This window comes from Grammomys surdaster, unplaced genomic scaffold (genome assembly GCF_004785775.1).
Source record: "Grammomys surdaster isolate TR1022 unplaced genomic scaffold, NIH_TR_1.0 126131, whole genome shotgun sequence".
Classification (NCBI taxonomy): Eukaryota; Metazoa; Chordata; class Mammalia; order Rodentia; family Muridae; genus Grammomys; species Grammomys surdaster.
In genome coordinates, this window is record NW_021620939.1 from 7,164,039 (window position 1) to 7,231,294 (window position 67,256).

General features: G+C 51.4%; 4 protein-coding genes across 4 annotated transcripts in view; all 4 read left to right on the top strand.

Moving 5' to 3' along the window:
- Positions 1-2,377: 2,377 nt before the first annotated feature.
- LOC114611910 (cytochrome b-c1 complex subunit 1, mitochondrial) lies at positions 2,378-14,316 on the top strand. Its single transcript, XM_028756729.1, has 13 exons — positions 2,378-2,517; positions 2,747-2,887; positions 7,087-7,173; positions 8,469-8,598; positions 9,101-9,299; positions 9,771-9,850; positions 11,876-11,991; positions 12,175-12,318; positions 12,445-12,605; positions 12,717-12,802; positions 13,250-13,338; positions 13,628-13,703; positions 14,129-14,316. Exons 1-13 carry the CDS (start codon positions 2,449-2,451, stop codon positions 14,191-14,193), a joined length of 1,443 nt encoding a protein of 480 aa, XP_028612562.1. The 5' UTR covers positions 2,378-2,448; the 3' UTR covers positions 14,194-14,316.
- A 3,406-nt stretch (positions 14,317-17,722) lies between these two features.
- On the top strand, positions 17,723-48,311 carry Col7a1 (collagen type VII alpha 1 chain). The gene is made up of 118 exons (XM_028756671.1): positions 17,723-17,810; positions 18,288-18,468; positions 19,082-19,241; positions 19,328-19,421; positions 19,513-19,674; positions 19,783-19,946; positions 20,214-20,343; positions 20,447-20,563; positions 20,644-20,790; positions 20,878-20,994; positions 21,070-21,219; positions 21,295-21,423; positions 22,149-22,292; positions 22,381-22,506; positions 22,594-22,737; positions 23,273-23,392; positions 23,506-23,649; positions 23,963-24,088; positions 24,191-24,337; positions 24,546-24,668; positions 24,994-25,140; positions 25,380-25,514; positions 25,589-25,735; positions 25,814-25,950; positions 26,207-26,333; positions 26,421-26,567; positions 26,655-26,827; positions 26,952-26,987; positions 27,072-27,098; positions 27,178-27,222; positions 27,293-27,355; positions 27,976-28,047; positions 28,140-28,175; positions 28,307-28,342; positions 28,500-28,571; positions 28,674-28,724; positions 29,110-29,136; positions 29,218-29,271; positions 29,375-29,437; positions 29,513-29,572; positions 29,666-29,701; positions 29,897-29,941; positions 30,013-30,048; positions 30,332-30,376; positions 30,466-30,501; positions 30,621-30,653; positions 30,954-30,986; positions 31,136-31,189; positions 31,267-31,326; positions 31,420-31,455; positions 31,566-31,646; positions 31,747-31,782; positions 31,979-32,023; positions 32,267-32,338; positions 32,558-32,602; positions 32,838-32,864; positions 33,058-33,087; positions 33,218-33,289; positions 33,363-33,398; positions 33,474-33,509; positions 33,599-33,679; positions 33,889-33,924; positions 34,293-34,355; positions 34,440-34,484; positions 35,356-35,391; positions 35,462-35,497; positions 35,604-35,699; positions 35,806-35,841; positions 35,932-35,967; positions 36,075-36,122; positions 36,416-36,451; positions 36,571-36,693; positions 36,777-36,977; positions 37,070-37,105; positions 37,239-37,292; positions 37,444-37,512; positions 37,586-37,630; positions 37,747-37,809; positions 37,999-38,043; positions 38,326-38,361; positions 38,475-38,510; positions 38,661-38,705; positions 38,818-38,850; positions 38,926-38,988; positions 39,108-39,143; positions 39,224-39,304; positions 39,431-39,499; positions 39,621-39,656; positions 39,753-39,794; positions 39,953-39,997; positions 40,087-40,131; positions 40,978-41,013; positions 41,097-41,156; positions 41,260-41,367; positions 41,552-41,623; positions 41,749-41,784; positions 41,883-41,942; positions 42,047-42,091; positions 42,285-42,320; positions 42,434-42,469; positions 42,544-42,600; positions 42,758-42,829; positions 43,173-43,244; positions 43,453-43,488; positions 43,757-43,837; positions 44,167-44,220; positions 44,407-44,460; positions 44,537-44,599; positions 44,962-45,024; positions 45,128-45,244; positions 45,752-45,829; positions 45,917-45,970; positions 46,118-46,166; positions 46,791-46,823; positions 46,961-47,047; positions 47,247-47,375; positions 47,475-47,669; positions 47,961-48,311. The coding sequence occupies exons 1-118, from the start codon at positions 17,723-17,725 to the stop codon at positions 47,969-47,971; spliced, it is 8,808 nt and encodes a 2,935-aa protein (XP_028612504.1). The 3' UTR covers positions 47,972-48,311.
- A 469-nt stretch (positions 48,312-48,780) lies between these two features.
- Positions 48,781-50,324, top strand: Ucn2 (urocortin 2). Its single transcript, XM_028756834.1, has one exon. The coding sequence runs from the start codon at positions 49,329-49,331 to the stop codon at positions 49,668-49,670; it is 342 nt and encodes a 113-aa protein (XP_028612667.1). The 5' UTR covers positions 48,781-49,328; the 3' UTR covers positions 49,671-50,324.
- Positions 50,325-55,041: 4,717 nt separating this feature from the next.
- The window catches only part of Pfkfb4 (6-phosphofructo-2-kinase/fructose-2,6-biphosphatase 4), a 40,481-nt gene continuing 28,266 nt past the window's right edge, over positions 55,042-67,256 (top strand). The window contains exons 1-3 of the mRNA XM_028756610.1: positions 55,042-55,246; positions 62,122-62,238; positions 62,379-62,475. Coding sequence (XP_028612443.1) covers positions 55,150-55,246; positions 62,122-62,238; positions 62,379-62,475 — 311 coding nt within the window. The 5' untranslated portion in view covers positions 55,042-55,149. The remainder of the gene's footprint in view (positions 55,247-62,121; positions 62,239-62,378; positions 62,476-67,256) is intronic.

Here is a 67,256-nt window from a genome sequence, read left to right on the forward strand (position 1 = left end):
CTGCTGTTATTATTATTATTATCCTTGAATTAAATCGAAAGTCTTGTAAATGGTCACATTAAAGTCTGGAATGATTAAAAAAAAATACATTGAGTTACAAACCTAAGTGAAGCCTAAGACAGGCAAATGTAAGGTACTGTCCTGAGTTAGAGAAAGGACATTAGGTTAAAAAAAAAAACAACAACTCAAGGAAATCTGTGCAAACTATGGACTTTAGTTAATAATGAACTACTAATAATGGCCCACCAATAATAACAGATGAGCTGTACGGACCTAAGACGTCGATAAAGGGAACGGCTTGGTCGCTAATGCTTGCGGAGAGCATGAGGGATCTCTACACCATCTGTTGACAGTTCTGTATGTGTAAAGCTGCTCTAAAAATGGCTCCGTAGGCAAATGTGCTTGCTGTACAGGCCTGGTGACCCAAATTTGACCCCTGGAGTCTATGTAAAGGTGGAAGGACAGAATGGACTCCCCAAAGTTGTTCTTTGACCTTTGAACACACGTGGGGACCCCCCCCCCCATGCATACATCATGTGCACACACACAAATAAGAGATAAAAATAATCTTAAACAGAAAATCACGGCTTCAAAAAGCTGAAAGAGAGCTGGGGACTTAGCTCAGTTGGTGGCATTTACCTGATGTTCGTAGAACCTGGTTTTACCCTTCAGTGCCACAGAAAGCAGCTGGTGGTGCTTGCCTCTGATCTTCTTGGGAGGGGGAGGTAGAAAGATCAGAAGTTCAAGGCCATCCTAGGCTTCAAAGGTAAATTTGAGACCAGCCTGGGCTTGACCCTTTCTCTCCAAGTAAAGGAAGCAGGTAACTTAGGGTGCGTGTGTGTGTGTGTGTGTGTGTGTGTGTGTGTGTGTGTGTGTGTTCACTATATATCCTTGGCTCACTGTATATACCAGGCTAGCCTGGAACTCAAAAGATTACTTGCTTCTGCCTCTTGAGTACTGCGATTAAAGGCATTTACCACCACATCCAGCAACTTAGAAGGTTTTATTTCACTTTATTTTCCTCTCTATCTTTAAAAAATTTATTTATTTTTATTCTTTAATCATTTTTTTAAAGTCCAGACTTCCAGACTTCATCTCCCTCCTGGTCTGCAGGCCCGCCCCCACCGACCACTCCCTACCCCATACCTCCTTCGGCACCTAGTCTCCAAGAGGATGTTCCCATTCCCCACTTCCACCTCACCAGGTCTCCCCACTCCCTAGGGCCTCAAATCTCTCAAGGGTTAGATGCTTCTTCTCTCACTGAGGCCAGACCAGGCAGTCCTCTGCTGTATATGTGTCAGGGGCCTCATATCAGCTGGTGTATGCTGCCTGGTTGGTGGCTCAGTGTCTGAGAGATTCTGGGGATCTAGATTAGTTGAGACTGATCTTCCCATGCCACCCTTCTCCTCAATTTCTTCCAGCTTTTCTCCAATTCAACCACAGGAGACCCCAGCTTCCATCAAATGGTTGGGAGCTAGTATCTGCATCTGACTCTTTCAGCTGCCTGTTGGGCCTCTCAGAGAGCAGCAAAGCTAGGCTCCTGTCTCACTTAGGATGATATTTTCTAGTTCCATCCATTTGCCTGCAAAACTCAGGATGTCCTCGTTCTTAATAGCTAAGTAGTATTCCATTGTGTAAACGAATCGCATATTCTGTCTCCATTCTCCCGCTGTGGGAAATCTGGGTTGTTTCCTTTCTAAATCATACTTTTAGTCCACAAAATCTCAATCAATACACACTAGGTATCTTTTGTCTGATGTCAGATAGTTTTTTTTAATGTTTTGAAATAACCACAAATATAGAAAAGACTTTTTTGTTTAACTTTTGTTTTCCAAACAAGGAGTCCTATTTTACAAATTACCTCTACATGGTTCCTTTTTACATATAAACTTTTTTTTTCCCTACTTGTTGGAGACACCATCTTACCCAACCCAGAGTAGTTTTGAACTCCTTACACAGGAGAGGATGTCTTTGAACTCCTAATTTTTCTGTGTCTCCATTTCCTACGTGCTGACATTCAATACTACTTTGGCAATGTATTATGAAGTGGCTTTCAAGTCAACCATTTAAACATATTTTATTCTTTTAAACTAACTTCTTGCACAGACAGGCAAGTGCTTTCCCTTGGGCTGGTGTGTACAGAGCCGCTGTCCTCCAGGCCTCTGAACTGCTGCTGGCATACAGTGCATCTCTCGCAGTTGCACACCGCCTCCCTCAGGTGGAAGAAGGCGATGAATGGGACCGCCGAAGGGCCAGTCGCAGGTTGATTGTCAGGTGTACAGAGGCTCTCAGACACACGGTCTAAATGACGACATGGGATTAATTCTTGCTAATGGACTTGCTGTCCACAAGGGGGCGATCGAGCACCAAGTCTTCGTTACAGCGCCTGCGCCTCAGACTCCACTCTGCGCATGCGTAGCGCGGCTTTACGCTGACGGAAGTTAGAAGATGGCGGCGTCCGCAGTCTGCCGAGCGGCCTGCTTCGGGACGCAAGTGCTACTTCGCACCCGCCGCTCGGTGAGCTGGCAGCGAGACGTTGGGCTGGGGGGGCTCAGGGGTTCCCTACGCAGATAAGGAGCAAGCTGTCTCAGCAGTGGCGGGTCGGAGTGGGGAGGTCGCAGGGGTCAGAGCCGTGGGAAGGTCATGGCGGAGGGCGGGGATGGATATCTTCTCGGGCTGGGGTGTGACAGCCGAGGTCCCAGAGGTTTGGAGAGCAGTTCTTACAATGGTCGCCTTCTTCCTTTAGCCGGCCCTGCTGAGGTCACCTGCCTTGCGGGGTACCGCAACCTTCGCTCAGGCCCTCCAGAGCGTGCCGGAGACCCAGGTCAGCGTATTGGACAACGGGCTGCGTGTGGCCTCAGAGCAATCCTCGCATTCTACCTGCACGGTGAGTGTTTGCCAGTCCTCTAGATGAGGCCCGCCGCGTTATCCCAGGTTCGGATGTGACCTTGGGCTCCAGTCTTACATGTTTTGGGTGGAGACTGGCTTACTGCCTGGTTTGTCCCTGTACCTGACTTCAACCCTGCCTTAACTTCACAGCGGCAACCCGCCCGCCAACATTATGATGCTTGCCAAGGACGCAGCCGAATTCTTTTCCAGGTTTTCGTTCTACCTGCCAGAGAGAAGTGATTATTGTCTTACAACGAAAAAGAATGAGATTTCACAGACTTTAGGTTATTTACAGAAGGGTATCCAGATCTATTAGTGTTACCGCCTGGGTAGGCTATGTAATTTGTAGGCTTAACCAGGGATGCACTTCAAGAAATGCCTCTGAGGGCATTCGAGATGGCTCAGTGGGTAAAGAGCTTGATACTCAAGCATGGGGACCTGATTTTGGTTCCCCGATGTTGTGATTCAGGTCTAACACCAGTACTTTGGAGGGTTAAGACTAGTGTGTCTAGCTGGTCTTTTACCTGTATGAGTGACTTACCCAAATGTGTGTATGTGCACCATGTGTGTGCCTGATTCTGATGAAGGCCCAAAAAGGACATTAAAGCCCCTGGAACTGGAGTTACAGGTGGTTGTGATCCACCGTGTGGGTGCTGGGAATTAAACCTGGGTCCTGTGGAAGAGCAGCTCCTAACCCTACACCATCCCATGTACACATAATGTAAAAATATTTTTTTCTCATTTTTTTTTTTCGAGACAGAGTTTCTCTGTGTAGTCCTGGCTATCCTGGAACTTACTCTGTAGCTCAGACAGACCTCGAACTTGGAGAGCCATCTGCCTCTGTTCCCCAAGTGCTGGGATTAAAGGCATGAGTTTCCACTGCCTAGCTCAAAAGTAAAAAATTCTTAAAACAAAACAAAAAAAACAAGGCATAAAGTACTAAGGAAAAGCACCCAGTTTCCTCTGCCCTCCATTGATATTTGTGTGGTGGAGTGTGCACACGCATGTATGTGCTACACTTGCACACAGGAAATAAATGTCTGAAAGACGGGGAATGTGACTTGGGTGAGACCTTTGCCTAGTGAGTATAAAGCCTTAAGCTTGATACATCACACTGAGGGAACAACATGCTTTTGAAGATTACAGTGAATTGGATGATTATCCAAAAATTGTTGCAAATCTAGACCACTAGATTGCTCTTTGGTTAAGGGGGCTGCTCTTGCAGAGGACCAGATCTCAGTTCCAACATCTTCACTGGGCAGCTTCCAACCACCTGTGGCTCTCCAGGAGAGCCGACACTTGCCTCTGCCCTTCCCCACTTCTAGCCTTCCTGGGTACTGTGTACTCTGATACACACAAACACAAAGGCTTTATTTAAAATTGCAAATTGGGCTGGAGAATTGACTCTGGTTGAGACACTTTGTTCTCTTTCAGAGGACCTGGCTTTGATTCCCAGCACCCATACAGTGGCTCTCAACCAGCTATAACTCCACAGGCACACGGCACACATACAATGCAGACAAAACACTCATCCACCTAAAATAATGAATGCAGAAATTGGAAATCTTCAAAATGGAGTCAAGAATTGAAATATTTACTAGGTATGTGAGAAAACTTCCAAGAACCAATCCTCCCAACACATTCAGTAGGGCTAAATTGTTTTGATTTGTTGTTTTCCAATACAGGATTTCTCTGTGTAGCCTTGGCATTCCAGTGTTCTGGCACTCTCTGTAGATCAGGATAGCCTCAAACTCATAGAGATCTGCCTGTCCCTGCTTCCTGGATGTTGTGATTGAGGGTGTGTGCACCACTGCCTGCCTAGGGCTATGTATTTTTTGTCTGATTCTTTCAATGACTTGTGATGTAATTGTTACCAAACACAGAGTATGGTGGGAGGTAATGTCCTTGATATGTGGATGCTACATGGATAGACTCAGAACCTACCATGAAGCTTAGTAAGTCACACTCTGCACCACGGACTCTGAGATACCATGGTTATGCTTCAGTTACAAAGAAGGGGTGGTGTCAGTTGATAGTCAAAGGATGCTGTGGACTGTAGTCTAAGATGATAGATTTAAGGGGAATGGTTGGGGCTAGAGAGACGGCTTGGTGATTCAAGGCGCTGGCTATGCAATCACAAGAGCTGGAGTATACATCCCAGCACCCAGTTAACAAGGTGGGAGTCCTGCAAGTGTCCAGCTTTGGGGGATATGGTGTACTTTCTGGCCACTATGTAAACACAGGCACCCTCACCTACACACAGGTGCACATACATTCACACACAAAGGGCATGTTTATCTGAAATTAGACTACACAGTGATATATATATCAGCATCTATTTGCAAAGTTTGTGGAAAACTTAAGTTAGCTGTGAACAGATAATAAAAAGCTTGACCATGTGGGTAACTAGTGTGTATCACAGCACATCAGGAGAATGTTCTCGATTCTTGCATGCCTGTAATCCTATTACTTGAGAGGTGGGGCAGAAGGATCAGGATTAATGCCATCATTAGCTGCAGAATGATGATGAGGGCCAGATTGAGCTATATGGCACCTGTCTCAAAAAGGAAAAAAGCACAACAGAATATTAAGATTCATACTGTGTAAGTAGAAGCAGATGGATCTCTTAGTTCAAGGCCAACCAGGGCTACATAGTGAGATACTATCTCAGAAATTGAAAGGAATATTAAGATTGTTATTCTGGAGCATGGTGAGGGGTGTGTATGTGTAGAGATGGCGCGTGAGTTAAAAGCTTATGTTGCTTTTGCAGAAGACTCAAGTTCTGTCCCCAGCACCCACTTCAAGTGGCTTCTAATTGACTGTAACTCCAGCTCCAACGGATCTCCACAGACACTTACACCTTGTATGCACATACTCATAGCACAGCTACATTTAAGAAGACACTTAGTGAGTGGAAGGGGGACACTTAGCATTTGATATGTTAAATGTATGAGTGACTAAAACTTCTTTTAGGTCTGGAGATATACATCCGTGGTGAAGTAATTGCTAAGTATTTATGAGACTTTGCATGTGATCACCAGTGCTGAAATACAATGAAGTGTTAATGAAGACAGACACTGTGGGATGTGCCTGGAGTCACAGATGTTTGAGAGGTTAAAAGATGAGGGTTGCTTTGATCCAGAAGTTCAGGACCACCAGCCTAGCAATGTGGGAAGATCCATGTGGAAAAGTTACTGAACCATCATTATAGGGTCTCACTATGAAAGTTGCCTTCCTCTTTGTTCCTGAGAGGAAGTCTCACTATGTAACCCTGAGTGGCCAGGAACTTGCCGCCTCTGCTAGGATTAAAAGTGTATTCCACCACACCTGCTTCAGTACCTTCTTAAAATGATGAAATACAAAGTATCTAAGCCAGTAGCTTTCTCTCCTGATGAGAGAATAAAACCATCAGAACAAAGGCAAGGTGTATTGTTTTTTTTTGTTTTTTATTTTGTTTTGTTTTTGAGACAGTGTCTTGCTGTGTTGCATAGGCTAACCTTGAACTTATAATCCTGCTTCTGACTTCCAGAGTGCTAGGGTTACAGATGTGGGATACCTCATATACCGCATATGATTTTTAGAATGTAGAAAATAAACTATTGTCTGCAAATGATAGACTTTATGGCTAGAAGGAAGTAAGTTAACTAAAAATTACAGTTGTGGAGCCAGGTAAATGGGCACAGTTGAAAATAAAGCGGGGTGAGACGCTGGAGAGATGGCACAGGGACTGCAAGCACTGGCTGCTATCCCACAGGACCCTGGTTCAATTCCCAGCACCCACATGGCAGCTCACAACTATCTGTAACTCCTGTCTCAGGGGGATCCGACACCTGCACACGGATATACATACAATCAAAATACCAGTGTACCTAAAAATAAGTTGTTTTTAAAAGAAAGCAGGAGGGATTTCTGTGAGTTCAAGGCTAGATGCTTCAAAGATAAGCACCGGAAGTGTTCCTGGATGTTTCTGATACCCTGTGAGGGAATAGGGCAGGTCAGAGAGGTGAGGCTGTATGATTAGTTTGGTTCCTTCCCTGTGCTGTGGCCCTCCTGTCCCTCGGATTATAGGGATCTTAATGGAGCAGCTCTCCCCCACATTACCATCAGTGAGGGCTTACATGGAACCTGTGTAGTTACTCGGGGTGTGACTGGGAGCTAGACTGACGGCTGGTTCCTTTTTTTGGTGCTCTTGTCCAGGTGGGAGTGTGGATTGATGTTGGCAGCCGCTATGAGACTGAGAAGAACAATGGAGCAGGCTACTTTTTGGAACATCTGGCTTTCAAGGTAAGTCTTGTGAAGTCCATGTTTTCCCTCAGATTAGGGCTGCCTGCCTCAAAGGCCAAAGATCGAAAAATTAGTGTCCTGATTGTGGACCTTTTGGGGCACAGTCTCTGGCTACCCTTCTGGAAGGAGCCAAATATTTTTGTGAGTGAGTGCTTTTATCTGATGAGCCCTGAGTAAGGTCAGTCTATCACAGCAGGGAAACAGAGTGGCAAGAACTTAGAGCGGCCAGTTACATCACATCCACAGTGAAGAGCAGAGAGACTGGATACGTGCCTGCTTGCCTGCTGCTTATGCTCAGCTAGCTGTCTTCAGTCTTAGATCATTTAGTGCCTGCTCCCTAGAGAGTGGCCATTCCCACAGACTAACCTGATTTAAATAATCCCTCCTTAAGAGTCTCCGCAGTGATTCTAGGTTGTATCAAGTTGATGGTTAAAACCATCACACTAGGCTTGTCATGTGCATGTACATGGGGACTTAATGAATTTGGCACATGTATGCATATGCATTATAACAAACTTGCAGGCATGGTCATGCTTCCTTGCTTATAAAATATCACACTCTATGTAGATTATCTACATCCCTTAGTTAGAAAGCAGAGGCTCGTGCTGTTTGTTTGTTTGTTTGTAAGTGGCAAAAAAGGTGAGGCAAGTATGTGGTTTGGAGGGATGTGGAGCCAGAATCCATAACCCATCTAGGTATGTTGTCACAGACACTTGTGCAGGTGTACTGTGAGCTATGAGGCAGTACCATGAGAGAATTCGTGCCTCACACACACATGGGACCAGGGTGGGTCTTACAGAGTGGCAGCCAACATACATGAGTGAATAGCATGGCTGGACACAGGTGTGGAGATTATCTGACCATGGCTGTCAGTAAGGAGAGCGTGGAGTACTGGAAAAGTTAGGCTTTGGGTGAGCTCTGGTTACTCGGCAACACTTGCTGCGGCCGTGCTGTTTTTCTCCTGTCACTGACTATCTCCACCCATTGGTCCATGATGCTGTCTGCTCAGCTGAGGCCTATTTGCCTATTTAATGTAATGAATACAGACTGCTGAGGGAGGTATGTATTGGGTGTCAAAGGAGCGCATTGAAGGTGGGCTCCTGTACGCTGTGATTCCTGGTTGGATGTTCTTTTTTTAATGTATACTACATACTTCCCTATTGGATCTCCTGGAACTGGGGTTACAGATGGTTTTGAGCCACTGTGTGGGTGCTGGGAATGGAACCTGGGTCCAAGTGCTTAGTCCTGAGCCATCTCTTTAGCCCCTGATTTGTCCTCTTGATATCTGATTCCAGGGAACAAAGAACCGGCCTGGCAATGCCTTAGAGAAGGAGGTGGAGAGTATTGGGGCTCATCTGAATGCCTATAGCACTCGGGAGCACACTGCTTACCTCATCAAGGCTCTGTCCAAGGACCTGCCGAAAGGTAACGCCTGGAAGAAGGTGTGGGCACAGGGCAGGTCTCCAGGGATGCAGAAGTCAGGCTCCCAAGAGCTCTAGGACTGTCTACAGAATAGGACTTACCCACGGAGCTGTGGCCTTGTTGCAAGTGTACAACAGTAGGAGGTGCCAGGATTAGGGATTTTACACTGACATTATCTCTACTGGGCACCTAAATATGTCGGTTTTTAAACTGTTTAAATTGTGTGTGTGCGGTGGTGTGTGTTTGGTCACAGGTATCTTGCAGGAGTCAGTTCGTTCTTTCTACCATGTCAGTTCTCACACTCAAACTCAGGTTGTTAGACTTGGAAGCAAATGCTCTTACTCACTGAGTCAACTCTTAAGTTTTTTGAGACAACAGACTATTATGTGGCTCAAGTCGGCTTTGAGCTCACTGTACTTTTAGTGATCCTCCTGCTTTGGTTTCCCGAAAGCTGGGATTAGGAGTGTGCACCGCCATGCCTGTTAACACATCCTTCTGTGTCCAGTTGTGGAGCTCCTGGCAGATATTATGCAGAACTGTAGTCTGGAAGACTCGCAGATCGAGAAGGAACGAGATGTGATCCTGCGGGAGATGCAGGAAAACGATACCTCTATGCAGAATGTGGTCTTTGATTACCTGCATGCAACAGCATTCCAGGGCACACCTCTAGCCCAGGCTGTGGAGGGGCCCAGTGAGAACGTCAGGTGAGAGCTGGTGGAGATGGTGAAGTAATGCATGTCCCCGTCAGCCATGCCCCGTCCATTAGGTTGTCTAGTTGTCTGTGTTGTTTGTTTTCCCAATTTATACAAATTTTGAATGGCCATCTGGTCCTAAGACCATGTTAGCTCTGGGGTTTTCACTTGAATCTTGGGCTCTGTTGAGGACATTTTTCCATGTGTGTCCTGACACTCTGAGGGAGGGGACATCTAGCTGTCCCTCTGGTGGGGAGTGTGCCATGAGGAGCACACAGCAGCAGGAACCAGGTGCCTCTTCAGAGCCCAACATCAGCTAGCTCACACCTTCCTTGGCATGTTTCTCTCTGGGTCCTGAAGGGGTAGGTGACAGAAGGGATTGAGAGGACTGTGTTAAAGCCTGCTCTTTAGAGTCACCACACCTCTTCTCAGCTGTGTTTTGTGTGACTCAACTTGTGGTGGACTCGGCTGTGTGTCTTGCAGGAGGCTGTCGCGTACAGACCTGACTGACTACCTCAACAGGCATTACAAAGCTCCCCGAATGGTGCTGGCTGCAGCTGGAGGTGAGTGATGGGTTTGCTGAAGCCCTGAACAGGTGGGCCCAAACCTTGCTTATCAATGCATAGATCTTCTGGTTCTGAACATAGAGGACTTCAGAGAACTCTGTTCTTGTCCTGTCATAAGGCTTGTGACTCTTCTTGTATGCTTGGGGATGGGATCCTGTGCTGGGATCTGGAGACCTCGGAGCCGGGCATACAGGGCTGCTCAGTGTGGCTCTCAGCTCCTGCCTCGGCCACAAACCTCTCTTAGCCTCACCTAGTCCTAGAATATTGTTTGTGGGCTGGTGGAAGACATAAGGGCTTATTCTTACAGCCTCGCCATTGGGTGCCACATTGGCTCTGTGATAATGTACATTTGATGGTGACTGGGGCCACCCTAAAAGGGAAGCACAGAGTTACAGCAGAGGTTTTTCTTTTTTCTTTTTTTCTTTTTTTTGGTATTTTGAGACAGGGTTTCTCTGTGTAGCCCTGGCTGTCCTGGAACTCACTCTGTAGACTAGGCTGGCCTCGAACTCAGAAATCTGCCTGCCTCTGCCTCCCAAGTGCTGGGATTAAAGGCGTGCACCACCACTGCCCGGCAACAGCAGAGGTTTTTGTTTTTTTGGTTTTTTGGTTTTTTTTAAAAAGATTTATTCATTTATTTTATGTGAATACACTGTTGTTCTCTTCAGATATACCAGAAGGGGGCATCAGGTTTCATTACAGATGGTTGTGAGCTACCATGTGGTTGCTGGAAATTGAAGTCATGACCTCTAGAAGAGCTGTCAGTGCTCTTAACCACTAAGCCATCTCTCCAGCCCAACAGCAGAGGTTTTAATGGGAGCTTAGAATTAGAGGTGGTTGGGGAACACATGCCATTCAAACAGATTTCTGAAGAGCAGAAGTTGTCAGTTGGGAATTGGACCAATGGGAAGTGTATACACTGAGGCTTGCTCTGCTGCTGGATGTGGTCAGAGTAAGACAGACTAACTAGGGAGGTGTGTGTGTGTGTGTGTGTGTGTGTGTGTGTGTGTGTACTTCCAAGGACAACTTGTCGTAGTTGGTCTTTCCGTCTACCATGTGGATCTCAGGGATCACATTCAGTCATTAGACTTGGCAACAGGTGCCTTTACCTGTTGAGTTGCGGGTTGGCCCAGAGATTTATTTAGATATTTATTTATGTGAATGTGTGTGTCTCTGTATATATGACACAAGCACGTGCATGCTCCTGGAGACCAGCAGATGATGTTAGATCCTGTGGAGTGAGTTCCATGAAGCTGTGCCCTCCCTGACATGGGTGCCGGGCATTGAACTCAGGTCCTCTGGAGGAGCAGGGAGCTCTCGACTGCCGAGCCTTGTCTCCAGCCCCACTTCTATTTGTGGGGCTTAGATTGTGCCTAAGGCAAGAGCTCTAACCACTCAAGTACCCTCCCATTTTTTCTTTCTTTCTTTTTTTTTTTTTGTTTTGTTTTGTTTTGTTTTTCGAGACAGAGTTTCTCTGTGTAGTCCTGGCTGTCCTGGAACTCACTCTGTAGACCAGGCTGGCCTCGAACTCAGAAATCCGCCTGCCTCTGCCTCCCAAGTGCTGGGATCAAAGGCGTGCGCCACCACCGCCCGGCTGCTCCCATTTTCTAACATACATTTTAAAAGATTTATGTATGTGTATGCATGTTTTGCCTGCCTGGATGTCTGTGTTCCAACCACATAGGCATGGTATTCACAGAGGTCAGAAGAGGGACTCAATCTGGAACTAGAGTTATATATGGTTATAAACCACCATGTAGGTCTTTGGAACCAATCTCTGGTCTGCAAGAACAAGTGTTCTTAACTGCTGAGCCATTTTTCCAGATTCCCCACCCTCCAAGTCTATTTTTCAGTTCACTGTGCCTAAGGCCACAGGCTGCTTTGCCCCAAGGTGCCTATCTTGCCTTGAGACACTGCTATCTGTCTCTTCCCTCATCCTGTTCTGATGCCTTGTTCCTGCTCTGCTCTGATTTCTCTTCCCTGTGCTTGGACTGGGCGACCACTGATACCCTGTGTTCCCTCCAGGGGTGGAACACCACCAGCTGCTAGACCTTGCCCAGAAACACTTCAGCAGTGTCTCCCGAGTGTATGAAGAAGACGCAGTACCTGGTGTAACTCCATGTCGCTTCACTGGCAGTGAGGTGTGTTGCCTGGTAGCAGGGTTGGTGCTCTGAGCTGGGTACCTCTGGGAGGACCCTTGAGTACATAGTTGTCTTTGCAGTGTCAGATTTCTCAGGATGCTGGCAAGGGGTCCAGCACCTCCCATCCTTTCTGTTTTCCTAGGAGGTCTAGTTGCCTCTCAGCCTTGACATGTGTTGTTTCAGATCCGTCATCGTGATGATGCCCTGCCTTTGGCCCATGTGGCCATTGCAGTAGAGGGACCTGGCTGGGCTAACCCAGACAACGTGGCCCTCCAAGTGGCCAATGCCATCATAGGCCACTATGACTGCACTTACGGTGGTGGAGTGGTAAGAACCAGGAACAGCCTTCGGGACTTGGCCTCAGCAGAGGGTGCTGGGTTGTGGTTTATGAGTTATGGAACTTAGGATATGTACCACAGATATGACGGTGCTTCTGATCCTTGCCTCTGTCAGCACCTGTCCAGCCCGCTGGCTTCCGTTGCTGCAGCTAACAAGCTTTGCCAGAGTTTCCAGACCTTCAACATCTCCTACTCTGAGACTGGGTTGCTGGGCGCACACTTTGTCTGTGATGCCATGAGCATCGATGACATGGTCTTCTTCCTGCAAGGCCAGTGGTGAGTCTCAGCTCAGTACTGCTGCCTGAGACATGGGTGATGGGCTGGGACTCGGGAGTCTCCCAGCACGAGCATCACTTCAGGCCCACCCCACCATCCCACTTGCTTTAGGATGCACCTCTGCACCAGTGCTACAGAGAGTGAGGTGACTCGAGGCAAAAACCTCCTTAGGAACGCCTTGGTGTCTCATTTGGACGGTAAGTCCTGCATCCTCTAGAGAAGAACACAGTATGTGACAGTTGTGACTCAAGCTGTAATGTGGCCACGTTTAGAAAGGAGAATTACACTTGTAATTCCAGCATTTGGAAGATAAGCCAGGAAGATCAGGAGTTCACGCTTACCCTTAGCTAGTAGGTTCAGGGCCTGACGATCGTGTTGAAGACCTTATCTTAAAAAGAAGAAGCTGGGCAACTCCAGCACTCTGGAGCCAGAGGCAGGAAGATCTGTGTGTTAGAGAGGCCAGCTTGGTCTACTTATCAAGTTCCTGGTCAGTTAAGGCTACAGAGCAAGACCTTGCCTCAAAAGGAAACGAGAAACAAAAAAGAGAGGGAGGGGTGGTCTAGGGTCAGAGCATGGTTGTAGAGGTCTTTGTGGGTCCAAGATTACACCGAGCAGATCTATAAGCTTTCCCATTTTTCTTGAAGGCACCACCCCAGTGTGTGAAGACATTGGTCGCAGCCTCCTGACTTATGGCCGCCGCATCCCCCTGGCTGAGTGGGAGAGCCGGATTGAGGTATTGGACCCCTGGAGCCTTAGGCTGGTGGGCCTCTGCAGAATTGGGGTTGGAATCTGATACAACAAAAACTGCTCCCATAAGCATCTGTTATCTGTGGCAGCTGCCATTTGCAGGGGTAATTAGAGAAGTACTGATGGCAGTGGACATTGGCACAGAGAACCCTGCACAGTCACCCTTTGGGGAGAGGAACAGCTCCAAAGAACAAGTAGATGTGGGTTGACTCAAGGAAGTACTGGCTGAGGGGTGTCCAGTACCTGCCATTGTGTCCTCTCTGCCTCCCCCACAGGAAGTGGATGCCCAGATGCTGCGTGACGTTTGCTCCAAGTACTTTTACGACCAGTGTCCAGCTGTGGCTGGATATGGTAAGTAGTCGAGAAGGTCTGTCCTGTTGTTTTCCTCAGGCCCCTCACCCTTCTGCTCCCCCATTCACAGCTTATACTTCAAGAAGGAAGTTGGGGCTCTCTCCAGTAACCTAGCTGCCAGAGAGTTCTTTTTCAGAAAACCTGTCCAAACAGTTCCCAACTCCCTGCCAAGCTACTTCCATTAATACCCCACCCATCCCCAGCCCACCAGGTAACAGGTACCCTGCATGTGGGGTGGGGCTGCCAGAGCCAGAGAGAGCATGAAAGGACAGGCTCTGCACCCTGGGGAATGTGTTCCTCCTCCTTTCACTCAAAGCCTGTCTTGTGCTACTCTGGGCAGCCACTCTGAGCTGGGTGTGGCACAGGGCCAGGTGTCCCTGTACAGGCCAGGCACTCCACCCTGACGCCCCGCCTTATCCCCACAGGCCCCATCGAGCAGCTCCCAGACTACAACCGGATCCGTAGTGGCATGTTCTGGCTGCGCTTCTAGGCAGGAAGTCTGCTCAGGCAGCCAGGAAGGCGGGGCTGGGGACTCAGGGTCCCTGCCACAGACAATGCCACTCCTGCTGCTCAGCTGTGCAGCCAGTTACCACCAATAAAGTCCTATTGAGAACTGTGTTGTCCTTCTTTAGAGTTGGCATGGAATCCATTGGGAGCAAAGACTTCCCTCACATTCTGCACCCTCTGAATCCTTCGACCTTCCCATAGCCTCATGTGTCCTCAGCCAGGGCCAAGCATGGAGGCTGCAGCAGAGGCCGGAAGCCTTTGATGCTTGCAGGGAGTTTGCCCAGATGTTTCCACTCAGCTACATGGGGGACATTCCTCATCCAGCTTGTCCCAGGAATGGGATGTGGGAGTTATGGAAACTACAGGCCCAGCCTGTACCCTGTTGTCCCAGTGTGGAAATTAGGAGCTTATGTGGGAAAACCCTCACTGAAGACTTCAGAGCCACCCTGTGGTGGCCTCTATTCTGCTGGGATGGACCAGGAGGGGCACAACAGAGGAAGCTGCTTCTGAGTGTTTACTGTGGGTGATAGAGAGGATAGCCCGGGGCACAATGTTCTGATTTGGTTTCCAACTGCTGTCTGGACAGGCAAGGCAAGAATCCTTTGCCTCTATTTGCCGCTGACTCAGGCTCCAGGAATAGCCCTGAGCTCAGTGGGGCCCAAGCCCACTCCCTCCTCTAGGTCTGTCCCAGGCAAGTCCTGAGCTGTTGTCCTAGAGATCCTTTCCATCTTCTAGGGGCCTCCAGCACCTAGCCATCCATCTCCTGATGAAGCTCTCAGTTGCTTTATCCCTCTGCTACTCCTTCAAGCTCTGGTCTGGGAGAAATGTGAGGTGGTAGGCCTCACTCCTACGCTCCCCAGGCTTCCATGAGATCCCTGAGGAGGCCTGTGGGGAAGGTGGGAGCAAAGGGTCTGAGGCTGTTGAACTTTCTGGCTGCTGAGTATGAGCTGGAATCTAGGTCAGTCTGTTAAGAGGGGCTCTTAAGTCTCCAGTACCCTCTTGCAAAAGCAGCCAAACAAACCTTAGCTCTTGTCATTTGTCAAGGGGCAGGTCATCCCTACTGTGCAACCATCTGGGCTGCTAGGTAACACAACTCAGAGGGTCCCAACCCTGACTTTGTGTGGAGATGGAGCAACTATATCTGGAGACAAACACCCAATCTATTGCGCTGGAATGAGCTTTAATTTCTAAGCTGACCCCAAAGGCTACAAATATAAATGCTAGAGCTGGGAACAGGAGCTGCTGGGAGTTTCTGTGGCAATCCTGGTGAGCTTGGTTATGATGGGGCCACAGGGGAGGTAGAGTGAGCTGTAGAAACACAAGCTGGGCAGTATTCCCTGTAGCACTGGGAGAGGCAGAGGGAACACCCTGCCCGGCTCTGCTTTCTGAAGGATATTGAAGGTATTGCGGATATGATGGCATGTGGGCCTGGTTGGAGACATGGTGCCATCTGGAAAAACATGACTGAAGCCAGGGGAGCATGAGAGGGGAAAGGTCACACTCTGGGGCCTCCACTGCCCTGATGGAAGAGCTGGAGGTAGGTACAGGTCTCTCCCATATTGTAGCTAAAGCTGCAGTCTTGCCAGGATGCTGCAGTCAAGGGCCTTAGAGGGTCATGCCTCTGTTGAAGCTTTTGGCTGCTATAGACCTAGTCTTCTAGCCTTCTACCTTCTCAGTCGCCGCCTTTGACTCCACACTGAGCCTTTTCTGAGGGACACTCAGCTCTAGTGAGGTTTGCCTTGAGGCTCTACTGAGGTTTACTCTTGGGCCTCCTATCTTCCCTAAAGGCCAGGTCAACATATACATGTATGTTCATACCAAATATGCCACTGCTGTTACCCACCTTGGCTGTGAGACCATGCCTGGTTCTCTACTGCCCTCATCTGGAGCATACCACCTAGTGATGGGTGGCCCCAGGGACAATACCAGGGAGACCCTGGTGTGGAAAAGAGGTTCTGGGACTTGTAAAAGCACTGTGTCCTGAGATAGTTCTGAGAGTGGAACTCTTCAGTGACAAGGGACGCTCCAGCTTTCCGGATGACAGGGAAATAGGAAGGAATGATCCTCTGTGCCCTGAGGTTTGCCCATGCTAGAAAACTATAAAAACTTCCACCGATCCCCATCTCCCCGCTTAGCCTGTGGCTCTGCGGGAGGTTGCAGGGCCAGGCATATTGGAAGCAGCCCAGCAGTGGTGAATGAGGAGACACTTTCTGGACTGTGTTGAACTATACAGGACTTACTAGAAAGCAAACAGGGCCCAAATGGGGGCTGGTTTTCTTAGGAGTGTCTCTTTGTATTGAGGACACACACCTAGTCAACATGCCTGTATAACCAAAGGAAATCAGAAAGTGGGCTTGACCTGGGATTGGCAATGACTGTCCATAGGAAAGGATTGAGAGGGTGTCAGTTAGGGAGGGGAAAGTTAGGTACCTTGAGGCAACGAGAAAAGGAAATGGCTATGGGATGGCCCTGGCCTAGTCAAGGAATTGAGTAAAAAGGCTCTATGAAAGTAGGCTGGAGGGGATTCTTGCAGGCTCTTATGAAGGCAAGTAGATGGGGGAACCTGGCCTGAATCACGGACAGGCCCTGCCAGTGGGAACATGGGTATCAGGAGATGGATTCCTAACAGATGAGCTGTCAGCATGGGTGGTCCATCCCTCCACATATGGACAACCCCCCCTCTCTGCAAACACAGCTGGATGGCATCTGTCTAGGACTGGTACAAGAGACAGTAGGGAGTGAGAGGCATTGGGACGAACAAATATGAATAAGCATGACACAAGTTCTTTCTTCCAAAATGGGGAAGTGTTGCTTACATCCAGTCCAGTGGGATCTTGGGGTCCCTAGGATAGTCCCATAATCTCTCATTTGCTGGGGGCTGCTCTGTCTGTCATAAAGGTTAGGGTGGGGCACAGGAGGGCCACCAGACAGAAGCATGGCTGATTCACATGATTTGTGCTTGTCAGGACCTATGGCCTGAGGCTTCGTCTGGGCACCCCCATGGAGTTGGGGGTGAGTCAGCGCCAGCTGCAGTGTGCCCCACCATCAGGCTGCTACCCCTAGGTTTGCTGGAACCTGTCCACATTTCAGAGAGCAGCAATGACTTCATTGGTCAGTCTAACTAGAAAGCAGTCAAGACTTGTAACCCTAAATTGGGGTTGGGGTGCTCTCCAAGTGTCTGTCAAAACCCTGGGTGATTCCCAAAAGCCTTGGGACCTGACCTTGCTCTTAACTGCGTCATATCTTAAGTCCAGGAGAAGTGGGGTGGGGGAAGCGACCTCTGGGGAGGTGGGTGGGGGCGGGCCGCCAGGTCCCCGCCTGCTGCTCCGCCTCCTGGGATCGGGGACTTTTCTCCTCTGTGCCGGCGGGACTTGCAGCGGCGGCGGGAGGAGGCTGACTCGCAGAGGCAAGATTAGGACTTGGGGTGGTGGGCACTCGGTTTCCACCCACCAACAGCCTGGGAGACAAGGGACAGAGGTTGGGTTCCTGGCTGACTGTTTCTATCACTCAGGATGAAGCTGCGGCTCCTGGTCGCTGCGCTCTGCGCTGCCGAGATCCTGGTGGGGGCGCCCGGAGTTTGGGCCCAGCCCAGAGATCGAGGTGGGCATCTTCCGGGACTTGGCACCCTGTCACCATACATCTACTCAAACTTTATTCCTGACACCTTTCCACCGAGGATTCTTCCAAACTCTTCATGGATTCTTCCTAAACTCCCCGAATTCTACTCTGTGGTCTCCAAACCGCCTCCTATCTATCCCATTGGCACCCAAATTCTAGTTCCCTAGATGCAGGTTGAATCCTCTGTCCTTTCCCTCCAAGCTGGCTTCGGCCCCAGAGCGACACCTCTGCTTGCAATTTATCCTCCCCCAAGGTGCTCCTGCCCTTCCTGAGAAGCTCTTTTCTGAGCCCCACTGCGGTTCCCTCCAGTGCTGGCAGAGATACGCCTACCTGCGCTCCTTTTGCATAGGAAGATAAAGCCTATTGTCCTCTCAGTCCCCAAGTGCCAGGGGACCTCTGTGCCTAGGGGGCAGTGGCTGTATTTCCAGAAAAGGTCATGATCTCTCCTCCCTGCTTCAGTGACCTGCACGCGCCTTTATGCCGCTGACATTGTGTTCTTACTCGATGGCTCCTCATCCATTGGCCGCAGCAACTTTCGTGAAGTGCGGGGATTCTTGGAGGGGCTGGTGCTGCCTTTCTCAGGAGCAGCCAGTGCCCAGGGCATCCGATTTGCCACAGTGCAGTACAGTGATGATCCACAGTGAGTAGCCGACTTGGGGTCAGGACTGTAGACCCCAAGATTCCTTGACAGGAAGGAGTCTAGAAGCAGGCTTTGGAGAACCCAGAAAGACCCTAGGCAAGACCTCTGGATAGAGGTAGGGATAACTTGGAAGAGTGTTTTTGTCCTAAAACACCTCTCAGCCAGTGTCCTGTGGTAGTGGTGGTGGGGGTGGACAGGATGATTCCTCTTTCTGATCTGCATAGAGACAGGGAGCCCAGGAGCTTCAGGTGTTGGGCTCCTGCTGAAGTCTGCATGTTTGGGCTCTGCTAGCCCTTCAGTCCTCTGCTCATCAGAAATGCTTTGTCTGGCCAGTGCCCACTGTTCTGAAACTGGGCCCTTCCTCCTACGATTGTTTAATCAGATATCCTGTCCCCCCATCCCTAGGCTAAGAACCTTGAGGGTTCCAGGCCTGTTGAGGCTCAGTGACATTGCTATGTCAAGCAGCACCTGAGGAAGCTGCTAACGGGGACTCTTCCGTGGTAGAGGGCTGGGGTCTCAGAACCAAGGGTACTCTTAAGAGGTCTCATCTCAGAGGCAGGGCTGGAAGAGATCATGATCCCTTGCCTTGTGCTATCTCATTTTCTCCCCTCAGGACAGAATTTGGTCTGGATGCACTTGGCTCTGGGGGTGACATCATCCGAGCCATCCGTGAGCTCAGCTATAAGGGCGGGAACACTCGCACAGGGGCCGCTCTTCACCATGTTTCCGACCGTGTCTTCCTGCCTCATCTAACACGTCCTGGCATCCCCAAGGTGTTCCCTAAACCTACCATGCCTCCAAACGTGACCCCAAAATAAATGTCTGAAACATCCCTGACTGGCCTTGGCTCCTATCCCAGGTCTGCATCCTGATCACAGATGGGAAATCCCAAGATTTGGTGGACACAGCTGCTCAAAAACTGAAGGGGCAAGGAGTCAAGCTGTTTGCTGTGGGTGAGAACCAAGCTGAGGCGAGAGGTCTGTTGGAGGGGGGACCATTCTGAGAACGTGTAAGCAGCTGAGCCCTGTTTGGGCCTCACTTCAGGAATCAAGAATGCTGATCCTGAGGAACTGAAGCGCATTGCCTCACAGCCGACCAGCGACTTCTTCTTCTTCGTCAATGACTTCAGCATATTGAGGACCCTGTTGCCCCTCATTTCCCGGAGGGTGTGCACAACGGCTGGGGGTGTGCCTGTGACCCTGCCTTGTAAGTTCCTCCCCATTTTGAGTACCCTGATCCCAGACTGGGAGTGCTGACCTATGCACTCCTCATCCCTCACCCCTGACGTGATACTGCCCCCAATCCCATCCGCAGCTGATGGCACTCCATCTGGGCCCCGGGACCTGGTGCTGTCTGAGCCAAGTAGCCAGTCCTTGCGAGTACAGTGGACAGCAGCCAGTGGTCCTGTGACTGGCTACAAGGTTCAGTACACACCTCTGACGGGGCTGGGACAGCCACTGCCAAGTGAGCGACAAGAGGTAAGAATGTCAGCAGCAAGCCAGCGGGCGGTAGTGGCACACGCCTTTAATCCCAGCACTTGGGAGGCAGGGACAGGCAGATTTCTGAGTTCGAGGCCAGCCTGGCCTACAGAGTGAGTTCCAGGACAGCCAGGGCTACACAGAGAAACCCTGTCTCGAAAAAGAGAAAAAAAAAGAAAAAAGAAAAAAAAAAAAGAATGTCAGCAGCAACTGGTGGCTGCTGTGGACTTGACTGGACTGTATGAGATGACTTCTGGCCCTGGGCAGGTGAACGTCCCGGCTGGTGAGACCAGCATGCAACTACAGGGTCTCCGTCCATTAACGGACTACCAAGTGACTGTGGTTGCCCTCTATGCCAACAGCATCGGGGAGGCCGTGAGTGGGACTGCTCGGACCAGTGAGCAATTCCGTCAACCTTTGACCCCATTCTCCTTACCACCCAGCCCCTAAACCCCTTCCTACTTTTGCCTTTACTAATCCCTGGTGGGGCCTTCCCTCAGCTGCCAAGGAAGGGCTAGAACTGAGCATCCAGAACATCACATCCCACAGCCTCCTGGTGGCCTGGAGGAGGGTACCAGGTGCTAGTGGCTACCGTGTAACATGGCGGGACCTCAGTGGTGAGTGAGAGGCGTGGACTGGCTAAATTATTGATTCCTGCATCTATGAGCCCCACTGAACCCTCTGCATCCCCATACAGGTGGGGTGACACAGCAGCAGGAACTGAGCCCTGGACAGGGATCAGTGTTTTTAGATCACTTGGAGCCTGGCAGGGACTATGAGGTGTCTGTGAGCGCCCTATTTGGTCACAGCGTGGGGCCTGCCGCTACTCTGACTACCCGCACTGGTGAGAAGTCTGGGTACCTTTTTCAGGCTGGGCTGGGTAAGGCAGGGCAGGGTGCAGAGGCCGCTGATACCCATGTGCCCTGGGCAGCCTCTTCCGTTGAGCAAACACTGCATCCCATCATCTTGAGCCCTACATCCATCCTCCTTTCCTGGAACTTGGTGCCTGAGGCGCGCGGCTACCGCTTGGAGTGGCGTCGTGAGAGCGGTCAGTGTGAGTGGAGAGCCGGGCGGTAGGGTTTGGGGCTTGGCTTCAACTTAACCTGGTCCTGCCATCCTGCAGGCTTGGAACCACCACAGAAAGTGGAACTGCTCCCTGATGTGACCCGCCACCAGCTGGATGGGTTGCAGCCAGGCACGGAGTATCGCCTCACGCTGTACACTCTGCTGGAGGGCCGTGAGGTGGCCACTCCTGCAACTGTGATCCCTACAGGTAAGGGCTCTGTAGGTCTCTGTTATCTGGGAAGTCTAGTGACTGCGGTCGGCCTCACATTCTCCTCTCTCAAAGGGCTAGAGCAGCTGGCGGGCCCGGTGATGAATTTACAAGCCATAGAACTACCTGGGCAGCGAGTGCGAGTGTCTTGGAACCCCGTCCCCGGCGCCACCGAGTACCGCTTCACTGTTCGCACCACCCAAGGTAGGGCAGAAGCAGCATAAAGAGTCCCCTCATCCCGAGGCACCACCCTGCAGCGTCCTCCCTCTCTGGCTGGGTTTCCATGGTCTCCATTTCTTTTAGCATCTACATCCTGAGAACCATCAACCCAGAACTGCCTCAGAGTCTGTCTTTCCTCTCCTCTACCCTAGCCTGCTCTTCAGTCGTCTATCTCCACTCTGCCCACACTCCTGCCGCCACACGCTCTATGACCCACGCTTCGGCTGTCCTTCTCTAGGGAGAAGAGGGCCCCCCTGTGGTCACTGAGGCTCAAACTAATCAGAGCCTGACTCAGTCTCTTGATTCTGTCTTTGCCTGAGCACCCGCCCCTTCAGTCTTACATTCCCACCGCCTCCCCACTAAGGATCTTCTAATACTGATCTCTCACCTCACTCAACACCCATCCATTATCCCGTGTCGGTGTGTATCTGTGGCCTGCCAATTTGCATCACTGCCTCAGACTCTTACCAAGCTATGTCCTAACCCATCTGTCATCCAGTGTCCCCATTCACTGGTGACTCCTGTTATCCCATGTTGCTATCATGGACCCCTTAACCCCACATTGTTATCTTACTGTTTTCCTCTCTCACTGTCCCTCCGCATCCAATCTCCTCACCTCCCTCGTTGTCTGGTACCTTGCATATCACTGGCTGCTGGTCTAGATCCTTGTGTGGTACTCACCCCTGCCTGCCCACCCTGCCTTTTCTCAGGGGTCGAACGGACTCTATTGCTTCCTGGGAGTCAGACAACCTTTGACTTAGATGATGTTCGGGCTGGGATTAGCTACACAGTGCGGGTGTCTGCTCGAGTGGGCACTCATGAGGGTGATGCCAGCATCCTAACAATTCACAGAGGTGAGCACTTTAGGAGATTTACGGGAGATGACTTGCTGACTTGCTCCTGCCCTCATATTGACCCTTAACCCCTGTCTTTAATCCCCAGATCCAGAAGCCCCACTTGTTGTCCCAGGACTTCGGGTTGTGGCATCAGATGCAACAAGAATTAGAGTGGCCTGGGGACTTGTCCCTGGAGCCAGTGGATTTCGGATTAGCTGGAGGACAGGCGGTGGTCAGTGTGGAGCGTGGGGGTTGCTCTCAGAGTTTGGGGGAACAAGGGACATGCAGAAACCAGGCCATCACTTCTCTCTGATCTTAGGTCCAGAGTCCAGCCAGACGCTGACCCCAGACTCTACTGTCACAGACATCCTGGGGCTGCAGCCTGGGACCTCTTATCAAGTGGCCGTGTCAGCACTTCGAGGGAGAGAAGAGGGCCCCCCTGTGGTCATTGTGGCTCGAACTGGTCAGAGCCTGACCTGGTCCCCTGATCTTTACCTCCAGCGCCCCTTAGACTTCTATGGCCCCCTTAAGGTGTACATCCCCACCGCTTCCACCTTGAGTCCTAGCCTACCCCATCCCTATTCTCTTCTCCTTCACATTCACCTGTGTCTCCCGTGGGCCCCTCTGTCTTGCTCTTATTTCTGCTACTCATCCCTCAGAACCTACCACTTCCTCCTTCTCCTCTTCTTCTTCCTCTCCTTCCTCCTTCTCCTCCTCCTTTGTTGGACCCAACTCTCCTCTTGGGCCTTTACTTTGTCCTTTGCCTCATGTCCTCACGGTCCCCTAATTCTTCCATAGACCCTTTTCTGTCAGATCTTGTCTTTCAGATTGCTGCTACCTGACAGCTCGGCTTCCTACTGTGCCTTCTGTCAGAACCCTCACTGCCTCTTTGTGAGGTCCCCACCTCCTATAAACATTCACAGCCTTTCCTTACCAAACAGTCCTTCTCCCATCAGACCTGCCTACTTTACCAGATTACCCCGTATCTCCCTCTCTAGATCCATTGGGCCCAGTGAGGAGAGTCCACGTGACTCATGCTGGCAGCTCATCTGTCAGCATTACATGGACTGGGGTTCCTGGCGCCACAGGATACAGGGTTTCCTGGCACTCAGGCCATGGTAGGAGGCAGGGGTTTGAGGGGGACTACGGGAGGCTAAAGATTCTCTCAGGGTCCAAGTGAAGCATTGGGTAGTCTGACAAGTCTTGGTGTTACCTCCATCCCTGATCCCAGGTCCAGAGAAATCTCAGTTGGTTTCTGGAGACGCCACAGTGGCTGAAATAGATGGGCTGGAGCCAGACACAGAGTATATAGTGCGTGTGAGAACCCATGTAGCTGGTGCGGATGGAACGCCTGCCTCTGTGGTTGTGAGGACTGGTGAGTAGATCCCGGCCAGCTCTTCCAGGCCACTATGTATTTCTGACTGCCACTTCTGCTCATTCCATTGCTGCTCAGTATTCTCCCTGTCCATACTGAACCACCTGTGGTTCCTGAGTGTGTCCTTCATGTTTGTGACCTTAGCTATGCTACACATCCCCCACTCCCAACACTAACCTCTTCCCCTTAAAGTTCCCTCCACTGACCCAGCCACACTAACCTTGCCTAGCCTTCATTACCCATGCCTGCCTTCCCACTCTTGTCTCTGCCAGATACCCAGTGGCCCTCACTTTTACCTTGCCTTTGTCGCCAGCTCCTGAGCCTGTGGGCAGTGTGTCAAAATTGCAAATCCTTAATGCTTCCAGTGATATTCTACGGGTCACTTGGATAGGAGTCCCTGGGGCCACATCCTATAAACTCGCGTGGGGACGTAGTGAAGGTATGGCCCCATGACTCCATCCATTGACCTTCCTGGCTACAAGTGTCCTCTCTGGTTAGCTCCCCACATCCCCTAACTCTTACTCTCCACCGACCTGGCCAGGTGGCCCTATGAGACACCAGATACTCCCAGGAAACAAAGACTCTGCAGAGATACGGGGTCTCGAAGGTGGAGTCAGCTACTCCGTGAGGGTGACAGCGCTTGTTGGAGACCGAGAGGGTGCACCGGTTTCCATTGTCGTCACCACACGTAGGAGGATGTTTGGTTGGAAGGCGTCTTGGAGTGGGGCTTGTGTTCAAGGGATGGGACTGATGGGGAAGGATTTATGCTGGGGTAGGAGAGGGATCAAGGACTTATAGGAAGCCTGTGTGGGTAAGTCTGGGGAGGACATGTATTCAGAGGGGGTTGGTTGAGGCAAGGGGGCAGAGCCTCCCTGATTGTAATGCTTTCTCTTAAGCGCCCGAAGCCCCAACACCTCTGGAGACTCTTCAAGTTGTGCAGAGTGGGGAGCACTCCCTGAGGCTGCGCTGGGAGCGAGTCCCTGGAGCACCTGGCTTCCGCCTGCATTGGCAACCAGAGGGTGAGAGGGCTAGAGTAGGAAGTTGGGACCAATTAAGGGACAGAGACTCTGGGCAAAGTAATCAAAGTTGGAGAAAGGAGCGGGCAGCCAGGTCTGCAGGATGAAAAACATCAAGGGGCTTAATCAACAAGGTGTGTGGAAGTAATCAGCCTTGAGGGGATGCGTCTGGTGGACAGGGCAAAGACGAATGAGGAAGATTTGTTGGGAGGATAGATCTGATTGGTCAGCGTGGTTAGTGAGAGTCGGTGAGGTGGGGACCTCCATCACTATTGTCAGTCACTGCCCTCCTGCGTATCCCTGGCCCTTATACTCACACTGGTCTCAGGTGGCCAGGAACAATCCCTGACCTTGGGACCTGAGTCTAACAGCTACAACCTGGTTGGACTGGAGCCAGCAACAAAATACCAAGTATGGCTGAGTGTCCTGGGCCAGACTGGAGAAGGTCCCCCTAGGAAGGTGACTGCATATACTGGTGAGCCTCCCAAAGCACTCACTGGCTTGTGGTGTGCTCTTCCCCCCACACTGATGACATGCCCCAGTTTTCTGCACTCCAGACTCTAAGTGATTCCTGTAGACCCTCCCATAAGGACCCGGGGAAGATTCCAGCGTGATGTCCCATGGTGCTTCACTAAAATGAACCTGCTGCAGAATCTTGCATCTCTCTCTCTTGCATCCAGTCTCAGGTCTGTTGGCCTTTGATTCCTCTTTCAGAGCCTTCTCACATCCCGAGCACTGAACTACGTGTGGTGGACACCTCTATTGACTCAGTGACTTTGACCTGGACCCCAGTGTCTGGGACATCAAGCTATATCTTGTCCTGGCGGCCTCTCAGAGGAACTGGCCAGGGTGAGGATAAGACCAGAAGGTGGTAATTGGGGCTCCATAGAGAAGTTCCTGTTTAACCACATTTTCCTCTGTAGAAGTGCCTGGGGTGCCACAGACACTGCCAGGGACCTCAAGCTCCCACAGAGTGACAGGACTGGAACCTGGTATCTCCTATGTTTTCTCTCTGACACCTATTCAGAGCGGTGTACGAAGTTCTGAGATCTCTGTCACACAAAAGCCAGGTATGGAAGGCACCGTGGAGAGGCCTGAGGGGACTGTGAAATGGCTGATGATCCCAGTAACTCAGTTCTTTGGTGCAGCGTGTCCCCATGGCCAGCTGGACGTGGTGTTCCTGTTGCATGCCACTCGAGACAATGCTCACAATTCAGAGACTGTGAGGAGGGTGCTGGAAAGGCTGGTGTCTGCACTCGGGCCTCTTGGTCCACAGGCTGCTCAGGTTTGGCTCTAAAGAAAGCCAGACTCTACCTGTCTCTGCCCCTCCCCTCCGCCGGTTCCTGACCAGCCACCGTCTCGCCATTCCTCTGTGGGTTCAGGCTTTTCCCAGCTCTGCCCCAGTCTCTGGATTATCCCTCCTCTTCTACTGTCGTTACTGACCCACCCCTAACCAGCAGCTCTGGATTGATCACACCTCCCATGTCATTATCCCTGTCCTATTCCACATGTCCTCCTGTCCTGTGTCTGCTTCTACCCAGGTTGGCCTGCTGTCCTACAGCCACCGGCCCTCCCCACTGTTCCCACTAAATGGTTCCCATGATCTTGGCATCATCTTGCAAAAGATCCGTGACATCCCCTATGTGGACCCAAGTGGTAACAACCTAGGTAAGGACTGCAGTCAGCATGGACTCCTGGGTCTTTCCTATCAGGTTCAGTGTCTCAGGGTTCTGACATGCCCGCCCTTCTTCCCAGGCACAGCTGTAACCACAGCTCAAAGATACCTCTTAGCACCCAATGCTCCTGGTCGCCGTCAGCAAGTGCCGGGCGTGATGGTCCTGTTAGTGGATGAGCCTCTGAGAGGGGACATATTCAGCCCCATTCGTGAGGCCCAGGCTTCTGGTGAGCTTTAGGACTGTTGGAGTGGGGCCTTGGGGATAGGAGTGGCCCTGGTGAGGTTGTCATGTAGATTGCTGGATCTCTTTTTAGGGCTCAAGGTGATGATGCTGGGTTTGGTGGGAGCTGACCCAGAGCAGCTGCGTCGCTTGGCACCAGGCATGGACCCCATCCAGAACTTCTTTGCTGTGGATAATGGCCCAGGCTTGGACCAAGCAGTCAGTGATCTGGCGGTAGCCCTGTGTCAGGCAGCTGTGACCACACAGGTTTGGAGAAAGCCTCCTAACCTGGGTAGGAGCAGACACAGGACAGGGAGGACATGTGGTAGTAGAGAGAGGACCTTGAGGTTCTTTTAAAACTTCATGGTTTCAAGTAACCCTTTGTCCACAGCCAGAAACAGAGCCTTGTGCTGTGCACTGTCCTAAGGTAAGTCACCAGGGTTGAATGAGGGGGCAAAGGCCACAGCTGGACCTGGTTATTCTTACCCTCTTCTGACATGTCTTCTCCTAGGGCCAGAAAGGGGAGCCTGGAGTGACGGTAAGCCACCCTGTGGAGGTTGGGAGTAGTGGGGCAGAGAGTGGTTGACATCACAGGACTCACTGATCACCCCTTTTAGGGACAGCAAGGACAGGCTGGACCTCCTGGTCCCCCCGGTCTCCCGGTGAGTGCCTCCCCACACCTGCCTCTCTTGTGCCTGGCTTACAGCCTCCTTACCTGCTCTCCTCACCCAGGGCAGGACTGGTGCTCCAGGCCCGGAAGGTCCTCCTGGAAGTACCCAAGCAAAAGGCGAGAGGGTGAGTGTGGAACTCATTGATTCTCCATGATGCTCCCACTAGGGTGCTCCCACTAGAGTGCTTCCACTAAGGTGTTCCCACTAGGGCGCTCCCACTAGGGTGTTCCCACTAGGGTGTTCCCACTAGGGTGCTCCCACTAGTTTTCCTGGAGGGTGTAGGGGAAAAGGAAGAGGCAAAGTTAGCAGCACAAGTTAGAGTTAGAGCTGGGCGTGGTGGTGCCCACCTGCAACCCTAGCACCTAAGAAGCAGAAGCAGGATGAAAGACACAACTTTTAGGCTAACCTAGATTATACAGCCAGACCCTGTCTCAATAAATAATAAATAAATAAATAAATATTCACAGAATGTTCTTAGAGGTCTGAGTGAAGACTATAAAGCACGCCAGATTGGGGGGAGGTTCTGGAGTGGACAGAAGGGGCTTTGAGTTCTCTGAAGAAGCTGGCCTCTTGCTGGCATTAGATCTGTTCAGCTGACAGAGCTACCCTTCTGCTCACCGCTCAGCTTTGGTAATGCTTGGGAGCCTATGGGGTTGGAGTCATGGTGGGTGGCATGGGGCTCTTTATGTAAACTGGGACACTGGGGAAGGATCTTTTTCTGCTCTGACCTCTCTGCCTTTCTAGGGCTTTCCTGGCCCAGAAGGGCCTCCAGGCAGTCCTGGCCTTCCTGGTGTTCCTGGGTCTCCCGGCGTTAAGGTGAGCTAGACTTGCCTTTGCCATCACTAGGGGACATTTCCTTAAATGAGTGCAATAATTTTGACTGTTCTATCTTTGGCCTTCATTTATAGGGCTCCCCAGGGTGGCCTGGCTCTCGTGGGGAACGGGTAAGTGTTCTCTTTCTGTCTTCCCAGTGCCTCCTAGAGTAAGAGCCTGAAGCTGGGGTCAGCCATGGCTCATGAAGATCTAAGACTCATCTGAGTCTAACTACTACCCCTCTGCTCTGCTTTGTCTGTAGGGAGAACGAGGGCCTCAAGGCCCAAAGGGGGAACCGGTAAGTGAAAGGGAAATGGGGCCAGGATATTCCCTGGTGGAGTAGGGGTGCCCCAGGCCAGACCCTGTACAAGACCTGAACCATGCTAAGAACTGGAACACCACAAAGGGCTTCTTCCACCTCCCCTACCCTAAGAACTGCTTTCTGCCTCACACAGGGGGAGCCTGGGCAAATCACTGGAGGTGGAGGGCCAGGGCTTCCTGGAAAGAAAGGGGACCCTGGACCTTCGGTAAGTCCCAGGATTTATGACTGCACGTGATGAGTAAGGAGGAGGCCAGATGGGAAGTGACAGTCAGTTCTAAAGTACCTTATGTCTTGTCTCCTCTAACAGGGCCCCCCTGGACCTCGTGGCCCCCCAGGGCTTCCTGGAACATCAGTGAAGGTGACAGCATGATCCCCACATAGTCTTATGAATATCATGTGACTCAGACTTGATGATCTCACTGGGACCCATACAACCCTAGTGTTTCCTCTGACCTTTAATCCCCACTGCTTAGTTCTTCGTTATTCTTTGGGGGATTAGGCTTTGAGACAGGGTTTCTCTGTGTAGTCCTGGCTGGCCTGGAACTCATTCTATAGACCAGGCTGGCCTCGAACTCAGAGATCTGCCTGCCTCTGCCTCCCAAGTGCTGGGATTAAAGGCGTGTGCCACCACTGCCCAGCCGCCATTATTTATATAACCAAATTTGACCCAGTAACTCTACTCTCCTTGTATCTTGGAGAGGAAGGTATGGTTCAGAGTCATGGGGTAATAATCTGTCTTCCAGGGTGACAAAGGTGATCGTGGGGAACGGGTAAGTGAAGGGCCAGGTGTCCTGGGGATGGCTTGGAGGCTGAATCTCATAGCCGTCTCCTGAATCACTGTTCTTCCCTAGGGTCCCCCAGGACCAGGCATTGGTACCAATGGACAAGGCGACCCTGGACTTCCGGTGAGGGGGCTTTGGGGTTCTTCTGGGGCAGTGGCTGAGTGCTGGCCTTCCTAGTTTTTTTTTTTTTTTTTTTTTGCTTATGAGTTTGTTTACTTCCTTCAAGGGACTTCCTGGAATCCCTGGACCCCAAGGTCCAGCTGGACGAACTGGAGAAAAGGGGGAAAAGGTAAGAGCCTGACCTCTGGGTGGCCCATAGGTAGGACCTCCCCTGGGTCTTCCTGTCATTTGTTTCTCCTCACAGGGTGACTGTGACGATGGAGGCCCAGGCCTTCCAGGACAGCCTGGGGCCCCAGGGGAACCGGTGAGTTAGCTCCCGCCTCAGCCTTCAACCATCAATTCCCTTCATCCTCATGCTCAAACCTAAATCTCTGAACTCTACATTCATCCTTCTCAGGGCCTGCGGGGAGCTCCTGGAGTTACTGGGCCCAAAGTAAGTACTAGTTATGTGGGGTGCGTTCAGATGTAGCATGTTATAGTCTGGGCCCCTCCCACAGTGCTCCAGTGTTCCAGGCTGCAGGGTTAGAAGATACAGCTCTGAGGAGCTCAAAGGCTGTGGTTTTGGTTTTTGGAGATCTATATGCTTTATTTGGGGTTTTCTGAAAGTTCCCCTCTTCTCTTTCCTTAGGGTGATCGGGGACTGACAGGAACCCCGGGTGAGCCTGGAGAAAAGGTATGTAGAACCTGGGGGAGCTTGGGAGGATCTGGGGCCATTCTCAGCTCTGACCTCGTCTGTTCTCTCAGGGTGAAAGGGGACCACCTGGTCCAGTGGGACCCCAGGTAAGCCCTTTGACCTCAGTGCTAACTGACTTATAGACTTTCTGTTCTCTGCTAGTTCTGATTTATTATTCTTGAGCCCTTTGACCCATCAGCAAATGGCCCCTACTCCTCAGGGATGCAGGTTCTAGCCCTCAGCTTCCAGGTTCCAGCTTTGAATTTTCTGACTTGAACAGAACTGATCTCTGTTCTCTTGCTGAGTTTGACTCCTGCCCCATCCCAATCCCAGTCCCCTTTCTAACCTGCCACCACCACCCAGAGCAATGCCTATGTTTCTCTTCCCTAGGGGCTCCCTGGAGCTGCTGGACATCCTGGAGTGGAGGGTCCTGAGGTGAGTCTGTGACTGTGGTAGGGGGTCAGGAATGAGGCTTTCCTATGTCCCTCCCTCCCTGTTTGGGCTCACAATGTCTTTATGTACAGGGGCCACCAGGACCTACTGGCCGCCGAGGAGAAAAAGTAGGTTATGGGTTGGATGTCATACTTCCTGGCAGCAGGGATGTGACAGATGGAACACTTGGACCTTCAGTTTCTAGGTGGCCCTTTGACCTGTCTTTATCCCCGTCCTCTCTCCCTAGGGAGAGCCTGGTCGCCCTGGGGATCCTGCGGTGGTGAGTGAAGAACAGATGGGTCCTGAGCCCAGCATGGTTCTGGAGCAGTGAATATGAACTGTTTCTGTGGCCCTGGGTAGGCCCAGCTTTGTGATTCCCTGGATGCTGTAATCTTCCTTCAGACAGCTAGCTGTGTCCCTCTGACCCTATGACCATTTTGCAATCATGAACAGGGTGTCTGTGACCTACAGGCAGAGACTGAGCTCTGTGGTGTCCAGCTCTGTATATCTCTGTCCCCATAGGGACTGGTCCTAGGATCCCTAGTCAAGGCTGAGCTGTGTCTGTCCTGTTTGTTTTCAGGGTCCTGGTGGTGCTGGAGCCAAAGGAGAAAAGGTAGGTCCGGAAGTGGTTAAAGGGCGAGGTCAAGATCACAGGGTCTATCTTGGGTCCTACCTAGAGATCTCAAGGCTTGTAGCCTGATTGCTGGGTTGTGGGAGGGCCTGGAGCCTGGTTCTAGTATTGACAGCCTCTGTCACCTTTAGGGAGATGCTGGGCTCCCCGGGCCCAGAGGAGCAGCTGGACGCAAAGGAGAACAGGTAACTGAGGGAAAGCATGTTGGACGTCAGGAGAGGTGCAGACTATAAACCCCTGAATACTGATCATCCATCTACAGGGCGCACCTGGGTTGGCTCTTCCTGGAGACCCTGGCCCAAAAGGAGACCCTGGAGACAGGGTAATTAAATATGGGGCTAGGGGTATGTGGCAGAGGGTGGAGGGAAAGGTATCTAGAATTCTGACTAATCCGTTCCTCTTCCTGCTCTCTCAGGGTCCCATTGGCCTCACTGGAAGGGCAGGACCCACGGTAAGTATCTGTGACCTTGGATGACCCCAAAGTTGGTAGAGTTCCCTCCTTTCTCAAAGGCTATGTGTTGTCTGAGTTGTGCACCGCCCCCTTTCTTGTCTCCCTGGCAGGGTGACTCAGGGCCTCCTGGAGAGAAGGGAGAGCCTGGGCGACCTGGTTCCCCAGGACCCATTGGCCCCCGAGGAAAAAATGTGAGAGGCTGGATGGGGGGGTGTCCTGGGGAATGGGAGTACGGGTGTTTGGATGTGTCACTGGGGTCTTAGGACCAAGACTGACCCTCATGTCTCATAGGGTGAAGCTGGAGAGAAAGGTGACGAGGGTACCCCGGTGAGACTCCTCCCCACACTGGCTTTTGATCCTCTACCCTAGAACCATGACCCCAAGAACCTTGGGACCCTAGCAGATAATTTTGTCCATCCTCTGGCTCCTGTCCAGCCAGTGCCCAGGCCATCTCTGTCCATGCTTACTGAGTCAGTTGGATCCTAGCCCACCTGCACAGAGTGATTTTTTTCTCTGTCACCAGGGTGAGCCAGGTTTGCCAGGAAAAGCAGGTGAACGTGGCCTCCGGGTGAGTTTTCACAGGGAGAAATAACGCATCAAGCAAGAGGGAGGAAAAAACTTAGACAGGAAAGTGAAGAGAGATTCTGGATGATGAGATTCTGGGTGAGAGGGAATCTGCCTACAGGAAGGTGTGGGGTGATGGGAAACTTTCATGGATTTGGGGGGAATGGTGAACATAGGCAGAATAGAAGCTCATAGGAAAACCTGAAAATGCCTGAAGAGTCTGCCTCAAACCAACTGTTCTTTTTAGGGGGCACCTGGGCCCCGGGGACCTGTCGGTGAGAAGGGGGACCAGGGAGATCCTGGAGAAGATGGACGAAATGTGAGTCTCAATCTCTGGTCCCCCACCCCTGATTTCAGTCCCAACACGTCCATCCAGTTCCCACCCCATCCTTGCAGGGATCACCCCCACAGTCCTCACCTTCCTTCTCTCTTCTGGGAGAACTCCCCAAAGACCAGCAGGACCCCATGAGTCCTCATGGGACTTCTAAACATCTCCCCAATTGTTGTCTGCCTTAACTGATTCCCTGGCCTTCTGCAGGGCAGCCCTGGACCATCTGGACCCAAGGGTGACCGTGGGGAGCCGGTGAGTAGTACTGGTCCTGGGCTTGTGTGGGCTGTCATTGTGGGCATCATTCAGGCAAGAGACCTGGAAGTTACCAGGGAGAAGCACTAATGGCCACACGCAGGCCTAGCTGCCTTTCAGGAGTTGGCATTGGGGTACTTTATGGAATTGGGGGACAGTTGAGCCTGGGCAACTCTGAACTTCAATGCTCGGTAACCTTGGGGCTCCTATTGATGTTAGTAATTTCTTTTTCCAGGGCCCCCCGGGTCCCCCTGGACGGCTGGTAGGTTGAGCTAGGTCTGGTCCTCTGTCCTCTCCTTTCCCAGCCCTTGTTGCCTCCTGTTTCTTCCCGCCCAATCTACTTCCCTCACAGACCACGGCACTTCTGTTGATCTTCGTCGCCTCTTATTGTTCCCACTGCCTCTTTCCAGCCTCAGATTTCCCCTTGAAGTGTTCATTTTGATCATCCCCTACAGGTGGATGCCGGCATTGAATCCAGAGACAAGGTACGAGGGGCCTGTGGGTAGGGTGGCGCCTCAAGTCTGGACCTATCCAGTGGCCCTTCTGACAAGATATGGCTCAAGTGTCCCTAGTGGCTCAGGTGCTATTCCCTCAGCAAGCCTGTCTCTGCCACAGGGAGAACCTGGACAAGAAGGTCCCCGAGGACCCAAGGGTGACCCTGGCCCACCTGGAGCCGCTGGAGAAAGGGTAAGCATGATGAGTCTTGGGGGGCTACAGTCCTGGGAAACCCCACTCTGATTCTTCTGTCTTTTGTCTTCAGGGCATTGATGGGCTTCGGGGATCCCCAGGCCCACAGGTGAGTATGTGCTTTGCCCCTTAACCTGCACCATCCATTGCTCCGTCACCCTCTATCTGACCTTGTTCCCTCCAGGGAGACCCAGGTGTTCGAGGCCCGGCAGGAGACAAGGTGAGAAGACTGAGTCGGTTTCTAGAGGCATCGCTGGCTCAAGGACCCACCTCAGTCTTCAAGGCTTCCTGCCACTATGTTTTCCTCAGGGTGATCGGGGACCCCCAGGACTGGATGGCCGGAGTGGGCTAGATGGGAAACCAGGAGCCCCTGGCCCCCCAGGGCTACATGTGAGCAACAGTTTTCTCAGTCCTATCGCCCTTCACTTCACTTGTTTGGTCTTAGCCTTGAGTTCTGGTCCCAACATGCTCTCTGTGTGTCCTTTGAGAGACTTTCTGTATGGGGTATGTCACTGGTAGGTTTTGGATTCACAGGAACTATTGCCTGCCAATGGGCAGGGACCTTCATCCCATGTGCCTAACTTTGAATTTCTTCTTAGGGTGCTTCAGGCAAAGCTGGGGACCCTGGGAGAGACGTAAGTCAGGGGAGATGTCAAGGTGGAGGGTGGCTTGGGGACTCAAGAGAGGCCTCATGGATGTCATCACAATCAATGAGAACAGAGCAGACGGCCCTGCTGGGTCTTTGGGAGGAGACTTCTGTCCCTAGTCAGTAGGTCACCTGAGTCCCCTCTGACCTCTGCTTTACACATTTTAATAGAATGGTTCTGGGTTCTTCCATTAGGACTCAAAGCTAGAGGGCCCTTAACTTACAGGATCTGGGCCTCAGAGGATTTCTACAAGACCTCTGAATCTCTACACTGGGGACCTTTCTAGGCTATGGGGTGCCATGTCCTAGGGGATAGCTCAGAGAGCTTCTCAATCCTAACAATGATTCCCTCCCCAGGGGCTTCCAGGCCTTCGAGGAGAACATGGCCCCCCTGGCCCCCCTGGCCCTCCTGGAGTACCAGTGAGTCTGGCTTTCAGGCCATCCCTTTAGCCTCTTCTACTGTCACCTGAGCCCTAAGATCTGACCAACTCGCTGTTCCTGCAGGGAAAGGCAGGCGACGACGGCAAACCTGGCCTGAATGGGAAAAACGTGAGTGTGTTTAAGACAGTGCTGCTGCACCTGCCAAGAAAGGCCCACATGCTCACACAGCCCAGAAACACAGACAGCACACGGAGCACATGTACTGACATATGTAGACATGCACCAACACCAAACATAGCCCTGATGTGACAGTGCATTTGAAGTGTGTTCCAGGGCACTTCTGGGCAGCCTTGTGGACACGGTGTTAGATCTGTGTGTGTGTCAACACAGGAGGGCCAGTGCAGGACAAGCCACAGCCACTTGTCCAGTTAAAGAGCCACAGAACCAGGTTGAGAGCGACAGACGTGTGAGCATCAAGCCATATTCAATGATATGTGGAGGTATGGTAACACTTGAACACTATATTTAGACAAAGATGGAGTGAGACAAAGTCTCATGGCTCTCCCATGGCATAGCTGAGGACATGCTGGCATGTGTTTATAGCAATAGTCACCAACATACATATGACCATATATATTGAAATACATGTAAGATTTACAGACACAAACCAAAATATACAGTTTCTAAGGAACTGGGGACCTGAGTGTATATGTATAAATTCATGCTTAGACATAGGCCATGATACACAGATTGAGAACATACAGAGTCCTGTGTATATCCGCTAAGGCACATATGGATAGGTGTGCTCATAAGACATCAACTCTTACTATGTCTGCATGGATGTGAGTTACATACAGAGAGCTACAGGCACACATAGGCTACCCATGATCATGCAGCAGTTTGCTGGGATGGACAGACACAGGCACTCTAAGACACACAGCCATGAAGCTACAGGTGCAGATTCAGTTACAGTCATCTGAAGTCTATACAGACAGTCTCAAAGCCAGACCATTTGGGCTTATGGGTCTTCTTCCCACAGGGAGAACCTGGAGACCCTGGAGAAGATGGAAGGAAGGTAAGCCCTGCTCTTGGAGGATGCTCTGGACTCAGATTGGATCATGTCTAAAAAGCCTTATCTTCCTTAGGGGGAAAAAGGAGATTCAGGTGCCCCTGGAAGAGAAGTGAGTGCTTGAGTTTTTCATATTGTGTGGTCCCTGATCATGACCCTGTGAGAAATATGGTTTCACTCTTCCCTGGGATCCTGGATACTAACTGTATCCTCCACAGGGTCCTGATGGTCCCAAGGGTGATCGTGGAGCTCCTGGTAATCCTGGACTCCAGGGTCCTCCTGGTCTCCCGGGGCAGGTCGGTCCTCCTGGCCAGGTGAGTGTCTAGGGTAACTGTAGGACTTGGGACCACTATGCTTCCTGAGCTACCGTTCTGGGATGCCTTGATCTATGTGACTTCTTTATGTTCCTTCATACTTCAGGGTTTCCCTGGTGTCCCAGGAATTATGGGTCCTAAGGTGAGTATGTGTATCTGTGTCGGGTAAAGAGTGTGATGAGGGCTGGGCAGGGTTAGGAGACATGTTTCCGCTGGGTCATTCTCTTTCCAGGGTGACCGTGGAGAGACTGGATCCAAAGGGGAACAGGTGAGGCTCCCACTTTTTTCTTCTGTCCATGGAGCCATGCCCTCCTGCTAGATGTACACATATCCCGCCGCCTGGCTGGGTCCCAGTAGCCAATTCCTTGTCTCTAGGGCCTTCCTGGGGAACGTGGCTTACGAGGAGAACCAGGGAGCTTGCCGGTGAGTAAGACCTGGCCCTTGACCCTTGTCTGCATACCCTGGCAGTCACCTCTCTCTCTTTCCCCTTGCTATGGGACTCTATGGGTTCTATCCTATGCCCTCAGTCACTTGTACCACCGAGGTTCCTGTAGCCTCCATTCAAGAAAGTAGAGGTGGTGGAAAAATGCCAAAATAGACCTCACACCTGACCTCAGAGGGCAAGAGGGTGTAGAGACTTTCTCAGGGGACAGTGTGGGGCAGGAGGGAGGGCCTTCTCTTGCCTGGATAGTTCTTTACCCTCTTTGTGTCCTCAGAATGCAGAACGGTTGCTGGAAACTGCTGGCATCAAGGTAAGTTGTTTAGAAGCCAATGTAGGGTCAAGTGGGGCCCTATGAGACAGTGTGGACCCTGTGGGTGAGTTGTAGCAGTTACAGGCCTGCTGCTCCTCTGTACCCTCACCACTCCTCAGGTGTCAGCCCTGAGGGAGATGGTGGACACCTGGGATGAGAGTTCTGGCAGCTTCCTGCCAGTGCCTGAGCGGAGACCTGGCCCCAAGGGGGACCCTGGTGATCGAGGCCCTCCAGGCAAGGAGGTAAGTGACAGCTGGATGCTCAGTGGTTGTCCCTGGTGGAGTGCACATTCTTACAGCCACGAGCATCTACTTTTCTCCCCCAGGGCTCCATCGGCTTTCCTGGAGAACGTGGGCTGAAGGGAGAGCGTGGAGACCCTGGCCCTCAGGGGCCTCCTGGCCTGGCCCTTGGTGAGAGGGGCCCACCTGGTCCACCTGGCCTTGCTGGGGAACCTGGAAAGCCCGGCATTCCTGGACTCCCAGGCCGGGCTGGTGATTCAGGGGAAGCAGGAAGGCCAGGAGAGAGGGTGAGCCTGGGGCTGACTAGGAGGGGCGGGGGAATGGTGGGAGAGACTGGCTGTTCCACTGATGTTGGCCTCACCCTGCTCTCTGCATCCAGGGAGAAAGGGGAGAGAAAGGAGAACGTGGAGAACAGGTGAGTGCTGGGGAGACACTCTGAGGGGGCCTGCCTTCCCAGAGCCACACTGGCTGGGGAGACACTCTGAGGGGGCCTGCCTTCCCAGAGCCACACTAGCAGGCACAGCATCCCATGTTCTTTTCTTCTGCAGGGCAGAGATGGCCTTCCCGGCCTCCCTGGACCACCCGGCCCTCCTGGCCCCAAGGTGATCATCCAACCTTGTGACCGGTGATGGTATTACCCTGAGATTGAGCCCCAGAAACCTCATAATTTTATGTGATCCTGGACCTGTACTGATGGATCCCTTCACACCTGTATGACAGACTCATCTTCCCTCCATGATTTTGTACTTATAGGTGGCCATTGAAGAGCCAGGTCCTGGACCCGCTAGAGAACAAGGACCTCCTGGACTCAAGGGTGCTAAGGTCAGGGTGGGGTCAACTTGTGACTCAAGCCTTACTATGACACTAGGGCCTGATCTGACATCTCATCAAACAGGGGGAGCCAGGCAGTGACGGTGACCCTGGACCCAAAGGAGACAGGGTAAGGTGTCCTATCCTACTATGCTGTCTCTCTATGGGGCATACCATGAGTGGTTTGCACGTATATGTGCACACATGGCAGAGAATGGGGCTCAGGGCATGACGTTTGGTTTGCAGGGTGTACCAGGCATCAAAGGAGACGCTGGAGAGCCTGGAAAGAGGGGTCATGATGGCAATCCAGTGAGTTCTTGCCCCATAGGTCACACATACTTGAGAACATGGCTTTTACATGTGTTGTCATATATACAGGGCTGGAGTCGGCACTTCTTAGGAACATAAGTTCTATCCTTGGCCATGAGGAGCATGGTGGGCAGTGAAGAACGGGGTTGGCCATAAGGGCAAGGTGCTCTTAGACCAATTCTTTTACAGGGTCTGCCAGGAGAACGTGGTGTGGCTGGGCCTGAAGGGAAGCCGGTGAGTGGCCATGGGAGTGGCTGGCCTAGGATCTGAGCCCCTTGCTGTGTTTATTACTTGAGGGAGTGGGGCTATGCCTATGTGCAAATTGCAGACACACGTGCATGTCTGACAGGTTTACTGTGTCTATGAGCTATTTGTAAGGGCAGTTCACATGTACATGGCCATCTGTGCCGGAGATGTGGGTAGTAATAAGGGGCTCACCAGACAAAGGTCCTTAGAAGGTGGGAACAGGCCAAAGTGAGGCCTGGACCAGGGTTCATCAGCCCCTTCCTTATGCAGGGTCTGCAGGGCCCAAGGGGGACCCCTGGCCCAGTGGTGAGTACATTCAAACCTTCATTTTGTTCCTATCCTGTGCCAAACGCCAATGAAAAATATTGCCTACTTTCTCTGGGTGGGGCTGGCTCCTTTCATCAGACTCTCCCCAACAGGGTAGCCATGGAGACCCTGGACCACCTGGTGCCCCGGTGAGTGATGGAGAAACGAGATTTAGTGAGAGTAGGAGAGGGAAGGGATGTCATCTGTCACTGTTGAGAAGCCAGGCTTTGTTCATGAGAATCCTGGAGCCCCGGGAGACAACACTGAACCCTGTGTTCTGCCTTCACACTTTTCTCTAGGGTCTTGCTGGCCCTGCAGGACCCCAGGGGCCTTCTGGCCTGAAGGTGAGTCTAGGCGTGGAAGGGGAATGGATTTTACAGATGAAGAAGGGAAGGGGATACCATACATGTCTATTTCCACAGTGGAGCTGATGAGTACATGGTGGGTTTTTTACAGGGGGAGCCTGGAGAGACAGGACCCCCAGGACGGGTAAGTAGTGTAGCTGTTAGGATAGGTTACAAGGACACTTGTGGGTTTGCCATGGTCCCGAACTTCTCCTTCCAGGGTCTGCCTGGACCTACTGGACCTGTGGGACTTCCTGGCCCTCCTGGCCCTTCCGGCCTCGTGGTGAGTGAGTTGTGGTAGGGACACCATGCTGTAGCTCCTGTGTTCTACAAGTTCCACATTCTCCGTGTCCTTTGTCCCTCACCTTATGTGACTTTATATCCTGCTTTCCCCCTCCCCAGGGTCCACAAGGCTCTCCAGGTTTGCCTGGACAAGTGGTAAGTCCTGCTGGGCTTGGGCTGGACTCCAGGGGTTAAGGGTCATTATGCAGGTCCTTGACTGAGTCCCTTCTTTTCAGGGAGAGACAGGAAAGCCAGGACCTCCAGGCCGTGATGGTAGCAGTGGAAAGGATGGAGAGAGGGGAGGTCCTGGTGTCCCGGTAGGTGTTTTAGGAGGATGGGTGGTGGGCCCACTGTGGAGCCCTGTGCCTGACTGGCTGGGTAGAAGCTGGGCATCAGGGATAAGATGACAGAGAGACTGAATTCCTCACACTGTTCTTTCATAGGGGTCACCAGGTCTGCCAGGTCCTGTTGGACCTAAAGGAGAACCTGGGCCTGTGGGGGCCCCTGGACAGGTGACTCTTGCCTCTGCTCCCTCCACCCTGCCCTAAGCTTCAGTTTCCACCTGCCATCTGGGATGGCAGGACAGGGTGGGAAGCAAGGGTGGTTAGACCACTCACTGGCCATTCCCCACAGGTGGTGGTCGGGCCCCCTGGAGCAAAAGGTGAGAAGGTGAGTATTAAAAGGAAGGGCGAAGGAACAGGGGTGAGGGAAAGGAAGGGTGAAGGGATAGGGTGAGGGAAAGCCGCTGACCCTCTCTGTTATCAGGGAGCCCCAGGAGACCTGGCTGGAGCCCTGCTGGGGGAGCCGGTGAGTGTGACATCCCTGACAGGAGGGGTCCTTTGACCCCTATTCTCGCGACTCTTAGCTTTCACAAGATTCCCCATTTGACCCTGGCCTTAGGCTTACCTTCTTAAGATTTGTTTGTGCTGGGCACCTGTGTTGTCGTATGACCCTTATGTCTATAGGGAGCCAAAGGTGACCGAGGACTGCCTGGGCCACGGGGTGAAAAGGTAAGTGGGTCTAGGCTTCCAGCATAAGTGTGAGGTAGAGTAGGAGTGAGGCCGGGAGGCCAGGGGCCCTGACCATCCTCTATGTGCAGGGTGAAGCTGGCCGTGCAGGAGAGCCTGGGGACCCTGGAGAAGATGTAAGTCTGGGGTCTGGGTAGGACTAAACCTGGCTTGACCATGAAAACATAGTGCTGAACCTCTATGCCTGTGTTCTCGAGAAGTTTCTGTTTGGAACACAAACAGCACACGGCTGCATGCTTTTTGGTTTCCATATTGTGGACGTCCATTCTTGTAGATGCCAGCTTGGCTTCTGTGTGATCACCCTTCATCACGGTTCCTTACCATGGCTGAGCCCCTGCATGTCTGGTACTGCCTCATCTCCCAGGTCTCAGGGCGCAGCAGAATTTCTGCAGGCCTCTCCTTGGTCATGTGTTTATCATCTTGTGTTCCACCCCCGTCTGCCTGAGTGCACATCTGTGCTCACATCTAAGGTCCTGATGGAGTTTCCACTGAGTGCCACATCTGTGGTTCCCTTCTGTTTGCACGCTCATGTGTGAGCTCTGTGTGCCTGTGGTCACAGCTGAACTCCCACGTGTCTGTGGTCACATCTGGGCCTCCCTTGGCCTGTGTTCTCACCAGCCTATGGTCCAGTCTGTGTTTCCAGAGGCTCGTAATCATCTGAGTTCCCCTGTGAATATTTTTGGTCCATTGAGAAACTTGGTGTTTCTATCCCTATACTTTTAAAAACTGTGTATGAATGGATGTTTTGCCTGCATGTTTGGCTGTGCACTACCTGCTTGCCTGTTGCCCTTGGAGGCCAGAAAGGACACTGGATCCCTTAGACTGAAGCTGTAAATGGTTGTGAGCTACCATATGTGTGCTGAGAATTGAACCCAGGTCCTCTGAAATAACAGCCAGTGCTCTTAACCTCTGAGCCAGCTATCCAGCCTGAAATATATATATATATATAATTTTTTTTTTAGGGTCAAAAAGGGGCTTCAGGACTCAAAGGTCTCAAGGTACATTTATATAGAAAGGCCTTTGCTTGGAACCATGGACAGATGACACTTTAAATCTGATGAGAACCCTCTTTCTCTCAAAGGGTGAGCCAGGCATTGGGGTTCAGGGCCCCCCTGGCCCAAGTGGTCCTCCAGGTATGAAGGTAAGTCAGTGCTCCATCACAGGCTCCTGAGGTGGGAGGAGGATTTCTGGGGCTTGATCTGGGAAGTCCTTCTCTGACCACTCCCCCTTTTAATCTGTTTCAGGGAGACTTGGGTCCCCCTGGTGCCCCCGGTGCTCCTGGTGTTGTTGGGTTCCCTGGTCAGACAGGACCTCGAGGAGAGACAGGCCAACCAGGGCCTGTTGGAGAGCGGGTAAGAGGGTTGGGGATAGCATCAGGGACTTGAATAGCATCAGAGACCCCTACCTCAGGACCCCTGAATTTGGTACCAGATGGGGAGGAAGAGACTGGGCCTTCTTAGGTGATACCCAGCCTGGAGAGGAAGAGAAAGATGCTTCCCAACCCACTCCCAATATCCCTTGCTCCATTTCCTATAGGGTCTGGCAGGCCCTCCAGGGAGAGAAGGTGCCCCAGGTCCCTTGGGACCACCTGGACCCCCAGGGTCAGTGGTGAGTAGAACTGCCTGGATGCCCCAAGTCTGCCCACGTGAGAGTTATTGGTGGGGACTAGGCCATGAGGTTGGGTATGGGGGGACTTCAAGCCCATAGGTTTCTTACCTCACTCTGACCCACAGGGAGCACCTGGTGCCTCTGGACTCAAAGGAGACAAGGTAGGGGACATGCTGCTGGTTCTCTCTTGTGCTTCACTGAGCTCCTGTAATCCTCTGTCCTCTAATGAGTCTCCTTACTTATTCCTGTTGAACACTAGGGAGACCCAGGAGCAGGGCCGCCAGGGCCCAGAGGCGAGCGTGGTGAGCCAGGTGTCCGGGTATGTATATGTCCTCACCACAGGCAGGGCTCACCACCCCTCCATTGTAGTCCTTGCCTCAGATTCCCAACCTCTGACTCCGTGGACCTAATGTTGTCATTCAGGGTGAAGATGGCCACCCTGGCCAGGAAGGAGCTCGTGGACTCATGGTATGTCCTGTCGGGGAGAGCCCAGTGGAATGACTTCCCCCCCGCCCCGCCCCCCGCCTGCTTGACTGCAGACTGTCCTGGTCCTCGGGCTCTCCTCCTATTCCCTCTCAATCCCTGTCTTACTCTGTCCCTTGAGCTGCCCCTCCCTAGTCCTCCACAGTCCCATAACTCATAATCACATTGTTCCACACAGGGGCCCCCTGGCAGCCGGGGAGAGCGAGGAGAGAAGGTAAGAGTGTGGGAGGAAAACCCCTGGGCTGAGTGGGGGTGACGATGGATATTGTAATTAAGGTCCAGGCCACTCCCCTGCCTCCGTGAGATTCACATTCTTCCACCCCATAGGGCGACGCTGGCGCTGCAGGACTCAAGGGAGACAAGGTGAGTGTGGTTATCAGGGAGGCGAGAGCAGGAAACTGGGGTGCTCCTGACTCCTCGTCCCTTCTGCCCCTCAGGGTGACTCAGCTGTGATTGAGGGACCTCCAGGGCCACGAGGTGCCAAAGGGGATGTGGTGAGTGGCTGGGTCTGGTTCAGATATGAACTCGGTCTCCCTTGGCTATGGGAAAGAATTCAGTGGGACTGGCCCAGGGGACCTGAGAGCTCAGCTTTCCAGAACACAAGGGCACCTAGCCTGACCCAGGCTTCTGACTCTGATTTCTGACCTCTAGGGTGAACGAGGGCCTCGAGGCATAGATGGTGACAAAGGACCTCGGGGAGAAAGCGGAAATCCTGGCGACAAGGTACAAGGAAGAGGGCGGATGGGTTTTCCTCATGGAGTCCTGCAGGCTGTGTGTGTGTGTGTGTGTGTGTGTGTGTGTGTGTGTGTGTGTGTGTGTGCCACAGAGAGAGAAAGACAAAGCTTATTGTGCATGAGAGGGAAGCTTAGGCTGTAATGATTCTAAGGTAGCGGCAAGGACAGGGACCGTGGAGAAAGCTCCAGTGGCTCGTGGTGAGACCAGGAGGAGGCTCTGGGCTACAACTCTATAAGGAGAGCCTCTGGAAACAGCAAGGGGGCTCCTTAGGGTGTTAGAGGTACTCCAGACGGTATCTTGATTTTGTCCTTTCTTCTGGTCACTCCTAAAGGGCTCCAAAGGAGAGCCTGGTGACAAAGGCTCGGCTGGATCAATTGGAGTTCGAGGACTCACAGGACCCAAGGCAAGTTCCATCCCAGACTTAGTCACTTGGGCTCACGCCTGCCTTGGGGATTTATTATGTTAAAGGGATCTTGGTTTCTTTTGTCATATGTGTTCACACAGGCTCTATGTGCCGACTGGGCCCTGGCTTATTGGGTCACCAAATGATTGCATATGCCAGTTTAGGGTACCGTTACATTGAAGGACTTGCCTCAATCTGTTTCCCACAGGGAGAACCAGGTGCTTCAGGGATCCCCGGTGAGCCGGTAAGATACCCCGGTCCCATAGAGACCCCCTGCCATCATAAGGCCCCCATTCCCATGATGACCAGGCCCGTGTAGCCTTTTAGGGACCTAATTTTTCATGACCTTCCTTTTCTCAGAAGCTCCTACCTCTGTCGTAAACTCTATGATGGTGATCTCAGCTCATGCTGACTCTTGTCTCCATGGCAACGGGTGCTGACTGCACTCTAAGGTGGTTCTTCTTGATCCCTCAATTTCCTGTCTTGATCCATGTTAATACCTTTTCTCCCAGGGAGCCCCAGGAAAGGATGGAGTCCCTGGGTTCCGAGGAGACAAAGGAGATATTGGCTTCACGGGTCCCAGGGGCCTCAAGGTGAGCCAAGATGGCCTGCTGTTGGAGAATAAGAGGCCTAGGTTCAGATTTGGGAGCCCAGGGGTGTTAGTTCAGGTTGGGAATGTCTAAAACCAGTAGTAGGAGCTGATTTTAAGCTCAAAGATTCAAGGTAAAATAGAAGTAGCCCTTTTTAAAATTTTTGGACCCAGGCTCTTGGGTAGCCCAGGCTAGCTTTAAACTTATTATGTAGCCAAGCCTGGACTTGAACTCCTGACCCTCCTGCTTCTACCTCCCAAGTGCTAGGATTACACATGTGTGCCATCACATCTGACTGAGAAGTTATCTTTTTATCTGCTTCCCTACCTTAGGGTGAGAGGGGAATAAAGGGAGCCTGTGGCCGTGATGGAGAAAAAGGAGATAAGGTAAAGATGCACTGGGAGATTCTGGGGCTGTGGGGCTGATGCAGAGGCCATGAGGGCTGGTGTGGGGCTGATGCGGGAGTTCACGGGGACTGGGGCAGGAGTCGTGGATGTGAGATTGTGAAGGCTCATGTGGATAGGCTGTGGGTGCTGAGCCCCAAGACTCACTCCTCTTCCTGATACCTCCAGGGAGAAGCTGGTTTTCCTGGTCGCCCTGGGTTGGCAGGAAAGAAAGGAGACATGGTGAGTGTCAGGGTACATCCTAAATGAAGAGGGGCAGTTGACAAGAGAGCCATCCTCACAAGTTCTTTTCCTCTAGGGCGAGCCTGGTATGCCGGGTCAGTCTGGGGCTCCTGGGAAAGAGGGCCTGATCGGTCCCAAGGTACAGGGGCTCTTGAAAATAGACATGATGGGGATGGAGTCAGATAAGTCAAAGAAAGTCATAATAGAGTCAAGGAAGGCTGTGGCTTTGGGGGATCGTGGGGCTGATTTTGAGATTCCAGGAGAGGTTTGGGGTCACGGCAGAGAGTTAGTATGAAAAGGTAGGAGGTGAAGGAGGGGGACATGTTGCACCAGGGCAGGGCTTGGGTGGAGTTGGAGTCATGGAATCATAGCAGACACAGTAACAGATGCTTGGATCGTACACTGTGGGGGGCATTGGGCCAGGAGACTCACAAAGCTCAAGGATGTACAAGAGCAGAACGATGTCAGGGCTGAGTATTTTTCTGCTTCTTCTGTTTCCAGGGTGACAGAGGCTTTGATGGGCAGTCAGGACCCAAGGGTGACCAAGGCGAGAAAGGGGAGAGGGTAAGTTGAGGTCAGGGTTTGTGGTCTGGGGGGAGCATTGTCTCTGGTAGTGGTTTTGTCTTGAAGGGGTTTTAAACACCAACCCTTCTCCATCTTTCCACAGGGGCCTCCAGGAGTTGGGGGCTTCCCAGGTCCCAGAGGAAATGATGGCTCTAGTGGTCCCCCAGGGCCACCTGGTGGTGTTGGTCCCAAGGGACCTGAAGGGCTTCAGGGTCAGAAGGTAAGGGTTTCCAACCATGATGTACATAGATCAGGCTAGCCTCAAATTCAGAATTCTGCTTGCCTCCCAGATGCTGGGATTAAAGGCTTGCACCTCCATGTCTGCTGCCATTTTTTTTAAAGTTTATTTTTTATTCTGTGCGTATGAATATTTTGCCTGAAAGTATGTCTTTGTACCATGTGTGTGTCTGGTGCCTAAGAAGGCCAGAAAAGGGATCAGATCTCTCAGAACTGGAGTTACAGATGATTGTGAGCCACCACATGGGCGCTGGGAACCAAGCCTGTGTTCTCTATAAGAATATCAAGTGTCGTAACTGCTGAGCCATCTGTCCAGCCTGTGCTGAGGATTAAACCCAGAGCCTTACTTACAATCAAGTGCTGTACTGCTGAGCCACACTCCCTGCCTTTCCTGTCTCTCTAAATCGGGGATCTACTGTGGTCTTTCACTTGCCTGTATTCTGACCCAAACTGTCACTGACCCTGCCTACTTGGTCCTTGTGTCTGACAGGGTGAGCGAGGTCCCCCTGGAGAGAGTGTGGTGGGGGCTCCTGGTGCTCCTGGAACCCCTGGTGAGAGAGGGGAGCAGGTGAGTGAGGATACCTCAGCTTGGAGTCAGAGATTAGCTTCATCTCTGATGTCTGAGATCTGTCATGGTCACATTTGTCACACATAGGGGCGACCAGGACCTGCTGGCCCCCGTGGGGAGAAGGGTGAAGCTGCACTGACTGTGAGTTTAGCCTGGATGGGTTGGGGTGCCCAGAACCCTGACCCCTGAGTCCCAGGGCTCTTGACTTGATGACTTGTCTTTGATTCCTGCATTATGAGACCCATGATTCATGGGTTCTTCAGAGACCTTGTGGTCTTGTGTTCCCAGGAGGATGACATTCGGGGCTTTGTGCGTCAGGAGATGAGTCAGCATTGTGGTGAGTGGGCCTAGTGTGGAGTCTCCTGCCCTAATTGCATCCCAGGACACCTAGATGGGGCCCGGCAAGTCCCCAGAACTTAGAGGGCAAGCAGAGATCAACGGCTATGAAACACAGATGTTATAGGATAAACATGCTAACAGGACCTCCTTAATGGAGAGAGAGACAGAGAGAGGGAGAGACAGAGAGGTGTGGGCAGCTGCACAGTGTTCTGATGACTATCTGTGTGGAGGGGTAGTGTAAGGAGCAGAGCTGGTCCCAGCTGTAACACAGGAGGGGGAGGGATGGTCCTGGGGGCCTGCTTCTTCCTGTCATGACTACTTTCATCTCTTTGCCTCCTGACCCTGGCTGCCTTTGGCCTTTGCTTCCCTGGTCTATTCCCAGCTTCTCGCCCTGATGGTTCTCCTCTATGCTCCTTCCTGTCTTTCCCCTTCCTTCCTCCTCTTCCCCTCTCACCTGTTCTCCCTCTTCTTCCTCCTCTGTCTCTCATGGGCTGGCTATCTCTCTGTATATCTTAGCCCCTATGCATGTGCCTTTTGTCTGTTTCTCTTTCCCCATCTTCCTGCCTTTGTGTCTTGTTCTCCATTTCTCGTGGTCTCATTATACCTTTTCTGTCACTTCCAGCCTGCCAGGGCCAGTTTATTGCGTCCGGATCACGTGAGTAGCTTTCTGTATCTAGAACTTTCTTCATCCAAGGCACCAAAATGCCTATCATTTGGATCTTTTTAGCAGGGGTGTGACTAGGGTGGCTGACCATGATAATCAAGGATGTCGCCACCTGCCCTGTGCTTTAGGACCCCTACCCGGTTATGCTGCAGACACAGCTGGCCCCCAGCGCCACCATGTCCCTGTGCTTCGAGTCTCTCACACAGAGGTGGAAGGTGAGGCTGACAGTCCATGGAGCATGTACAGGTTGGGTATAGATATGCATATGGGTATTTGTCAGGGTACATGGTATGTATATAGAGTCTACACACAGGAAACACACACACATTTCTGTACATGGGGGAGATGGGTGTTGTTCATTCTGTCCCAGAACTAGCAGGGGTTTCCTCACAGCACACCCCACCTTGCCTGCAGGCCAGGTGCCCCCTGAAGATGATGATGACTTCTCTGAGTACTCTGTGTATTCTGTGGAGGACTACCAGGACCCTGAAGTTCCATGGGATGCTGATGCTGAGACTAAGGGCTGGGACCATCGAGGTTCAGGTAGTGCCAAACAGAGCTCATCCTACCGCTGATCTTTTGCTGATTTTGAATTCCTCTGATTCCCACTATTCCCGGTGACCTGACCACTGCTGATCCTAGATCTCTGCTCCCTACCCCTGGACGAGGGCTCCTGTACTGCATATACCCTGCGCTGGTACCATCGAGCTGTGCCTGGTGGCACAGCCTGTCATCCCTTTGTCTACGGTGGCTGCGGAGGGAATGCCAATCGTTTTGGAACCCGTGATGCGTGTGAGCGCCGCTGCCCACCCCAAGGGGTCCACAACCAGAAAACAGGTATGGGCCTAAGATGCTCTCAGTGGAGGCTGCATCTGCATGTGTTAATGCTTGGCCAAGAAGTTCCCTGAGACTAGGGGACCTGGAGCAAATCCCAGATCCCAAGACTGGCTACCTATCTCCCCAGCTGAGGAGCCTGCATGGTCCCTCCCATATCCCTTTTTGCTAAGGGTCCCTCTTGAGTCAGAGCATACGCTCCATCCCTCACAGATGCTTTAGCATGTTTCTGTGCAGACTTCAAGTTGGGAAAGAAGTCAGAGGGCTGAATGTTTTCTGATGTGTTCCACACAGGTGCTGCCTAGGGCCGAGGCCCTGACGATGCACCAGCAGTCCCTGGAGGTGGCAGGGTCTCAGCCTGGTCCTGCTGTTCTCCATTTGGTGCTAGAGTCGTGTGTGTACATGAGCGTGTGTTCGTGTCCGTGTCCACTATTTCAGTGACTTGGTTCTGTGGGTCTAGCCTTCCCCCCTGTGGACAGATCCCCATTGTGGTGCCCGCTTTCCTGGCAGATGACTCACTGTTGGGGGTGGTTGTGGGCAGTGAATGGATGTGACTGGTGTCCAACCTGCCCCTTGACCCAAGGCTGTGATACCATGGTGGTGATGGGAGGGGAGGGGGCCATTAAAGCTGCTGTTTTAAAAGGCCTTTGTTGTTGATTGTTTGGGTGACATGGGGGTGTCAGGAGGCAAACTTCCTTTGGGGGAAGGGGTAGTGAGCATTACATGGTATAGAGTCCTCACGCCTGGCCCTTGTTATTTTTCTGTGTTCTTAGTCCCCCTAACTTGTCTCCTCAAAAGAAACAAATAGGGTGAGGGCAAAGGAGGTGTCCTAGCTCCTTAGGAGGGGATGAGTCATAGGTACGGAGCTGCCTCATGCCAGGAAACATGCCCTAGCTCCTACCCCAGGAGGCTAAGGGAGATAAATGGGCCTTGAAGTGGAGTAAAGGGTCAGCCGCAGAACTGTTGCCTGGCCCTAGCCCCAGCAGCCCCAGCCATCTCAGCCTGCCCCTGAGGACGTTGGCATAGCGGTATGAGTGTCCTTGAGTCGGGATGGGAAGGGTCTGGGTTGATAGGGCCTGGGGTTTGGATGGACGGAGATGCCTGGACCTGAGAAGCTCCTGGGTCTCGGCTCACCCTGCTTCACTTGCTGCCCTGTGTCCCCATTGCTCTCCTTCCTCAAGTAGCTGTGTGCTCAGAACCTGTCTCTGTTTTGTCACTCTGAGGTTTTCTGTTTCTGAGTCTTTCGTTCCCTCTAGCTGTCTCCTGGGTGGCTGGTCTCTTCCTGCCTTGTCTCTTTTCATGTCTTCCCCTCTCTTGCTTTGTCCCCATCCCATTTACCTTCCTCTTCCTCTTCTGCTCCTCCCCCTGAATTTGAGTTTGGCTTCAAACTCAGATCCTGCCTCAGCCTCCCAACTGTTGGGATTATAGACAGACACCACCCTGCCTTAGTACACATTTTCATTCCTTCTGTCTAGCTCCTGTCTCTGGTCCTGTTTGACTCTCTTCTTTCTCTGACTTTGTCTCTGTCTCTGTCCCTGGCGTGCCCTCTGTAACCTCTCCGACCCCTCTTTGCCTCTTGCTTCTAGCAGTCTGTCTCCTTCCAATGAACTACAGCTGCCGAGCCTGGACCCTGAGCCTGTTTTCTCCTTGCAGCCTTACCACATGATGATCAGGTGGACACTGGTGGTCCTGATGGTCCTGATGTTGGATAGGATCCTGTTTGTCTCCGGAACCCCTATCCCCACCTTCCAGCTCCTCCCTCAGAACTATCTGGAGACAACTCCCAGCTCTGTGGCACCAGAGAGCCCCTCAGGTAGCACCACAGGACCCTCAGCTTCCTGGAGCAACTCTAAAGCCAGCACTTACCTGAACACCCGTGTCATACTCTCCCTGGATGTCCCCATTGGCCTCCTGCGGATCTTACTGGAACAGGCTCGGAACAAGGCTGCCAGGAATCAGGCTGCCACTAATGCCCAAATACTAGCCAGTGTTGGCCGCCGCTGAGACTGAGAAAGGGGGTCATAAAGATGGGGTCACCCTGCATGAGAAGTTCTGGAGGACAACAACAAAGCTGGACAGTACTACATCTAAGCCAAGCACATACCCAGAGATCACCATAGTGGACCACTGCCATAGCTTACAAGTGTCTACATTGTCTTTAGACAACTTGACCATCCATGTCTTGCCATGCTTCTGTGCCCCTCACCCTCCTCACACTTAATATGTTTGGGCATCTTGAACACGAGCATGTATGTTCGATATGTAGAATCTTGTCATGCCTAGCTGTGTCTGGCAGTCACAGAGCATCTACATGCCACCATGTGAGCTCCATCATTAACTGTAAAAGAGAGTCAACACAGCCCCCCCATGATGCACCTGAGAGCTATGCGGGGCCCACAGGCCTGGGCTCCCATCTGAGGCTACTGCACCAGAGAGTGCTGGAGAAGGTCATTTGCTTGTTTTGTGGTTTTGTTTTTGTATTTAAAGACAATCTTGGGCTGGAGAGATGGCTCAGCGGTTATGAGCCCTGGTTGCTCTTCCAGAGGTCCTGAGTTCAATTCCCAACAACCACATGGTTGCTTACAACTATCTGTAAGGGGATCTGATGCCCTCTTCTGGCCTGTGGGTGTATATGCAGCAGAGCGCTCAGACAATAAATAAATTAAAAAAAAAAAAAAAAGACAGTTTTGCAATGGAATCCTTGCATGTCCTAGAACTTGCTAATAGCAATCCTTCTGCATCAGTCTCCTGGGTGTTCATGTTACAAGCATGTGTCATCACATCTGATGACATGCTTGTTTTGTGCTCTGTTAGGTAGCATCCTACTTAGATGTGGTTATCAGAGACATCCCAGGCACTGGTACAGGTGACCACATGTGAACGTGGGAAACCTAACCCTGGTGGTTTTGCCGTGTGTGTGTGTGTGTGTGTGTGTGTGTGATAACACACAGCCAAGCATTGTCTAGTCACACCTCAGCAGCCTACCAGTTGCCTAGACATACATGGCTCAGGAGGGAGTGGATACTGCTGGGGATCCAAGCCCACACGATGCTTTCCTTGATGGACTGTCCTAAGCAAAGCTGTTGACATTTTTCGAGCTCCAACTGTGAAGCAGAGTGATGCCACCAAGCATCTCGTAGCACTGACACGGTGGACATGAAAGCTGTGGTTGTGGAGGTACTCAATAAATGTCAGATGACTGAAGGGATAGGATGCACCCGAATCACCCAGTCATGTGCAGCCGGGCAGTGACACATGAGGGCTGAGTCACACCTGGCTTCCCTGCCCTTCCACTCACCTACCCTCCCTCCTCCCCTCTGACCTGCTCACTGTGAAAGAGCAGGCTTCACCTTTACATCCCAGCTGGGCTGGTGCTGAAACTGACATTCTGGGGAGAGTGATCCTATTTGCCTGTGCTTGAGGCAAGGGCTCTCAGTGGTGTAGACAACTCAAGAAGTAAAAAAGACCGGAAGCTGAGAGGTATGAACTGCTCTGACTGGGAAAAAGCACTGCTGGTCTAATGGCTCGGAGTACAGAGTGCAGCTGCTTGCCTGGATGGTGGGGGCCTGGCAACCTCACAGAGCAAAGCAGCCCCGGGAGGGCGGGTCTAGGACGGTTGGAGAGGCGGGGCCGGTTTTCCTCTGAGCCAGCGGATTGGGGGTGGAGGGGAACAGGGGCGGGGTTTCCTTACCCTTCCCGAGCCGCGGGAGGTGGGGGGGGGGACGAGGGAGGGGGCGGCGGCCCTGGCTAGTTCGGTTGCAGGATGGACAGATGGACATTAGGAGGCACCTCTCTAACCGACCCTTGGCGGGAGAGCCACGGCCAGGGTAGGCATTGGGTAGCATGGGGAGGGTGGGAATTGGGAAAAGACCTGGGTGTAGTGGAGATGGTGTTGGAGGGAACATAAGGGTGTTGGGGGGGTCTCTCAAAGTACTCTGAGAGGGCATCAATCTGTCAGTGACCTGAAGAAGAGGGAAAACTGGGGCCTTGTAGGAAGAGGGGCCTGCACCAAGGTGGGATGTCTATAAATAGTGTCTTCCTTTAGCCAAGGAGGAGAGCTAGCCAGCTGGAGCTGCCTGAGGCATTCCCCACCATGTCCCTTGCTAGTCTCTAAGGGGTCTTGTTCATCGTGGCCACCCAGTTTGAGAAGTTTTTTGTTTTGTTTTGTTTATAGATCTGCCTTGGTCTTTAAGGCTCTATTTCTAGGGCACCCACTGTGTGTTCTATGCTGGTCTTGAGTTTCTTTACACACCTACTATGTACTTTCTTTTTCATAAGCCTCTCTGAGCTGTTTCTTTGCACCTTTTCTAGCTTTAAGTCACTTGTAACACTTACTGTGTGCCCTGTACCAGGCTGGATCAGGAAATAAAACAGATCAGGGTTCACAGGCTGCCACTCATATGGCTGCATACCCCTAAATTAGAACCTCACACTGTGAACCCTAGACCCAGAGGGATGCTGGGGACAGTTCTTAGAGATAGCTAGAGGAAGCTAGTATTCCTGGGAACTGTCACCACCTAGCAAAGCAGCATCTGGTCAGGGAATGAAGAGGAAGAGAAGGAGGAGGCCAGCAGGCCCTGGACAGTATTTTGTTCATGTGTGTATGTATGCCTGGGTCCAGGACTAGTCAATATCCATGCATCTGTGTTTGAGCATGTTCATGTGCATTTGTGTGGCAGGGCTGAGGCCCCTGGATCTTTACCTTGTACATGGTGGCTTATTGGTACAGCCAGGACTAGGCAGAAGAGACAGAGAGTAGGAAGAGTTTGACCCTTGAGAACTGAGGGTCAAGGACTTTGATCATATGTTTTCTACTAAGAGGTCCAGTGGTCAGTACATATAGTACCCAGAGAGCCAGCCAGGACCAGACCAGTTCATGGCAGAGAAGGCCTGAGCTAGCTATGTTCATACCTGAGTGCACACTAGCATCCCATCACTGCCTGTGCATGGGACGGGATAACTGGTATACTTTGAGATGCCCTCAAGACAGAATAGCCATGAGGGCTTTCTGAACATGAGACAGTAAAGTGAGATGTAGGAGGCGAAGCCATGAGGGCTGCGAGATGAGCCTGTGGGCTGGCTCTGTTATCCTGACTCCTCCCTGCTCCCATCCTCAGTTTCTTACCTAAGAAATGAGGCCATGGGAAGGGAGATGGGAAATAGGTCCTCAGAACAGATGTAGACCCTGGCATTAGGAAGGTTGCCTGGACTCCTGATGTTGACCTATGACTTCCTAGCATATGGACTTGAGAAGGCGTGTCTGGGTCAGCTAGGGGTGAGCTCAGAGGAGTGGGAGGTATAGAGCTACATTTCCTGAAACCAGGCTCAGACTGGGTGTGGAGATGGCTCTGCCCTGGCTGTCAGCTCTTGAGTAACAGCCAGGAGTTCTGGGGAAGAGGTTGCATAGGACTGATGAGGTGCTAGGTACCCATGTGTGTTTACACTGGGAGCCTTGTGGGGAGTGACAATGGCTTCTCTAGCTGTGGTCTCAAGATGACCTTGGCCATGGCCAGGACACAAACAGGAACAGAATGAGTGGCTTTGGAGAAGGAGGTGTTGCTGATGATCACAGGAGGAACCCAGTGGGTGTGCTCCAAGCGGCTCACTTCCCTCTGGGAATGGAGGGAGGATTCTCCAACAGGCAAGGAGGTTAAGAGGAAATGAGTATCTGCTTGCAGTAGGGTAGTTCCCCAAACAGTCAGCCAGAGCTGGGACCAGGGAGGCCCCAAATGGGCTTCTGAATTTTATTTCCTGGTGCAGTGGTTAAGATATCTTTGTTACAGTCATTCTGTCTTTGCCAAACTCTGAAGAGTTGGTTTGAGACTTGGTGAACTGACCCAAAGCAGAGATATGAGAGGAAGGGATGTTGGGCCAACTGTGAATGAGGTCAGCCTTGTTTTTCATGTCCCTAGCTTCTGGCTGGGCATATGTGAGGCAGGAAACCTGCCAGGAGTTTGGTGGAGGGCATCACTAGACTGTAGTGAGATCAAGATTCAAACCCTGTTGCTGGGGCCAGCACAGAAAATATACAGTTTGGAGAGGCGGGGCTGGACAGAAAAAAAGAGACCTGAGCTCTCTGGAGACTGGTGGAGGTCAAATGCAGAAGAGTGGCTTCCCCATATTGGCCCTCACTGGCATCTAAGGGGTCATGCTCACTGGGGGTTACCCAGCTTGAGAACTCTTTCATATGGCACCACTTTAACCCTTAAGCCTGAGCTGCCAGGCCTGGCCCTGGGCTCTTGCCCCAGTACATTTTCAAAGGCAGAGAGGGAGGTAATAGAATGAATGAGAAGGCCTACGTGTTTTTAAACAGATTTCTGAGACTGACACATTTAATCTGCACCTCAATCTTGTAAAATTGATGACGTCTGCATCTCATTTTCCTGATGAAGAGACAGAAGTTCATAAAAAATAAATAAATTCATTATTAAAACACTAATTGGGGCTGGGAGTGTAGCTTGCCTAGCATACACAAAGCCCTAGGTTCGATTCTCTGTCTAAACACTGTGTGTGGAAACAGTGGAACTTAGAAGGTAAAAGCAGGATGATTTGAAGTTCAAGGTTACCCTTATTACATTACATTGAGTTCCAGGGCAGCCTGGCTACATGAAAACCTGCCTTTCTCCCCCAAAAGAAGAAAAAAAATCAAACAGCGGCAAAATTATAATTGGTAAACTATAAATCCTGGGAAGAAAATCAAAATACTGCTTAGTGAGTCCACAAATAGCTTGTTCATATATTTAGCCCAAGTTCCCCAGCAGCCATGCCAAAACAGGGTCGATTTTGAGATGTATTCTGTGTTTATGTCCCTAAGAAAAGGGAACTTTTTCTGCGTGGTTGTATAAGTTATTCTTGTGGACCTGGGAAGTTTTGAGGGTAAAAGCAGCTGAGAAGGACCGTTGAAGGTCCAGGAGGGCTGCCAGGACAGCAGGTCAGTCATTCGAGCCATTCAGGGACAACTGCCAAGCTGGTCTAGACTATTCGGCTCTAGGGATCACGCAGGCCCCGCCCAGCCTCGTCGTACCCTTCTCCAGGCGACTGTGAGGTCACACTTCTCAGGTAGTAGAAGCTACACAAGCTTTGAGCCCGGCCTGCAGCTCCCTGGGCGGGACCATGAGTGGGGCCTATGCAAATGAGAACAATCTGGTTGAGTGCGGTAAACTTCACATCCGGGGCCGGGCCTGCATAATCCGGTTGTCGAACGCAGTTGGTATTGAACATGCGCGTTATTAGCTCTGGCCTGAAGGACTGGGCGTGCCTAGTTCAAAAGAGGCCTTAGGAAAATTGGGCATGCGTAGTCGCAGGCCAGTGCCTCTTTAGTTTGGGTGGAGCCTATTAGCACTGGGGCGGGCCTGCGAGAAGATTGACAAGAGTTGGAGCCGCTAGAGGGGGGGCGGGTCCGGAGGGGCGGGACCTCGGGTGGCCCGAGGTGGCCCGGTTGCTGGGTGAGAAGCAGCGCAGTCCGATTCATCCCAGCCCGGGGATGGCGTCCCCACGGGAACTGACCCAGAATCCCCTGAAGAAGATCTGGATGCCGTATAGCAATGGGAGGCCCGCTCTGCATGCCAGCCAGCGTGGTGGTAAGACGGGGTCCGCAAAGAGAGGAGAAGGGAGGTGAACCCGGATGGGTGGGTAGACGGCCTAGACGAGGGTCTCGAGTGGAAAGGCAGTAGACTAGTAGAGAAGAAGGCACAGGTGAGGCTATTGTAACTGATGGGCGGAGTCGGAGACAGGTGAAAGACTGGGAACAGGTGAGCGGGAGTGACCGTGGTGCTGTGACAGTGGCCGGCAGAAGTGTGGTGGAGCAGGAGTGGGAACAGATGTGAGGGGACATCTCAGTCTGTTGGAGACTGGGTCTGGCCACCGTTACCTTGGGAAGGGACTGACCCAAGCTGTTTCCAGTGCCTTCGTACAGGAGAGGACTTCATTCGTGGTCGTGGCTCTTTCTTCTCTCCTGGCCACAGAGTGGGCAAGCCGCTATTTCGGCTGGAAACTGAGTTGTGTAGCTCCAGACAAGGCAGTTGGCTTCTCTGAGCTGAGAACTTTTGAAAGCCTAGCCATGGGTTAGTATTTCTCAGGTGCCCCTTGGTTTTAAAACCAACGTTTTAGAGGAATTTCAGGGGAGTACAGTTGTCAGGACTGAGTCAGTAGGAAAGCACACCATATGGACCTGTCTCTGTGGCCCTGAGTGTGAAGCACCCACTTGAGCTCACGGGTAAATAACTGCATAGGAGGGTCCAACATCAAGGAGCTAAGCTGAAATTCGTGGCTTGCCAAGTGACTTACCTCTTCTGGGATCCTGGGTGTTTTCATCTACTTCCTTGGTTCTTCTGTTTGTCCTTGAATGAGTCTGTAACTTTTTATTGACAGGAAAAAGAAAAAAAATGTTTTATAAGTAACTCAAATATTGTAATGAATTTGCAGCTTGGCAAAGACCTCAGAGAACATCTCGTACAACTGGTGGAGCAGATATGGAGACGAGGCTGCTGTGTGATGTGCCGGGGTCTCTGTGCATTCCTGAAGGCTGCTGTGTGTGTGTGTGTGTGTGTGTGTGTGTGTGTGTGTGTGTGTGATAAGGGAGGGGAGGGTCCTCTAGGCTTCTGTTGCCAAGGCCAGCCTGAGGCCATGACTTTGACCATTACCATAATGAGAGGGGGTGGGGGTGGGGAAGGCGTGTGTATACACAACAGGACTTGGGTCCTGCTAGGAAGGCCATAGTTCATAAGCAGACTGTGTTTCTGTGGGTGGTGGCTCTCACCACAGTATGGGTGCTGGTAGAGCTGTAGCTGTCCAGAGACATCCTGAGTCCTCAGGGGCTGTGGATTTAGCCTGGCAAGCTTCCAAAAGGAAAGATTAAGGCAGAAGCTCCTTGCCAGTCTCTATTAGGACAGTGGTCCAGACAAGGGTGTGGGTGCCTCTGTTACAGAAGGAAGGAGTGAGGACCTGGACTTTGGGGACAGTAATGCTCAAGCCACATCCTGGACCAGCTGTGTGGTCTTGGATAAGGAGCTAACCCTTAGACCCCAACCTAGGATGAGACCATTATCATTTTTGCCTCTAACAAGTGGAAAAGTGGAAGCAAGCCGGGCGTGGTGGTGCAAACCTTTGATCCCAGCATTCAGGAGGCAGAGGCAATAGGATCTCTTTGACTTTGTGGCAGCCAGGTCGACAGAGTGAGTTCCAGGGTAGTCAGGGCTTTCTAGAATGAACCTATCTCAAAAAACAAACAAACAAACAAACAAACCAGAACAAAAAAAGAGGAAAGAAAGAAAAGCAGAAGCAGATCTCATCACGACCAGTCTCTTTTTTGCCTACATCAGAGTGGGGGACTGAGGTGTCAGCTTGAGCCCGCCCCTCGTGTCTGCTCCCAAGGACAGGCCTGTACATCCTTCTCTAAGTGTAGGACTGAATCTTGGCTCTTGTGCCACATGACTGAGGCACATGTCTTTAGTCCCAGGGAGGCAGAGGCAGGTGGATCTCTGAGTTCAAGGCCAGCCTGACAGTGAGTTCCTTGACAACCATGGCTACACAGAGAAAGCCTGTCTCAAAAAAAAAAAAAAAAAAGCCACAAACAAGTGTCCCTCTTGTGTAAGTGGAGGTGCTGGTCAGTGTTAGAGTGTTGGAGTAGTCTGCGTTGTAGACTTACACTTTTCTGGACAGGAGGCTACGTGACTGAAGATGAAGCTTGCAGATGTGTGTCCTAGCCAGGGGTCCCAGAGGTCACAGCACACCCAGTCAGCCCCTCTGAATGCACCTGTGCAGCGTTTTACCCCTTGCACTGTGACCTGGGGCCAGGTTGGAAGACTGCCAGGAAGTAAAGACCCTAGGGCAACGAAGGATAGCCTGACCACAGCACTTTCCAGGGAAGAAAGAAACCGCCTACTTCTAGTCTGGGCTGGTGGTGGGTTTTCTCTTCTCTCTAGTCCCCAGCTCCTCAGGGTATAGGGGCCAGTTGACAAAGCCACATTCTCCAGCCTAGAACACCATAAGCAGTTGATAAAATTTGATACATTTATAAAATCCAGAGCCATGCCAGTGTATCTGGAAGCTCTTAGTCTTACCATCAGAATCCTAGCTTAGACCTTTAGGAGCTCTGAGGGTATGGGACAGGGCATGAGGGACCCCAGTACCATGGCGGGTAGGACATTGTTTTTGAAAATGTAGTAAACTGGGCTAGTGTTGACCTTGTGGATGGTCCTCTTTTGTCTGTCTTGTCTTTCTTTCTTTCTTTTAAAGTTTCCTATATTTACTTATTTTATGTGTTTGAGTATTTGCTTTCATGTATATCTGTGCACTCTGTATGTCCGATGTCTATAGAAATCAGAAGAGGGCACCAGATACTCTGGAACTGGAGTTATGGACCCTTGTGCTCCTCTGGGTGGGTGCTGGGAATCAAACCCTGGTCCTCTGTAAGAGCCAGTGCTTTGTTGTTGAAAGAGAGGGTTTCCTGTGTGGCCCTGACTGGCCTGGAATTCACTCTGTAGACCACCAGCCTATCCTCAAACTCAGAGACCCACCTGCCTCTGCCCCCAGAGTGCTGGGATTAAAGAGACATGTCCTCAACACCAGGGTAAGAACAATCGCTTTTAACTGCTGAGCTATCTCTGCAGCCCCAGACTTGTTTCCCAGTGGCTTCTTTTAGTGACAAAATGGCACAAGGTGTGTGTGACAGGACTTGTTGGGAGTCAACTTCTGTCCCTGAGTGGGACTGTCTTGTGATATTGCTTAATTTTGAGAGTTCTTTCTACCTCAGTCTAGCCAAGATGGAGGGAGCAGGTATAACCAATTCAGTGGGCTACCTGGAATCCACTCCAGGAACTGTGGCTGTGCCTTTGGTGGAAGTGCCTGGAAATAGGTAGGCAAGCATGCAATCTCCATTGCAACACATGTCTCAGGCCTCTGGGCTCCGAGGGCTCTGCAGCCTTTAGTAAATTTATGGAAAAAGGAAGCAGAGAAGGCTGAGTTGACAGGTCTTCTGACTTCCTTCTCTCTGTGTGTGGTGTTATATGCGTTCTGTGTCCTGGATACTAGATGTTGGAGTGTTTGTGGGCCCAAGGCTTGGGTCTGGCTGCATACCACACCTTTTCCCACAGCTCTCAAGTTCTGCAGTGTGCTCCCCCCTGGTTCTGCCCTGTGTATAATTTCTTCCCTCAAGGGACTATCTCCACATCTTGCTGTGGTAGGCAGGGCTGTCATGAATGTTCTTGAACTTTGGTTTGCTTTGATTCTTTGCTGGAAAGCTTATCTGAAGGAGCAGAGGTGATCACCAATTTATTGCCTTGGTTTGTGCCCAGATCCAATCTGCTGCCCTGACTGCCCACCTTGTAGGTTGAGGAACAGGGGCACTGTCACCAGAGACTGTGGGAGGAGGCCCAGGTCTGCTCTAGGAAAATAGATGTTGTGCTGTCCAGTTTTTATGTCAACTTGACACAAGCTATAGTCATCTGAGAAGAGGGAACCTCAATTGAGAAGATGCTTCTGGAAACTCAGGCTGCGGGCAAGCCTGTAGGGCATTTTGTTAATTAGTGATTGATGGGGGAGGCTCAGCCCACTGTGGGCGGGGCCATCCCTGGGCTGGTGGTCCTGAGTGCTCTAAGAAAGCAGGCTGAGTGAGCTATGAGGAGCAAGCCAGTGAACAGCACCCTCTATGGCCTCTGCATCAGCTCTTGCCTCCAGGTTCCTGCTATGTTTGAGTTCCTGTGCTGACTTCCTTCAATGATGAACAGTGATATGGCAGTGTCAGCCAGATAAACTCTTTCCTCCCAAGTTGCTTTTAGTCATGGTGTTTCATCACAGCAACAGAAACTCTAAGACAGGTGCGAAGAGTGGGTACAGTGCTTCAGTCTTGAAATCCTGAGTACTGCCCCTGAGGGAGCAATGGTGTCTCTCTCTCTCTCTCTCTCTCTCTCTCTCTCTCTTCTCTCTCTCTCTCTTTCTCTCTCTCTCTCTCTCTCTCTCTCTCTCTCTCTCTCTCTCTCTCTCTGTGTGTGTGTGTGTGTGTGTGTGTGTGTGTAGGGGTTCAAAGGTAGGGGCAGGCAGATGGATTGCCCCTGATAAATGGCTGACATACTCTCTTTAAATTGCTTCAGCCCTCCTGGTCAGCCTGGGCAGGAATTGTGCAAATAACAGACTCCAGAAGTCTACTGGGCCTGAGGAGGCAGGACCTTGCTTAATGCTAACCTTAGCCAATACTGAGGTTATTCTGCAAGTGTCATGGCTCTTGCTTCAGCCCAGGTCTCCTCCTTCCCACCTCCCCCTGGGGTTCTGTGTTTGGGTCACACCCAGGAATAGTGCTGCCCACATCCCAAGACCTAAGTGTAGTTGAGGCTGAAGTACACTTGTGTCCATAGTTCAGGATGCTGCTGGGGGCCAGGCACGGGGCACAGCTAGCTGCTCAGCCGTGCTCCAGCTTTTCCTTGGGGAAAGCTCTAAATCATGCTGATGAGGGCGAGACTCAGAGTTGCCAGAATCAAAATAGGGTCAGAAGCTTGCCTGATTACTGACACCAGGTAGGGCTGTCCCCAGGTCTGTGTTCTAGAGAGTCAGCTAGGGGGTTCCTTACAGTCTGGCAAAGGAGGGTAACCGAGTGGGCGGAGGAGAGGCAGGGACAGCACACCACATCTGCTTAGCAGTCTGTCCCCTCTGGGTTTTTTGTTTGTTTGTTTGTTTGGTTGGTTTGGTTTATTTTTGTTGTTGTTGTTTTGAGACAGAGTTTCTTGGTGTAACAGCTCTGGCCATCCTGGAAGTTGCTCTGTAGACCAGGTTTGCCTCAAACTCAGAAAGATCTTCCTGCTTCTGTCTCCCGAATGTTGTGATTAAAGGAATGAGCCACCACCGCCCGGCCATCCCCTCTGGTTCTCCTGGCCTGGTCCTATGGGTGATGGTAAAAAGGCTCCTGTGACTAGGGTGGGGTCACATTTGGTCACATTGGAAACTGGGCTGAGTCACGAGCACTCCTGCTGCTTGGGCCTCAGCCCTGAGCAGCTAAAGCTCAGGGATGCTTCGGACAGTCTTTCCCTGCTGCAGCCTTGGCAGCTTCTGGTCGATTGCTACCCCGACTGGGTAGCATGCTAAATGGGCATGAGCAGACTATTAAGAGGATTGTCGTTGTTGGGCCTCTGCCTCAGTCCCATGTGACCCTCACCTTGGTGTACTTCTTGTCTCCCCGCTCACAGTTGCTGAGCATCTGTGCTGGGCCAGGGTCACAGGTGGCTCAGGAACTACAGGGACACTGTGGTTAAAGTCGTCCCCTGCGGGAGATGCAAACCAGAGCTACCCCTCCTCCCAAGGTCCCAATGACACACGGAGGCACAGCTCCACGAGTTCGGTCTGAAAAGCCAGTGAGTTAACTGGACCTCTTTACAGAGCGTAGGTGAGGGATTCTTACATGGGTGTGGTGCTTACATACAGCAGGTCGTAGGAAGCAGCCGGATACTCAGGTGAGGGTCTCCCAACGCTACTCACCCCTCCATGAAGGGTATAGACAACAAGCCTAGCCAGGATAATGCTTTTGCAGAGGGCTTAGTTGGTGGCTGCTGGGCTTGGTGGACAGTCATAAATAACTGCTACTCCAAGGAATCAGTCAGAGATGGCAGTCATTAGTGAGGTGACCAAATAGGGGGTGAAAATGCCCCAGGTTCACATGGAGGTTGCTCATGGGAAAGGACGTGTTGAGGGAGACCTTTAAAGCAAAGCTTTGAAGAGCAAAAAGATTCACCATCAGGAGACCATGGTGGAGCTGGCACACTATCAAATGGAGGTGGATGGAGATCAGGGTATGGATTCCTACGTGAGAGGGGCAGGCTTTGGCTCCGTCCTTTGGGCAGTGGACAGCTCCCTAACAGTGTCTAACTGCTGGCTTGTGCCTTATATACATACCGCTGTGTGCTTTGTGATAGAGCGGCTGCTGAGGTTCCAGAGCCCATACAGTCTCGGGAACAGAACAAATGTCAGCCTAAGACCAACTCTGGGGGTTCTTAAGAGAGCTGTCTGATGCCAGGACGCCAAGGAAGTACAGCTGGTACCAATCCTGTGCCCTGAGGTGATCCAGAAGCCTGCGGCAGTGTGCCTGAACTAGCTGCTCTCCTTGTCTCTGTGACAAAATACCCTAAGGAAGGAAATGTTTTTTCTGGCTCACAGTTCAAGGGGATAAACCATCATGGCAAGGAAGTTGTGTGGCAGAAGCTTGAGGTGGCTGGTGACATGGCAGCCACAGTGAGGACCAGAGAGATGAATGGATGCTGTTGCTCATGTTTCTTCGTCTGTCTGTTTGCTTTCAGTCCAGGACCCCTGCCCACATGATGGTGCTATCCACATTTAAGACAGGTCTTCCTACCTCCGCTAACCTAATAGAAACTCCCTCATAGACAAGCCCAGACATTTGTTTCCATGGTGACTGTAAATCCCACCAAGGTGACAATCCACATTAACCATCACAGTGCTGCTTGCCTTCCAGTCTGCATGACTAACTGCCCGACACTCATCATCATGGTGGGCCTGCCAGCCAGGGGCAAGACCTACATTTCTAAGAAGCTGACCCGGTACCTCAACTGGATTGGCGTCCCTACTCGGGGTGAGGCTCCAAGGGGATCATGGGGGGACTATTGAGGGAGGGGAAGAGAGAAGCCTGGGTGGTAAGGTCTCAGGGAAGAGTTCTGGGCAGGGATTGGTAGGGTTGCTGACCTGTGAAAGCTGAGTCTCTCTTCTCCCCAGAATTCAACGTTGGTCAGTATCGCCGGGACATGGTCAAGACATACAAATCTTTTGAGTTTTTCCTCCCAAACAATGAAGAGGGCCTGAAAATCAGGAAGTAAGTGTGGTGAGGGGGGGGGGGCCGCGGGGGGACATTGCTGTAGAGAAGGCTTGCTAAGCTACAACCCATTTGCTAAGAAGCAGCCTCTCTCTCAAATTCTGAATGCTTAAACTTCTCCTGAGCTGCAGTAACACTCAGTGCAGTGACTGACAGGGCTGCCATGATGCCATGTGACAGGGCCTGGAACCACAAAGATCAGCCTGCTGCCATCTCTGGAGTACTAGGATTAAAATGTGTGCCCCCATGGCCAGCTCTAGGTCTGGCTTTAACCTCTCAGGTTGTAGAAAGGTTGGCTTATAATGGGTTTAGGGTGTCGCCTCCTGATGGCTGTCTCTTCCCTTCCCCAGTGTTAATGACCTTTGGTAAGGACATTCTGTGGGAAGGAAGGATGGAGCTTCAGGGAGACGACAGACGTACCCAGGTCATGTCAGGGACCATCGCATGGCATGGAGGCCCTGCCTGTCTACTCCAGGCTACCCTAGAAGATGCAGGCACAGGATAGGTACTCTTACAAGTACTGGAGTATGTTTGCCCTGTGCTTGGCATGTTCTTGGCATGTACCAGCTAGGCCTTGGTTTTAGTTTAACATGGTTTAGATGCTGTGGAATAAGTAGTTGACACTCATGAGACAGAAATTTGCATGTGATCTCTGTCCCCCTCTCAATTCAGACGTAACTTTTTGAGGAGTGATGACATGCCCTTCTTGGAAGGTACTGGTGGGATGCTCGTGAAGCCCTGTCCTGCCAGGCATGGCTTTGCACACCTTTGATCCCATTACTTGGGAGACAGATGCAGACAGATCTCTCTGAGTTCAGGGACACCCTGTTCTGTATAGTGAGTTCCAGGTAGCCAGGGCTACATAGTGAGACCTGTCTCTAAATAACAACAGAAATAAATCTTGTTCTATCTTCATGTCTGCTGCTGTGGTAAGACACTAGAGACAGAAACACCCAAGAGAAAGCTTAGGGGAGAAAGGTGTGTTTGGTTTACCGTTCCAGATTACAGTCCACTGAGAGAGGTCAAGGCAGGACTCCAGGACAGCTGGCCACATCTACAGCTCAAAACAGAGAGGTGATAAGTCTGCGCATGCCTGCCTGCCCAGCCTTGTTTTTCACTCTTTTTTTGTTTTGCTTTTTTTTTTGTTGTTGTTGTTGTTTTTTTGTTTTTTTTTTTTGAGACAGGGTTTCTCTGTGTAGCCCTGGCTGTCCTGGAACTCACTCTGTAGACCAGGCTGACCTCAAACTCAGAAATCCACCTGCCTCTGCCTCCCAAGTGCTGGGATTAAAGGCATGTGCCACCACCGCCCGGCTCTGTTTTACACTCTTAAATACTGTTCAGGGACCATGTCACCACAGGGTATCACCCACATCTTCAAGGGGGGTTTTCCCACTTCAGTTAACCTAATTTTTTTTTTTTTTTAAATCGAGGGCTGGAGAGATGGCTCAGTGGTTAAGAACACTGCTCTACCACAGGACCCAGGTTCAATTCCCAGCACCCACGTGGCAGCTCCTAACTGCCTGTAACTCCAGTTCCAGGGGACCTGACATCCTCACACAGACAAAATGCAGACAAAAAACACCAGTGCATATAAAAATAAATAAATCTTAAAAAAAAGGTCTGTCCTGGAGACTTTCTCCAGGTGATTCTAAGACTGCACCAACTTGACAGTTACTAACCACCACAGGCCCCTGTCAGCTAAGGGGCCGCAGACTTGCCTCTGCCATCTTAGTAGGACAGTAGTAGTGACTTCCTCAAATCAAGCCCAGCCTCTGGACTTGGAGCTGCCACCAGGGTACTAGGCTACCTATTCTCTCTATGGCCACCAGGGGAAGAAGGCAAGAGAGTCAGGTTCAAGGTTGGCATAGTTTAAGGCCAGCTTGGGCAGCCTGAGACCATGTCTGAAAAGACCAAAACCCAATCAATTAAACAAACAAAACAACAACAAAAACTTCCCAGTCATCCACTCACTCAGATATCTATCTCATGGCTAGTAAGTCAAAGGACATCTCAGGTGCAAAATCTAAAGCATTGCCAAGGTGCAGGCCCCATTTGCTCAGTGGTGGTGTCTTCCCAGATGTGGAGTCTGAGCTTAGGCAGGGATAGCATTGTTTGGGGGCCATTCAGTCTGAACTGGAGGACTGGCATGTGTGAATGTAGAGTTTGTGGTGTTGGCATCCCCAGCCTGCCAGCTGTTTCCTCTGGGGAATAATTGAAATGGAGAAACCCAGACAGAGAGGTGGGAGGAGCTATCCCAAGATCACCTGCTGGGATGGACATCCTGTTGTTTTTGTTCTACACCTAAAGCCAGAATCTAGCCACTGGGCCACATGGCCAGTTTCCAGGGACCACCCTGATTTTTCCTCTAAGTAATTGGAAAAAGAAAAGGACCAGAAGTAGTTTTTATTTTGTTCTCTTTTTGTTTTGTTATTGTTTGCAGTACTGGGGGATTGAACCCTGACCTTGTTGATGATAGATTGGCTGCACCCCCAGCCCAGGCAGAAGGAATTTTTGTTTTGTTTTGAGATGGATATCACAATGGAGCTCAGGCTGGCCTTGAACTTGCTACATAGCTGTGAATGACTTTGAACATCTGATTCTCTTGTCTCCACCTTCCAAGCACTGAGATTACAGACATTTGCCACTGTGTGTGGTGGGACCAGAAGTCTTAAAAATGGGAAGCCTGAGAAGAAAGGGCTACTTTCCTAGCTACACACCCATTGCTGAGGTCTCAAAAGCTATTTAACGTACAAGACCACTCAAGACAAAGGTGTAAACAAGTATGTGCTGGTTCTTCTATGCAGCTATGCAGGCACATGCACACACATCCCATCATCTTATATGCAGCTATACAGGCACATGCACACGTATTCCACGAGGCACATTTCTATTGCGTTTTCATACCGTACATGAGCTCTCTGTGTATACCATGGACACATAACCTCACGTGAATACTTAACATGCACATATCTACATACACACAAGTCTACATACCATGTGTGCACATGGGTGTGTTCATATACATACACAACCCCTGCACACAAATAGCCACACTGTCTCTGAGAGTGGGCTCACTTTTGAGTGTGTGTTATTGAGTCGTACACATGTGCTCAGCCTTTGCTTACATCTGCATACCAAGCACACTTGGACCCTAAGAATACCTTCAGGTTTGTCAGTTTCCCAGGACTCATGGCTAAGGTGCATTGCTGCAAACTGACAGAAAGGAAAAGCACATGGAACCAGCATGTGAGCGGTCTCCTTGGAGTCCCACAGGATATCCTCAGTTCCTCCAGCAAGAGTCCAGGAGCCCTCACACACACCGCCAGACTCACAAGGCCATACATGGGCACAGTACGTCCGTACAGACCTGCCCACGCACGGACACGCAAGCGCAAGTGTAACTGTACACTCACACAGGAGTGTGCACACAGGCCCCCAAGATGTTCTCCTGGTGTTTCCTCTGAAGCCCTGGGATTCCTCCTCCCTCACAGCAGATCCATAATCAGCACAGCTCACAGAGATTAGCCCAGAACACGCTGATCTGCAGGCAGGTAGTAAAGTGAGCCGGCAATGCTAGTTTCTAGACTCAGAATTCAGACTTTTTGGCAAAGGGAAACTTTCTTTAAAAACTTTTCTTTTACTCTTTATTTAACATGGGTGAGTGTTGTGACCTCAGGTAGGTCTGTGCACCACATGCATGCCTGGTGTCCTCTGAGGTCAGCAGCTCCAGAAGAGGGTGCTGGATTCCCTGAACTGGAGTTATAATGGGTTTGAGTTGCCATGTGGGTGCTGGAATAGAACCTGGATCCTCTGAAAAAACAGCCAATGCTCTTAACCACTGAGCCATCATGCTAGCTCCTTAAAAACATTCTTTTAGAGATTAAATTTTTCTTTCATTTTATTTTTTTTGTGTCAGTTTCTGCATGTGTGTATCTGTATGCCACGCCCTCAGAAACCAGAAGAGGGCGCCAGAATCCACAGAATTGGTTGTTGGTGCTGGGATTTGAACTTGGTTCTCTGGAACAGTAGCCAGTGTTCTAAACCACTGAGCCATTTCTCTAGCCCCCTAAAGATTTCCTTTAATGCCTGCCTGTCTGTCTGTCTGTCTGTCTGTCTGTCTGTCTGTCTGTGTCTGTTTATTTTGGTTTTTCAAGACAGGATTTCTCTGTGTAACAGCCATGACTTTGTAGACCAATTAGCAGAGATCCCAAGTGCAGGGATTAAAGGCATGTGCCACCATACCCTGGCTTTCTTTTAATTTTTAAATATGTGTGTGTGTGTGTACATGTCACATACATACAAGTACCACAGAAACCAGAAGAGGCATGGTATCCTCTGGCCTTAGAGTTGCTTACTTTTGCATGTCTGATGGGTGCTGGGAGCTGAACTCATGTCCTCTAAGAACTCAACAATTTCCGTGAACCATTGAGCCCTCTCTGCAACTCCCAGAGGGAAGCTCTTTGCAGCTTTAATTGAAAACCCTGCAGAGCACAGAGGATCACTAGGAGGCACGAGGACACAGCTACCTAGTGGACCTGGCTCCACAGTGACGTCCATGGAGTATAGTCCTTTGACATTGACACACAGGGTGGGGTGGGTGGGGTTACATGCACTTCCTGAGATCACAGATGGGAGATCTAGCACTATTCTCTGTCAGTAAGTAAGGAGCAGGTGGCAGGGCTTGCCTGGAGTGGGCGATGCCCTGGGTTCCCTCTCTAGCATTGCTTGTTTTAAAAAGGGAGGATGTCATAGACAGAAAGTAAAAGTATAGCCCTTGGAAG

Bases quoted from the DNA above. Each gene is read 5' to 3' on its own strand.
- Col7a1 (XM_028756671.1), top strand. From the start codon at position 17,723: ATGAAGCTGCGGCTCCTGGTCGCTGCGCTCTGCGCTGCCGAGATCCTG. The intron at 21,220-21,294 runs GTAAGGGCTCTG...CCTCTCTCAAAG, and splicing joins TGCAACTGTGATCCCTACAG to GGCTAGAGCAGCTGGCGGGC. The intron at 45,830-45,916 runs GTGAGTGAGGAT...TGTCACACATAG, and splicing joins CTGGTGAGAGAGGGGAGCAG to GGGCGACCAGGACCTGCTGG.
- Ucn2 (XM_028756834.1), top strand. From the start codon at position 49,329: ATGATGATCAGGTGGACACTGGTGGTCCTGATGGTCCTGATGTTGGAT.
- LOC114611910 (XM_028756729.1), top strand. From the start codon at position 2,449: ATGGCGGCGTCCGCAGTCTGCCGAGCGGCCTGCTTCGGGACGCAAGTG. The intron at 11,992-12,174 runs GTGTGTTGCCTG...GTGTTGTTTCAG, and splicing joins GTCGCTTCACTGGCAGTGAG to ATCCGTCATCGTGATGATGC. The intron at 12,319-12,444 runs GTAAGAACCAGG...TGCCTCTGTCAG, and splicing joins GCACTTACGGTGGTGGAGTG to CACCTGTCCAGCCCGCTGGC.